The sequence below is a fragment of the Spermophilus citellus genome, assembly GCF_964194105.1.
Source record: "Spermophilus citellus genome assembly, chromosome: 8".
NCBI classification, from domain to species: Eukaryota; Metazoa; Chordata; class Mammalia; order Rodentia; family Sciuridae; genus Spermophilus; species Spermophilus citellus.
This window is the reverse complement of record NC_138189.1, coordinates 136,120,204-136,192,292: the sequence shown is the minus strand read 5'-3', so window position 1 is coordinate 136,192,292 and position 72,089 is coordinate 136,120,204. Positions and strand designations below refer to the sequence as shown.

General features: G+C 34.3%; 1 protein-coding gene across 1 annotated transcript; it reads left to right on the top strand.

Moving 5' to 3' along the window:
• The first annotated feature begins 31,678 nt into the window (after window positions 1-31,678).
• USP38 (ubiquitin specific peptidase 38) lies at window positions 31,679-65,821 on the top strand. The gene is made up of 10 exons (XM_081303922.1): window positions 31,679-32,903; window positions 34,406-34,541; window positions 41,449-41,578; window positions 43,257-43,358; window positions 46,798-46,956; window positions 48,928-49,121; window positions 53,153-53,246; window positions 55,698-55,804; window positions 56,599-57,961; window positions 62,660-65,821. Exons 1-10 carry the CDS (start codon window positions 32,222-32,224, stop codon window positions 62,819-62,821), a joined length of 3,129 nt encoding a protein of 1,042 aa, XP_081160048.1. The 5' UTR covers window positions 31,679-32,221; the 3' UTR covers window positions 62,822-65,821.
• Window positions 65,822-72,089: the final 6,268 nt, after the last annotated feature.

Here is a 72,089-nt window from a genome sequence, read left to right as displayed (position 1 = left end):
ATGATGATGTGTCTGAATGCAATATGTCCAAGGGTCAGATTCTCTTTTTGATAAGCTAGTCATTTAAATGTGAAATTATGGAGAATGCCTATAGTACATTTGCACTCATAAATTTATTTTGGGAAATATCCTTAAGAGTGTGAAGAATCTATGATGAAGCATTTGACTGAGAGTTAAGGCTTTATTTGGTGTTTAAATATTCCAAGTAAACCAAACATTAATTATGCCCTCTGAAAATCCTTAACTTAAAAATTCTTACAAGGTGTTTTTTTAATATAAACACAATAAAACTTACCTCAAAAACCATTAATTATTAGGAAACATTAAAACTCTTAACAACTCTTCAAAAAAGTTAGTACAACTATTTTTTAGGAGCTATCTCCTGATTCCCTACAGGCCATATTTTTTAAGAGACTGCAATGACAGAAACAAACAAGGAGAAAAAAAAACTAATTACAAGTGAAAACAATGGCTTCCCTTCATCAGTAGGGCCTTTGTGGTTCCAAGCAACCTTTTCATGTCTCTATTTGAACCTCATTTTGGTTTTCCATCACTGCTAACTCAGAATTCTAAACCATTTACTCCATGCCACATTTCTCAAGTTCCCTTAAGAGACTTTGTCATATACACTATTTGTTACAAGTGATTTAAGCAAAAGAGACATTTTGGAAAGAAAAGGGATTTATTAAAGCTCCTGGAACTGAAGGAAAATCTAACAGGAAACATCTCAGAAAGGGCAAAAACCTGACCAGCTAAACTTAACCATCAAATATACCACTCCCACCACCTTCTGTCCCTTAATATTATTAGTAATGTCCTTCTTGAAATCCTCAATTCCCTTGGCTTCTGTGATAGTCTTTTAAAGTTCTTGTCCTGCATTGTCACCTCTTCCTTTATCTGCCTCTTAAACACTGATGTGCTGATAAGTCAATCTGGGTTTTCCTTTCTTTTCATTTAACAAACTGCCACTGAGATATACCAACTCCTATAATCCCAACTACCAGCTATACTTTTATGATTATCAATTCTTTCTTTTTTCTTTCCTTCTTTCTCTTTCCTTCTATCAATCAGAGTTAATCTGTACAAGGAATTGTGCTAAACATATGCCTGTAATCCCAGTGGCTTGGGCGACTGAGGCAGGGGGATCACAGATTCAAAGCCAGCCTCAGCAATTTAGCAAGGCCCTAGACAACTAAAGGAGACCATGCTCAAAACAAAATATAAAGAGGACTGTGGATGTGGCTCAGTGGTCAAGTGCCCTTGAGTTCAATCCCTGGTACCAAAAAAATAAAAGTCTGGTCCAAAAGTTTGGACCAAAAAGGCCGGTCCAAACTCCTGTTAGAGCTCCAAGTCCATACAATCTATTTGACCTCTGTAACCATGTGCCTCTCAAAGGCACCTCAAAGTCAAGATGCCCAGAATTAAATATATTACTGTCTCATCCCCCATATATGTATCTCTTCTGTATCTCTTGACCCAGAATTAAACATTACCATTCATAATCCTTCACACCATGCTTGAGCTTCAGTCATTATCAACCCTGCTTTTAATCAGGCACCAAATTCTACTTCTTAAATATTTCTGTCTGTTATGTGGTAGTTGAGTACACAGACTAGAATCATATCTCATCTACACTACTTCTTGGCTTCATAACATTATAAGTTATTTAACCTTTCTAGACCTCTATTTTCTCCTCTGAAAAACAGGAAGGAGGGTTTGGGAAAAAGTACAGTGGTAAGGCACATGCTTAGCATTCACCAGGCCCTAAATTTAATCCCCAGCACACAATCAAATAAATAAGGAGAAAAACCTACCTAATAGGGATATGATAAATATTCAATGGAACACCCCATGCATGGTACATATTACACTATACCTAGAACATAGCAAGTATTCAATAAATACAGATTATTTCATTAACATCATCCCACTGGTATTACATTAATTCAAGCCTCTGTCCTTTCTTGGCTACCATTCAAATTTGTCTTTAGCAGCATCTTAACTATCTCCTTGTATCCAAACCTATGTCTAATCCTATCCCTTATCAGCTCATTCATCATACCACTGCCCAGAAATCTGATGTAAAACACACAAACATATAATAGAAAGGCATAAAATTATGAAATGAATATTTTATTGACTCTTACTTACACATGGAGGGAAAAAATATCCTTGATTTGGATATTTTGATTTGGAAATTAGTATCAGGTCAATAGTAAAGACAATGTAATTAAATTTCAGACACAAAGCACATTTCCCAAATATTGGCAAACTTCCTCCCCCCAGCAAATATTATTCATATTCATTAAACTTGGCCTACCCAAAGCAAGTAGTGGTTAAGATGATTTATTACAAGCTTCCAGTTCCTGATACTTTATTGTTTGTCCATACCAGTTCATAACTACCTTCATTACCAAAGGAAGTCCATTAAGAATATAAGAATAACTGAGTGGGACTGATTTTTTTTTTGGAGGGGGGTGTTCACCACTGAGCTGCATTCCCAGCCTTTTAAATTTTATTTTCAGACAGGGTCTTACAAAGTTCCCAGGATGGCCCCAAACTTATGATCCTCCTGCCTCAGCCTCTAGAGTATCTGGAAGCATGCATTATTGTCTGGCTATGACTTTTTGATAAAAGTATTTAAAACTGAAATGGCATCAACCTAAAGAACTTTGGGGGCATAAAGGAATGCACAGAAAAGAAAATTTAGTTGATAATATATTAACAAAAGAATTTGTTAAATTATGAAAGTGCTAAGTAAGGTTAAATCATGTTAATAAAATAGTTACCTTTTAATATATTATAGAAAACTTCCTAAAAAAAAAGCAATAGAAACTGAATCCTGTTTCTATTCTAAAATCTTGCAACAGATATTAAAGGAGAATTTCTCTTAATCTGATAGGCTGAAAAAAAGCTAATTTCATTTATATCCATAAGTGTTGATCTATTAAATGTTAGCCCACTTTTAATAGCCCCCTTCCAGTAACATTTTGTCTTGTTTGCTTAAAATACAATTAGCCTTCCCTGCCTACCATTCAGACTGGAAAAATACTCACCAAGAAAGAAATGGCTCTGCTGTTTTAGCAAAGTAAAAGAATTAACCTGGAAATGTATAAATAAGAAAATCTAACCAACTTTTAAACCATGGTCTGAAAAAAACTGCATAAGACAGCATCTTCTCTAATATGTAATTGCTCACATGTTTAGTCAAATAGACAAAAATATGGTGTTCACCATTTAAAAAACAAAAAGGTAGTGTTATTTTATTAACAACTTGAAGGAAAGAAACATTCAGAACACCTTATTTTTTATAGTTGGATCAGCTTTGCATTGAAATGATTCTGCAATACACCATACCTTATGGAATAACAAATGTCTTTACTACTACTCTCTTGGAAAGTAATTTCATCTGCCATATAATCCCATTTTAAGCTATGTTATTAAAAAGTTATAGAAGATAATTGAGATCAGAAAATCAAGATTAGTTCTTGCACAGATGAAGTTCCAAAATCAATGAAGTGGTCTTATTCATATAGGAACGGAAGAAAATGTACAATTTTTACCACTATTACAAAAAATACACATACATTAAAAGAGTTCTCATATCATCACAAAACAAATCCTGGTCACAAATCTACATCATTGTGTGTATGCATTAGAATGAAACTTGTTCAGATGTAGTTCTTAATGGCTAAATATAAAGACAACTCTAAAAAGAGGTACTTTTCAAAATTGTTTCTCCCTAAAAAGCAAATATCTTATTCTCCAAACAACACTTGTTAGTAAATAATGCATTGGATTCTCCCTAAAATACCTGAATCCCAAATCTACAATTTCCTTAGCTCTGTCAGAAATTTTTTTTAAAAATCTAAAATACGTATATTTTTTAATTACTGTCAGGTTTTTAAGCACACTATGAAAAAAAACACCCTAGTATTTAACTCAAAATAAATTTTAACAATGAATCTGCTTAATAATATATTTAACTTTTAGCCTAACAATAGAATTTCTCTTAGGCGGCAACAACAGAAAAATAGCAAGTACAACGTGAGGAAAGAAATTTACATGAATCCATCCCTTTGCTTCTATAGAATTTGATGAAATTAACAATTCTCTGCAAGATCAATTAAGAACTGCTGATGAAGTTTTCTTGAAAGACTGCCTGGATTATTTTAAACCTTCCAATTTTGCTCTAGAGCTATTACTTTCTTTAGAAAAAAAATAGCAATAACCGACACTACATCTCACTGAGAAAAGAAACTTTACAAGAAGCAGTTTAACTTTAATTTGATGTATTGAGTCCCTTTCAAGTATATGTTGAACCTTGGGAGAGAAATTCAATGGAGTTTCTCAAGAACAGCCTCTCAGTCAGTCCCATCAAACCGAAGATGCCTGTGTTGCTAACACACTGCTGTAAGGTTTTGACAGATGGCTATGGTAATATATTACTCCATTTAGTTAAACAAGATCCATTCACCTCAGGCATCTCTTTCTTTTGCATCTTTCACCAACAGTCAATTCTTAACATAAACTTCACTTTCTTCACATTTTGTGCAATATATTCTTGAGACCAAACATTCCATTTTGAACACTATCCATCACTGTCCCCAACATTTACAATACTCTACAAGAGCTGTGTGATGTAGTAAAAATTGCATAGCCTTTAAAATAAGATCATGATTGGAATCACAAGATCATTTACTAGATATATAGCAGTGGGGAAATTACTTACAATGATTGTTTCATTATCTGAAAAATAGAAAGAATATCTAACTTGTAAGTTGTAAAAATTAAATGTGGTACATATGTATCTCTCCCAACTAAATAATAAATACAAAGACTGACAATGAAACAGAAAGTTCTTATTTTCTCTTTTTGATCTCTATCTTTGTGCAGAAATGTAATGCTTTGTACTGCTATTCTAATAATTCTAATAAGCCTCCAATACCTATTTAACATCATTGTCTACTACTCTCCATAGTTCTCCATAGTTGTCCCTAACATATTTCCCACTTCTTACTTTCATTCTCACCCAAGTGGTCTTATAAGAATGAGTGTCAACACTGGAATTTCTGTACAGATGCTTCTTGACTTATAATGGGATTATATCTCTATATACCCATCTCATGTTGAAAATATTTTAAGTCAAAACCCTAACCTTACCAAACACAATAGCCTTCTTTAAATGTGCTCAGAATCCTTACATTAGTCTACTTTATGGCAAAATCATCTAACACAAGTCTGTTTATAATAAAATATTGAATAACATAATTTTGAATACCACACTAAAAGTATAAAACAAATTGGCATAAAAATGGTTGTATGGGTATACTTTCGCATGATTGTAAAGTAAAAAAGTTGTAACTCAAACTATCATTAAGTCAGAGACTGTCTATACACAGTATACACCCCTTTATCTAAAGTTTTGCTTTCCTTGGTTTCAGTTACCTGCAGGCAATCATGTTCTGAAAATGATAAATGGAAAATTCATGAAATAAACAATTCATAAGTTTTAAATTGTGTGCTGTTCTGAGTAACATGATGAAATCTTATACCATCCTGCTTCATCCTGCTCAGTCTAGGATATAAATTGTTCCTTTGTCCAGTGTAGCCATGTTGTATACATTACCCACCCATAAGTCACTTAGCTGTCTCAATTATTAGATAGACTGTCATGATATTGCAGTACATGTGTTTAAGTAGTGCTTATTTTACTTAATAATGGCCCCACAGTGGAAAAGTACTGTTGTTGGTATTACTAAGGTTAAAAGAGCACCATCTTATATAGATGCAGCATCCATATAGGATACTTAATATAAGCAAACTGCCTTATGCTCCAGTCCACTAGATATTTAGCGTTTAATCCTCACCCAGTGGTGCTCCAAATCTATTTTTATTCCATTTTGTTCTGTAGCAAAAGTGTTATTTTTTCTTTCATTGGCAATTTGGTTATGCTGTAAAGAAGCCAAATTACTTCCTTTAAGCACCATCTCACATCATCATAAAAAGAAGGATTAATATAATACAATGTTTTAAGAATAAACAAACATTCACATAACTTTTATTATAGTATATAGTTATAATTGTTCCATGTTTCCCATCAGTTAATTACTGTTAATCTCTTACTATACCTAATTTATAAACTAAAATTTATCATAGAATTATATATGAAAAAACACAGTATATATAGAGTTCAGTACTATCTACAGTTTCAGGCTTCCACTAGGGCTTTGGAGCTATCCCCCATGGATGAGGAAGGACTACTGCAGAAGAAACTTGAAGCAACAATCTGGTAAGAAGATCTAAGAAAGCTGCCTTAAACTTGAACTTACAATATGTTACAACTTACAAAACTTGAGCTTATAAATAGAAGAAACTTTGATTGATGCTGTGCTCTCAAAGCAAATACTGTTTTCATGTATATTATACATTTTGAAAGCAGCTTTTCAGGAGGCTGATGGAGGTGTAAAAGTCCTTAAAATCTCCCTTTCTTCCATCTCCTCCAGCAATCTTTTATACCATCACTGATAAATATCTTCCACAATACTCTTCAAAATTGTATTCTTAAATCCATATCTATATTTATATTCTTCTTTCTCATGATTTATACCCTCCTCCATAATGTCTACCCTAACAGAAACTGAAAGTTATAAACTTCTCATGTAAACCATCTATTTTTCACTTAAATTTCACTCTTCTTGAATCAAGAAGGCTGCAATATACTGGGTTAATGCTAGAGTTGGCCTGCCTGTGTTCAGGCAACTGTATCACCTTGGTAAATTTCTTATCCCTTATCTCTTATACCTCAGCTTCTTCATCTGTAAAATGAAGATAACAATAATCTAACCTATAGGCTTGCTGCAAGATTAAATTAGTTAATAGCTAGCACAAGAGATATATAAAGGTTAGCTATTATTATTGTCACTGCTGCTGTTGTTGGTATTACTAGGGTTTAAAGAGCACCATCTTATATAGATGCAGCATCCATATAGAATACTTAGTATAAGCAAACTGCCTTATGCTCCAGGCCACTAGATGTTTAGCATTTAATCCTCACCCAGTGGTGCTCCAAATCTATTTTTATTCCGTTTTGTTCTGTAGCAAAAGTGTTATTTTTTCTTTCATTCTACAAATATTTATTAAGTTCTTACTATGTGCCAGATGCTATGCTAGACACTGAAAATACATGGTGAATACAAATAGATATTACCCTTCCCCTTTGGTGCTTGCATATACTGGGAGAAAGTACCATAAATCCAATTATTATAAAACAAATGGAAAACATTGACTACAAAAAATGCTAAAAGGTGAGGTACATGATGCTATAAGGAGGCCAATTTACCAAAAATCAGTTTGCAGAAAGCCAGTTTGCCAAAAGTCAATTTTCCAAATGACTGATTCACTGAATTCCCTAACAGACAATTCACTGGAAGTCAGTTTGCCAAAAGCCAATTTCTAGAAAATAAATTTGATGAAAAGCAGTCTGCCAAATCATCATTTTGCCAAATGACCAATACACTGAATTATTGAGATTTTTTAAATTCTTCATTTCACAGAAGTTTTGATGCATTCTTTCAATATAACTCTTTAACCCCAAATTTGACTGACTGTCTGCGGCTGAATGTCAATTTCATGTTTTCACGTTTCAAATGCCAAGCCCTTCTCTAATGCCCAATGATACAGTATTCCAATGTAAGCAAATGGTAGGCTTTTCCTTAAATGCAATTTGCAATCTTCAGACTTCAGCTTCTGCCTATCTGACACTGCCAAAAGGACAGCTGCAGAGAACCATCCGAGATCAGGCTGATGAACTAATCTTCTGCAAATTGTTGCCAAACTGTTGTCAGTAAATTGGTCTTTTGTGGAACTGGCTCTCAATTAACTGCTTCTCAGTGAAATTACCTAGAGCCCATGTGCTATTCGCCTGTAACTGAAGAAACTGACCTATCAGGCAGGTGAAAGGAGGGAGAAAAAAATACCTGAACTGAGGCCAGAATAATAAATGAAAAACCACCAGGAAAATGAAAGAACTTCAAAGAAATAATATATGCATAGGCCATTTGGAAGGATGAAGCACTGAAATTACAAGAGTTGCAAAAAAGGCTACTGTGGCTGGAGTCTAGGAAACTAGAAGAAGCACAGTGAGAACTGAGGTTAGAAAGAGGAGCTGGAGACCAGGCTGGGCCTCATCAACATGATGAAGATTTCTGTTCTTATTAAGAATCCTTAATATATTTTAACTAGAAGATGACATGATCAGATTTGCACTTTGGAAAGTCCATTCTGCAAGTGGTATAGATTTTAAGTGATATAGATTTTAGAGTATGCTGCCATAGGATATTTTCTGACCTAATTTTTTTTTTTTTTTTTTTTTTTTTTAGTACTGGAGATTGAAGCAGGTGTGCTTTACCACTGAGCTACATTCCCAACCCTCCCTATTTTTCATTTTGAAACAGGGTCTTACTAGATGACTGAGGCTGGCCTCGAACTTGTAGTCCTCCTGCCTTAGCCTCTCAAGCAGCTTGGATCACAAGTATGTACTACCCCAAATGTTTTTAGCTGGGAATTAATTACTGTAGTAGTTCAATACTTGGACTAAGTAATAAGAGAAAGGTGGAGCAAATTAAATCACTTACAAAATTATTTAGGAGGTAGAAAAAATAGGATTTGATATGGAAGCATTAGATATGGGGGTGGGAAAAGTGTCAGGGATAATTCCTATGTTTTTGGTTTGCATTAAGTTCATGGTAGTGCTATTATTCCTGAGAAAGGGAATACTACTTTTATAACATCTTCTCTCAATGTGCTGCTTTATGTGTGTGTGTGTGTATGTGTGTGTTTTATTTATTTTTTAGAATATCATTCAAATTTTAAACTACTTAGATATTAAACGACTTTGAGGATATTTATGCAGTTTAGTGCCTCTTGTATATTGGTATTCAAAAAAAACATAATTTTTTAAATCTGTGCTCCATTGTTCACCAGCTACTTGACTTTATACAACTAACTTAACCTCTCTGTGCCTTAATTTATTCAGCCTTAAGATAAGAATAGTAGTAGTGTCTGTCTGGGAAGAAACTATTTGGCAGCATGGTTGAACTCTATTCTTTACTTGAAGGAGGCCCCTGGGAAAGAAAAAAGGTGACCTAGTTAAATATGAACATTCTAATGACAAATATCCTGGAAAACACATTAATTATATTTGCTATAGAGAGTTCTAGTACATAGAAAGCTTTCAAAAGGATGTACCTGGTCTTTATTGTTTATGGTATGCAACCTTAGCATCTAGGAATTTATGACTCATGGCCCTGGAGAGTATCATGTAAACTAGTAATCAAGCATTATAAAGGAAAAGTATCATTACTGAAAAGCCTCCCTTGTGTGTAAGATAGCCCATGTATTACTTATTTAAAGATTTAATATGTTCATATGTGTCAGAGTGAATCCTGATGCAGCAAGAAAGGACATGAGGAACAGCGTTTGTAGGCCTAGAACTCTCCCTACTAAGCTTGAACCCTGAGATTCCCTTTCATGAATATTAGTAAAGTTTGGTGCAGGGTAAGATCTCTGATTTTCATGTGTCTGACTTGATGGTACAATCTTTGGTGTTAAGATCTCTGAGAGTATTGCTTGAGAATTAAGTAAGTTAATGCTTGAGGAAATGCTTAAAACAGTGCCAACCTCAGAGTAAGTATTCACTAAGTTCTGCTTTTATTAAGATGTTGTTATAATCCTAGGGAACAATAACAGCTATCCTTTATGGAGTAAATATTATGTGACAAGCATTTGTGTTAAATTCCTTCCATGTCTTACCTCATTTAATCATCCCCATAACCCTATGCTCTATGTTTATATGTAAGAAGCCTGAGGCCTAGAGAATAAGTTCCCAGAGTCACACAGATAGTAAATTGAGGCACTGAATTTGAAACCCAGCTGATCTAATTCCCCAGTTAAGATGTTCCTAATGCCAAGTGGAAATGCTATGTTATACTAGCCTGCCTTCTGGAAGTCTATCTGAATGGCCAGCCAGGTGCTGTTTTAGTAAGATGAAAGTATAATTAACTAACTAGCAATAAAATGGTCTTAAAATTTTAAAATGCTGATGCAATTGCTAAATAAGTGTGACTTTTAACCAGGGAGTTACCAATGTCAGGAGAAATTTTTAAAATACAGATAACTATCTCCGTGTTATTTTCACTCCATTTCTCAGAGTGTAATAGGCCTTTGATATTCCACTGAGCATAATCCCCTGTGCTGCGCTAAAAACAAGCATGAGATGGTCAATTCTGAAATAAAATAAAACTAGAGCTTCAGGAAAACTAGCAAGAGTTTTGATAAGATTCTTTTTCTCTCTATGATCACAAATTATGCAAGCTATTTCACCTTCTTATTGCTTTCTTACAAAGTAAAATAGAAGCAAAGAAAGAAAAGAGGTACACATAACTCTAGTGACTTTGCCAATAGCACTAATTAGATTAACATTTATTACTGAAATATTATTTTGGATGGTAAAAGTGTTCAGATTTAGTCATATTTAAAATCTGTAGGTAGGTTGGATATTGAATCATATTTCCATGGATTTTTATAGCCTACATAATACAGAGAATAAAATAATTAAAACAATATCCTTAGAGTTGATGCAGGTAAATGGAAGATTATCTGATAAAGTTACCCAGAAAATATTATGATGGCCATGTTTCTGCTCATATAGCAGTTGTGCTTTCTGTTTAGATACCAATCTGGAGTAACTTTTCCTGACAAAGGGAGTAAACTATAGCTTATGCCATTGCAGAAAACAAGTCAAATAAAAGAAAACAAAGTGCCCAGCACTCACATTAGAAAAAGATATTTATGGGTTTTATATGCAGAGATAAAGAAATTTTTGTAAATAGTAACAAGGATTTATATACAAGAGTGCCACTATTCCTTTGCAGATTTCTAAGGAATAAGAACCCTCCAAAAGAAGATGAGGAGGATTTGAAGAAACAAAAATATAGCTTGTATTTAAACAGGTAAATGCTTGTTAAGAAGGAAGTAGAGCCAGGCATGGTGTCACACACTTGTAATCCCAGCAGCTCAGGAAGCTGAGGCAGGAAGATTGCAAAATTCAAAGCCAGCCTCAACAACTTAGCAAGGCCCTAAGCAATTTAGTAAGGCCCTGTCTCAAAAATAAATAAATAATAAAATAAAATAAAAAGGGCTAGAGATCAGTGGTTAAATGTCCCTTGAGGGGTGACTCAAAACAGAATAGGGAGGAAGAGCATGAGAAAAAGATTACCACTAAACAGGGATGAGAGGTGGGAGGGAATGGGAGGGAGAAGGGGAATTGCACAGAAGATGGAAGAAGACTCTCATTGTTATACAAAATTACATATATGATGGTGTGAGGGGGAATAAAAAAAGAGAGAGAAATGTGTCACAGTAGATTGGGTAGAGAGAGGTGATGGGAGGAGAAGGGAGGGGAGGGGGGATAGGAAGGGCAGAAGAATACAACAGACACTAGTATTGCTGCATGTATAAATGTGGCTGTATAACCAATGTGAACCTGTAATCTGTACACGTGGAAAAATAAGAATTCATACTCCATTTGAATCAAATGTATGATATGTCAAGATCATTATATTGTCTTGAGCAACCAATAAAAAAAATGCCCCTTGATTCAATCTCTGATACCCCCCACCCCCCCACACCCATACACACACACTAAGGAATGAAGTGGAAATTGACATCAGTATCCCATTTATAAATAATTTAAAATTCATTATATGTACCTATATATTAAAAATCCAAATGTGAAGAGTTTCTCTCCTTAAGTATTGCTAAAAAGAGATTCCAGAACTGAAAGGAGAGTCAATCTGCCATTGGCTCCTAGCATCTTGCAGTTTTTACAGCACATGACAAGAATGCAAAGACCTGACCATTTCCTGCCCAGGCCATTTCTGGAAGCTGGATGTACTAGCAACCTTGAGAATCAAAAAAGCCATCTTACTGACTGCTTGCTATAAAAGCAGTGGACTCTCAAATTCAAGATTGCTCTCCTGTAACAACCCATTGCATGTGCAGGCTCCCAACTGGACCCTCTGTGCCACCCCTTGGGAATAGGAGGAAAGCAGATCCAATGCAAACATATTGATGCTTATGCTTGTTGCTGTGCCATAGTAATAAAGTCCTTCCTCTGATGCAGAAGACACATATCTCCTATCACTGTGGATAAAACAGTTGATGAGACAAAAAAGGCTAATTTATTAACCTTGAAAGTAAGGTAGAACTAAATCCCAGAACTGACAAACTCTGCCTGAATTTGTAATGAAAATTCCAGAATAGACAGCGTGAAGTAAATAGCATATCTTACATAATATGTTTCTAAAATTTAACAGTTTTACAGATTTTTTCCACAAAAGTGTCTCCAATAATATAAATTGCATTAAAAATCTCACAGCGGTTCAATAAGAAATGACTCCTGAGCCATAAAAAGTAAGTGAACATTCTTTTTCATGCAATTTAGACAGTGTAATCTGTCACTTTATAAAGCGTTGCTGAAGTCCTATGAGAGCCCAAAGGGTAAATAGATATAATAACAAAATTGAGGGACGGAGTGAAAGCCAAGAGAGTAGAGAGAGATTGATGAATCAAGGAGATGGCTGATGAAGCAAAATGTCACAGCAGGTGGGAAGGAATACAAGGCACACATAGGAGGGCATGTAGTGAATGCCTGTAATCCCAGGAGCTTGGGAAGCTGAAACAGGAACTCTGCAAATTCCTTCAGCTTATTTAGCTATAAGCAATGTAGTGAGACCCCCATCATAAAATTAAGAAATAAATAAAGTAAAAAGGACTGGGAGTATAGCTCAGTGGTTAAGCACCCCTGGGTTAAATCCCCAGTACTGGGTGCAGGGGCTAGAAGAAAGAAAGAAAAGAAAGGCACAGACATCAGAATTAAGGAAAGAGAAAAACATAATACAGAAACTGTGTTTTCTGTTGGAGCAAAGGGAAATTAAGGAAGTTGATGTGATAGTTCTCAATCTTTTCAATGCAGTAAGAATGAAGAATATTACAAGGAGAAGTAGGGATAGGGTGCTTGAGTGCTGGGATAATATGCAATATTTAGAGATGAATATAAAATTGAACAGCAATGAGGCCATAACTAAGGATGGGGAGCATAAATTAGTAGTATAACCAATTAGTCTGGTTTTAAGTCTAAGTATTAATAATATTTGACAGTCTGAAAACTGGAGTAGGAGAATTGAATTGTGAGGAACCAGACTGAATCCAAGTATGAAAATTTAACTGGATTAGGTAATGCCTAATTAAGTGGCCTCTGTCTACTGATCTGTTGAAACTTTTCTCTCTGTAAAAAGGGCTTTTATTAAACTCACAGTGATCTATAGAGAGTTAAAGCTACTGTGGTACATATCATTGGTAAGAATAAAATAAACCTTGAAGTAGAACAAATGAATTATTTAAATAATTAGAATTTGCATCTGCTGGAAGCTAAAGTGAATAGATGGATTAATTTATCATTGTGATGTTATCACTTTCAGATAATTTTACCAGTACAATAATCTGGGCCTAAAAAGGAAATACATTAAGACAGAAATGGGGGGGGGGGGGCAGGGGTATTAAATAAATATGTTATTATTGATTTGATGCTGTAAATGCCACTGGAAAAGACAGGCTTTCTTTAGCTTCAGGACAATATACTTGTGAATTATACTCAATAGTTCCCGTTACAAAATTTAAAAGAAAATGCCCCATCAGCTCAAAAAACAATAATTTTTAGCTTTCCTACCAATTCCACCCATCTCTTTTGTGGGTCCCTTTATAATACAGAAACTCTGTAATTAACATGAAAAATTATTTAGTCAAGAATAATAAAACCTGGGCTGGTGTTGTAGCTCAGTGGTAGAGTACTTGCCTGGATAGTGTGAGGTGCTAGGTTTAATCCTCAGCACCACATATAAATAATTAATTAAATAAAGGTATTGTGCCCATCTACAACTAAAAAATATTTTTAAAAACAAATAATAATTTTACTTAATAACCCTTAAGTATCTTCAATGTTTTTATTAGAACTTTTTTTCTCAACAAGCTTATTGCTACTCTGGTTTTCCACCTTTTCTAAACCAATCCAAGATACACACGTGGATAGTTGGGAGAGTATATACCCTACATTTCCCTGACTCCTAATTACAGATGAAATCCAAACCACAATCTTTACCCTTTCAGATAGTAAAAAGAAAGAAGGAAGAAAGGAAAGGAGGGTAGAAAGGCAGGAGGGAGGGACCTGGTCTGCAGTGTAAAAGGATGTGGTTTAAAATCCTAGGCTGCTGTTTTTTCTAAACCAAACCACCATCTGATAAGAAAGAAATACAGTCGGTCCTCTGTGAACTTGGGTTCTGCATCTGTAGGTTCAACCAACTGTGGATGGAAAACAGTTTTTTTTTAATTGCATCATGTAGGGACTTTTTTCTTGTTATTATTCCTAAACAATACAGTATAACTATTTACCTAGCATTTGCATTGTATTAGGAATCAGAAGTAATCTAGAGGTAATTTAAGTATACAGGAAGATGTGCAAATATCATGCCATTTTATGTAAGAGACTTGAGCTTCAGCAGATTTCAGAACAAATCCCTTACTGATACAGAGGGATAACTGTATTCTTGTATGTCCATATGTGTCAGAAACAGGTACACTAGATTTTTTAATCTATGGAATGTCTCTTGAAAAACTCATACTGTCCTCATTTTGCACAGATGAGTAAACTGTGGTCCAAATAACTTATACAAGGCCACAAATAAAAGTAGTCAATCCAGTTTAGTCTGTTTTAAAAATCATAGATATTTCTCCACTAATCTACAACTCAAAGTGAAAAAGTATACAACATATTAAAACACAGAAAGATAACTGGACTTTGTTCCCAATTCTCTGGTTCTTTGCCATCACCACAGCCTACATTCTAGAGGAACAGTTTAAATAAACACTCCAAAATGCTCTGTACATGAAAGTGTCTCATAGCTGAAGCTGACTCAAGCAAAATCCTAAGATACAAATATTTTCCCCTGCATTAGAATTTGTAATAGACTACCACATCCTGTCTCCCCATCTCCTCCCTCTCTTCCCTTCTTCCTTCCTCTCTTCTTCTCTCCCTTCAGCTGGACTGCCCCCTCTCAGGGTGATGAGGGCAACAAGACTGTGTCTGCCAGCAGGGTCTATTCAGACAGTCAAGCCACATACCCCAACAATAGGGCTGAATCCTGAACCCAGTGTATTGGAAGCTCAGAGATCAGCAAGGCTACCATCTCACTCTTCTGCAATTTCTTGCATTCTAAGGGAAGGTAGTCACAAGAGTTGCTGATGCACCAGGTCCACCAGACATTGCAGAAATAATAAAAATTGCGCCTCAGAAATCTGAAGAAAACTTGAATCTGGAAAAGTGGAGTTTATCCAATGTGGGGATCTGGAATAATCATTGTGGCTGCTGTTTATCATCAGACAAAAGAACAGTCATTATAATGAAGTGACAAATGACAAATTGCATATTAAATAATTTAAATAAATATTGTATTAAAAAATAATTTTAGAAAATTTAGATTAATACTTGTTTTCCCTTGGTCAACTTCTCCACAAGTTTCTCTAATTATTACGTTCTTTATACTTATTAAAGTAAACTTTTAAAAATGTTGGGCCATTAATTTACTCTTTATTATCAAGTATTACCAGTGATGAAGTATAAAAAGTTTATAATGATTAGTAAACTATCATAGGTTTCCCATAATTTCACTTTTCTTTCTGTTTTTTCTTTTTAAGATATGGAAAAAATTTTCAGGCAGAATCACTTTAGGTAACTAATTTCCTGAAATTAGATGAGGATCAGTGAAATAATGACTCTATGGTTTGTCCTTAATTCTATGATGTTTTTCATTCACAAGACTACATAATTGGGTTAATAAGTGTATCTTACGCTAAATGATAAAAATGTAGCCAAGATAAAACACAGTGACTGTGGTATTAAGACTATAATGCAAAAATCTTAAAGAAAAAATAAATGTCAGGGGCTAGGGATGTGGCTCAAGCGGTAGCGCGCTCGCCTGGCATGCGTGCGGCCCGGGTTCGATCCTCAGCACCACATACCAACAAAGATGTTGTGTCCTCCGAGAACTAAAAAATAAATATTAAAAATTCTCTCTCTCTCTCTCTCTCTCTCTCTCTCTCTCTCTCTCTCTCTCTCTCCCCTCTCTCTCCTCTCTCACTCTCTCTTTAAAAAAAAAACAAACAAATAAATAAATAAATAAATAAATAAATGTCAGCCAAGCACTGTGGTGCATGCCTATGATTCCAGCAGCTTGGAAGGCTGAGGCAGGAGGATCACAAGTTCAAAGCCAGCCTCAGCAGCTTAATGAGGCCCTGGGTAAGTTAATGAGACCCTGCCTCAAAATAAAAATTAAAAATGGGCTGGGGATGTGGCTCATTGATTAAGCATTCCTGGGTTCAATCGCTGGTTAAAAAAAAAAAAAAAGGAAAAAAGAAAAAAATGGAAAATAAGAGATCAAAATGAAAACAACATATAAACAAATGTTTTATTAGAACTGTAATTTATTATAGTTAGAAGAATGTGAAAGTCTTATTCTTTGGTTTGGTTTGGTTTGGTTTTGATTGTGATCATGGGTGCTATATTAAGTCAGTTCTGCATCACTGTGACAAAATACCTGAGATAAACAACTTATAGAGAAGAAAATTTTATTTTGATTCATGGATTCTGAAGTTTCAAGCTGTTGTTGGTTGGCCCTGTTGCCCTGGCTTATGGTGCTACAATATGTCACAGTGGAAGCATATAACAGAGGAAGTCTATTTACCTCATGGCAACCCATAAGCAAAAAGAAGGAGTCTAAGCACCAGGGTGTCAACATCCCCTTCAAAGGCAGGCCCCCAGTGACCTAACTTCCCTCCACTGCACCTCACCTCCTAAGGGTTCTACCACCTCCCAATAGCACCACCCAGAAATAAACCTTAAACAAATGAGCCTATAGAAGACATTCAGCACCAAACTGTAGTATATGCAAATCCTGACAACTATTCACTTTCTCAAACTTAGTATCTGAAAGTCTCATAAAGTCAACCTAAATATTTACTATATTAAGGCAACCTGTGAAACTTTAATAGGATTTTTCTATGCCAACTGTGCCAAGGGTATGTACATTGTGAAAGCCTCATTCTTCCATGCTTTAAATTTATAATAACACTAAAAAGTTACTGTCAAATCACTTCTTAAAGATATAGTTATACACCAAAACAGTGTATTCCCAAAGTATTTTTAATAGCATGGTAATTTAATAATTGCTAAGTCCTGAGTACTAGAAGATACTCTGCTGGATGCTGGGTAAGGAGCAGGAGAGAAGATAAACATGATTCCTGTCCTCAAAGAACTTACATCTAAGCAGAATAAAGACATTCAAGAAGTACTGAAATAAGTAATATTTGTGCTAAGTACCAGAGAGAAATACAGGATCTATGAGGGTATTTTACAGAATAATTGGCCTATTTGATGAAGTTAAGCAAGGCTTCCCTAGATGGTGGAACATTAGAGCTGAAACCTGAAATAATGAGCCAGTGAGGCTCGAGGAAAGGGTCCAGGATAGAGAAGATATATTATGATTTAAAAAGAGTGGAGAAAGGATGCACATAGCTAGCTCAACATTAGTTTATGTAAATAGTTAAAGAAATTTATTGCAACCAGAAGTCATTACTTTATATCTATAAGACATCCTAAAAACTAATAGGATAATTTCTCAAAGAGGTTTTAAGAAAGAAAATGCAACTTAAGCCAAGCATTAGCTATATACCTTGCAAGTTTTAATCTATTCTTACAAGAAAATAATTTCCAGATTCTAGATATATTCTCAGTATAAATCTGCTGGGCTAAAATATTGCATATCAATTGCCACACAGAAACTTTTTGAAAGTACATATAACAGAGTGAATATAATTAACAAAAGTGCATTGCACATCTCAAAAATAGTTAAAGATAGGATTTTGAGTGTAAATATAAAGAAACTATATAGTGATGGATATACTAATTACCCTAGGTCATAATTCAATGTATACATAAAACAAAATAGCACTTTGGACCACAGAGATATGTACAAACTCATGCATCAATTTTAAAAATTAATGAAAATGAACTTAAACATTAAATAATAAAGCTATCAGTCCTGCCCTGCCTTCCATCTAAATCTTTAAAACCTATACAAAAACATTGCACTTTTATCCAATCTAGCCTTCCTCCTATTTTAGCAAATATGAGATTTCAGACTATATAAACACCCCACTCACCTGAAAAGTAAAACTGCAACTATGCCATAGAGACCTCTTAGAGTAGTTCTAATTTTTTGAGAAGCCTCTACACTTATCCATAATGCAGAACTCATTTGCATTCCCACAAAAAGAGTGCAATTGTTCCTTTTCTCCACATCTTCACCAACACTTGTCTTTTTTATGGTAGCCATTCTAACTGGAGTGAGATGATATCTCATTATAGTATTGATTTTTATATCCTTGATGATTAGTACGTTAAGCATTTTTCATATTCTTGTTGCCTATTTCTATGCCTTCCTTTAAAAAAATGTCTAGTTATATATATTGCCCAATTTTAGTAATTTTTTGTCTTGTTTGCTGTTGTTTGGTTTCCTTATATACTTTGAATATCAACCGCTCATTGGACATACAGTTTGCAAATATTTTCTCCCATTCTGTAAGATGTCTCTTCACTCTAATGCTTTCTTTGCTGTGTTAAAGCTTTTTAGCTTGATATAATCCCATTTGTTTATTTCTGCTTGTTTATTGTGTTTCAGGGCTGCTAACAAAAAAAAATCCTTGCCATAGCAAACACCATTCTTGCTTTCCACCTCATTCCCACTTATACCATCCTGCCCCTACAAGCAAGCCCCTCTGCCAGCCAGTCAATGCCTCAGTTGTTTCCAACCAGAAAATTGTAAACCCTTCAACATTCAGCAGTAGATATGATAGTTCTGAATTCAAATGAGTAAAGAGGAGACATATGTCCAGTCCAGGTAAGTGATTTGAACAAAAGAAGTGGCTAAAAATTAATATCCCTACCCAATGTTTTTCCTGTGTCACATGTTGATAATTTCAGGCAGCATAAAGGGAACAATAACAGGTTTTTCTGTGCCTATAAGCAATCGGGTGCTTTTTTTCAGGTTTGGAGTCCCCCAGCACCATTTCTTTGTTTTGAATTCATGTTCAGCAAGTTATGATTATTTTGATCTTTGGGAATTTTTTGCATCAGATTTCAAGTTTAAAATATTGTTTGAATGTTACTAGCTAAAATGTCAAGTCAAAAAGATGCTACTGCCACTCAAATTCCTGTCAGGCAAGAGGGCAAAACCTTTTTGCCTATCTTTGAGAAAGAGATCATCATCGTGATAATAAAAATATTTGATAGTAGAAACAATTGCTGTATTACTCCTATTGAAGGTAATGAATAATGAGCCTCAGTAACCTTCAAGGCCTTCCGATTACTTCCTAACCTCAGGTACCACCTGTGCCCATGCAAGGCAGACATTTTGCCTTAGGCATTTCACTTGTGGCTAACCTAAGCACAGGCTTGTCCTTAAATCTTCACAGAGCTTGTATATTTGTTTCATTAAAGGTTTAATTCCAAACCTAAAGTTTTTAATCAAAAACTTTTACCAAGTGAATCTCATTATGCCCTTCAAGCTTGTTGATTTTAGTTGCCACAAAAAGTCAAAATCAAGTCTCATCCTCGGGACTCTATTTCTGTAAGGTTTTAAACATCCCCTTTTCTGACCCCCTTTCTTATCCCTGCCCAACTCCTGAAATCTTTCCACTATGCCCTCATATGAAGATGACTACCCAGGTAGTCATCAGCAGAACAAAGCTTCTCTGAACAGGGATTTCTGTCTTGCTTTTAAACTTTATCAACCCTGTAGCCCTCTTCTCTGCAGCTCTCTTCAAAAGTGTGTGTTATTTCACCCAAACTCCACTATTACTATTCCTAGAAATTAAGAAGACATTCTTGTTCTTTGTTGCTCCTTCCAGACTATTCCTCTTCCCTCTCTGAAGAAACACCCATTTAAATTATGACATCAAAATACATGCTATCTTTTCCTTTTGCAGTGCTCAATCTCCATGTCTCTCTCTACTCCACTCCTTGCAGAATTTAGCTCTTGACTCACTAAGACTATCTCAGACCCTATTCCTGTCATAATCCTTAGGTGACTTCAAAGCCAACATAGATTAACTTTCTAATATGGTGTCTGTCACTCCATGGCTTGAGTTCATCTCTTCCAATGTTTTTGCCTCCCTTCCTACTCCAGCTACTTACCCTCATGGTTAAAACTCATCCACTGTCATTCCCAACAAATACAGTACCCATCTCAACTTGAAATATCCTATCTTTCCAACTCACTTCCTCCAGTTGGAATCTGAAGGATCCCAATACCCCTTGACCTCACTAGAACCTACAATTAATTTATTGATCCTAACATCTTTTTCATTGTCCCTCACTCAGATCCTCAGTTCTATCTTTATCCAGTTTAAATTCCATGGTTAATCTAATCACTCCCTTGCATACATCTTACCTGTCCTTGTCTTGCTTGATTCCTTGTACTTGACTAAACCACAACCTTGGTTCTATCCCTTTCTCCACCTATACTACACTTACCTGCACATATTAATATAGCTAGATTAAAAAAACATAAATAAATTGACTATTCTCATTAACATTCATGGTCTCTAAAACAGCCCCTTAATGCTAGGAATTATACTGTATTTCCATTCTCCCAAACAACTGTAACATAGCTCCACCTCTCTCCTAAAACCTGTATCCCATCCTCTCATTTTTTTTTATTTATTTTTTATTGGTTGTTCAATGACAAAACCATCCTCTCATTTTTAACTGATACTATTCCTTTATATTTTACTGAGAAAACAGAATCAGAGAACTTTGCAAACTCTCAGAACCACATTCACCCACCTACATGCATTGTACTCTCTCCTGTTACTGTGAGTGAACTTCATGCTCATAGCAAAAGCAAACCCTCCACTTGTGCACTAAATCCTTTCTCACTTACTCAAGGGTATTGTCTCAGCAATTTTATTCTTTTCTAGATATTTTATCTAATAGCCAAAAAACATAATTTTTCTCTTTTGTTAACACTTCAGCTTGATACTACACTTCACTTTATGGCTACCAACACATTTTTCCTCTGCCTTTGGCAAATCTCCTTGAAGTAGTTATTTATCCTTGCTGACTGCAATTTCTTTCCCATTTTCTCTTAAGCCTACAATTAAGCTTCAATACTCACTTCTCCATCCAATTGCTCATTTTTATGTTATTAAACACAGTATTCAATCCTCAAGCCTCATTTTATTAGACTATTTAGCAATATGGGACACAGATAATTCTCTTCCTCAAATGTCTTCCAGAATTCGTGTTCCTCCTACCTCACTGGTTATTTCTTTAGAATATTTTTTTGTTTTTGTCCTCCTGTCTGAGATGATCTGAATGTGTGCTCTTCAAAAATTTATATTTTGGAAACTAACCCCAAAGGTGATGATATTAAGATGGGGACCTTTGGAAGGAATTAGGTAAAAGAAACTCAAAGGAGCCCCATCTTCTTTTACCATGTGAGCACACAACAAAGCGCCACCTTTGAAACACAGAGCCCTTACCAGATATTGAATATGCTGGTACCTTGATCTTGGAATTCCAGCATCTTAAACTGTGATAAATGTCTGTTTTTTTTTTTACAAAATTATGCAGTCTAATGCATTTTGTTATAGCTGACTGAATGGACTACAACTCTCACCTCCCAAATATCTTAATGTTGGAGTTCAACTAAGAGCTATAACTCTATTTCTTTTCACACTAATTCCTTTACTGATATCAACCACCTTATGCTTTAAATACCATTATGTGCTGATAACTTTTGAATTTTATCTCCAGCCTTAATCTTTCCCTGTACTTGAGACTCATTCAACTATTAGTTGTCACATTCAACTATTTAACATCTTCACTTGATTATCTAGCAGATATTTCAAGTTTAAAACTTTAACAGTGAAGATCACCTCTCTTAAACATGCATTTTTGGCAATCTTCTTCATCTCAGTTCATGGAAACTCTATCTTCCAAAATGCTCAGGTGAAAAGTCTAGGAGTCATTCTTCTCTCTCACTCTACATCTAATCTAAAAAATCTTATGAGTGCTACCTTCAAAACATACTTGTAACCTTAATATTTCTCACTACCTCTACTATTAATAGTCCAGATCCAAGCCACAGTCAATTATTCTTCTAGATTATTACAAGTTATTTAACTGATCTCTCTACTACTACTACTGAAATCCTTCTTGCCCACGTTAAGTCTTTTTTAGAATAAGATCCAGAACATTGTTGTTTTTTATTTTTACTTTGGTACTGGGAAATGAATTTTATCTCTAGCCTTAACCTTTAATGGGGAACTTTACTACTGAGCTGTATTCCCAGCCATTTTTATTTTTGAGACAAGATCTCACTAAGTTGCTGAGACTGGCCTTTAACTTGTAATCCTCCTATCTTAGCCTCCCCAATTGTTGGGACTACAGGGATGTACCCACCATGCCGCACCACCATTATTATCATTCTTCTTTTTCCTTCTCTTCCTCCTCCTCCTCCTCTTCTTCTTCCTTTTTTTGACTTTTATACCTATTATCTATCTTCAACAATTATCAATATGCAGCAATCTTTTTTCAATAAAATCCACAATCCTAATCCCACATTATTCTGAAGTAAATCTATGACATCATTTTATCTTTGAATATTTCAGTGTACATCTACAAAAGATAAGGACTCTAAAACATAATCACATATACCTCAAACACTTTTCATATTTTTCATATCATCAAATATCCCATCAGGGTTCACTTTTTCCGTTTTATTTTTTAAATGTCATTAAACTGAAATCCAAACAAGATCTATATATTGTGATTGGGTAATATATTACTTAAGTCTCTTTTCTTCTATACTAAAAAATCTCTCCTCCTATTTCCCTCTCTTTCAAAATATCTGTTGAAAATTTATCTCTTGCTTATCCTGGAGTTTATCAGAGTTCGGATTCTGTGATAGCATGTTTGGCATCATGTTTTTTGACTTCTCATATTCTTCATTTATTAATTGACCAATTGATCTAGAAGCTCCATCAGAGACAGATTTTCTTGTATTTATTTTCTACATTATTTAATGGGTTGAATTGTGCACTTCTGTCAGGAGATACATAAAGTGGTGATCTCTTTTTGTGATTTTTAACACCATGGATGAATCACTAATTCATTAGTTACAAATGGTGATAATTTACCTTCCCTTCTTCTTTAGCAGAAATACTTCTGTATCTTTCAAACTTCATGTACTCTAAGGTGAATATTTTATAGATAAAGCAGGAAAAATGTTTGGTTCTTTCCTTTCCATAGTTTTCCAAAAAGAATATTTAAAAGAGAATCAATAAGCTTTTTAAAAATATGTTAATATGGATTAATGAATGCAAACATAATATTAATACCATAGATACTCAACTTTTGCCATCTTTAAACACAAGGAGGTTATTCAAGTTGACTCCTGAATTCTTTAGACATGACCCTGATAGTCTTTATTGCCTTTTTTTCATCTCAAGTTTGACAAGATGTTATAGGATCCTCTAGAACATATCCTGCTCCATCCCTAGAAGAAGCTAATTCTTCAAATTATCCTTGTTCTTTTTAGTGAGAACTAGTAAAGACTGCATTCTGAGTACAACTACATTTGCCTTATTTCTATTGATTCTGGGCCCACTTCTAAATCAGAAGTTGGCAGATAGATGATAAATTTTTAAAAATAAAATCCATCATAAATTCATACTGATACTTCCAATTCAAATTCAGAACAGGATTTTTATGTAACCTTACCACTCATAAATCTGTTTGTTTTCTTTTAAAGATCATGAAAATCTCCATTATTAAAGATACAATTACTCATTTATTATAGGCTTTTCCTACAATAGACACAAAATATTCCACCCCAAATAATATGATTACAATGTGGTTACCAAAAGTTTACAATATTTTGTGGTTTCTTTTGCTCTTAGGGTATATTCAACTAGGGATGTGCAAATTACTTTGTTAAACATCACTTGTAATATTTTCCTTTGTGCAGTTATAAACAAAGTGTTATGTAGAAAAATTCATTCATTTAATTTTTCATTTTAGTAATTATTTTTATTTCATTTTGTTTTATAATTATGTAAAATATATACATGAGTCCAAAGCCAAAAATATAAGAAATTTCAAAAGAAATCAAGCTTTACTAAGCTCTTCTTCCCCTTTGTGTACTCTATTATGAATAGTTCTTTCAGTACTTAAAAATTTAAATATATACATATGTGTATTATATATTCCCAGTCCATGCATTCTGAGATAAAAGAAAGCTTACTTTAAATACTAACACTTTTTTCCTACCATGCTTTTTAAAATTAACAATCTATTCTGAAGAAGATTCCTTTTTGTTCTTTTTCTTTTTTGTGAGAGAGTATCCATTGTACCAATTTATTTTATTCAGTCAGTTCCCTAGGGTTAGACACTTGAATTAGTCCAAAGTCCTTGTGCATTTATAGATGTAAATTTTTTTTGACCCATGCATTTTTTGGGATAGAGTCCTCCAAGTAAGATTACCAAATCCAAGGGTAAATGAATGCCATATTATTATATTGCCAAAATGGTATAAACTCCATATGGGTTATACCATTTTTCATTTCATTCCCTTAAACAATGTATGCGAATGCCTGTTTCTCCACAATCTCATCCAAAGGATGTTGTCAAATGTTATTTGCATCTGAGATAGGAGAGACACATTTAAGTATAATTTTCATTTGTATTTGTCTTACTATGAGTGATGGTAAGCATATTTTCATATGACTAAGGGCCATCTACATTTCTGCATAAATTGTTCTAGCCTATTTTTATTTTTTTTCCTAGCTTATTTTTAAATGGAGTTGTTGGCTTTTTATAAGTCTATTTTCAGAAGCTCTTGTTGTATTTGGACACCCCTTTTTCTGTGATTAACCAGCAAATGTTTTTTCTCAATTTGTCATCTATCTTGTGACTTTTTCTTTTTCCCCCAATTATTTTATACATTCTCAAAATTTTCCATTTTTCCCTTAACGTATCTGTACTTTGAGTCCTATTTCGAAAGATTTCCTCACTTCTAGATTAAGAGAAATTCACCCATATTTTTATTGTATGATTTTATTTTTCCCATTTAAGTTTCTGATCCATCTGGAATGTATTCAAGAATGGATCTAATTTTATTTTGTTTTCTCACATGGCTATCAATTACTCACTTATTAACAGCCCATCATTTGGTCAATGATTTGAGATGCCTTAGATCATGTACTATATACCTATGTAATTGAGTCTATTTCTAGATTTTCTATTCTGCTCCATTCTGTTCTGTGTGTCTTTTCATGTCCCAATACAAAAATTCTTCCAAATTATAATTTTAAGTCATATGACTTATAATTTTTTCCAAAATAAGTTTTAGAGTATCTGTTTTAATGTCTGGTAGAGCTAGCCCTCCTCCCTCTCCACTGTTCTTTTTTTTTTTTTTTTTTTTTTTAGAATTTCCTTGGTATCCATGTTTTGTTTTTCCAATTGAATTGTATATTCAAGATGTGTCTAACTCCAAGGGGAAAAAAAAGAAACTGATGGCATTTGTATTGTTATTGTACTAAATTTAAAAGAAAAAAATGTGGGGAAGAATTGATTTTTATGATATTGCAAATTGACATTTTTAAGCCATCAAGCCAAATCATGCCATCCCTCTGTTCAAACCCTCCAAGGGAAGAATTGACTTTTATGATATTGCAAATTGACATTTTTAAGCCATCAAGCCAAATCATGCCAACCCTCTATTCAAACCCTCCAATAACTATCACTTGAGGTATAAATTGAAGTGTTTTCAACAGTCTGCACTATTTGACTTCAGTTCTTAAGAGCCCACCCCCCCTCCCCCGCTGGTTGCTAACTCCATGGTAGAGAAAAGCTGTTCACCTCATGGCAGCCAGGAAAGGCAGGAGGTTGAGGGGAGGGTTAGGCACAAGATGACAACCCGATGACCTACTCCTTCCACCTCCTACAGTTACCACCACTTTCTAATAATGTCAGCAAACCATGAATCCATCCATGGATTAGCCCACTGATGACATTAGAGAGCGCTCATGATCCAATCACTACACAAACCCCCCTGCAATGGGAGCCAAACCTTCAACACATGAGCCCTTTGGGGACATTCCAGATACAAACCATAATGGAAAATAAGTCCAAATTTCACCTCAATTGTAGGTGGTCCATTGAGAAAAACTGAGGGTTTTTTTTTTTTTTGTTTTTGTTTTTGGATAAGAGCAAGAATATAGCCCACAGCGGGGAAATTTTGGTTTCTACTACAGAGTGAACTGTGTGCCCACCACTGCCACCCCAAAATTCATATGCTGAATCCCTAACCCTTAATGTGACTATATAAAGTCTTAAGATGGTAATTAAGATTAATGAGTTAATAAGGGTGGGGCGGATTCCAATAGGACTGGTATTCTTATAATACATAGAGAGCCTTCTCTCTCCTTGCACACACATTAAAAAGGTCAGGTGAGGACACAGGAAAGCGTCTACCTGCAAGCCAGAAAAAGGCCTCTACCAACTTCATGTTGAACTTCCAGCTTCTAAAACTGGGGAAAAAAGATAAATTTCTGTTGTTTAAATCACCCAGTCTGTGGTATTTTGTTATGACAACACAAAGTTTGTTTCTATCTAGATTATTTTTTACTAAGAATCTGTTGCAGCACTTCCTCATTATAATACATACAAACAGTTGAAATCTTTACTATACAGAACTCCAATTTTTATATACGTAGTCCCTACTTTCTGTTTTTGAGCTTAATATCTAGGAATAAAAACTCACATTTCTGAACACCATGACTTATTCATACCTTATTTTTCACTTATCTGTAATTAGATAAGAGCAAGAATTCATATAAAATCAGGACATTGTGTATGAATTGTTGAGAGCCACAGCCAAGTCGGGATGGCGCCTGGCATTTTGCCAGAAGGAGTGATTGAGAAGTAACACCAGCGAGCCATTAAGATGATGATAATTAAGTTAAGCTGTGTATAATTATTAAGATAATGACTGATTGCTGTAATTGGATGATGCTAAATTGAAACAAGCTGTGTATTCAGTTGTGTATATAAACCTCTGCTGTCCGGCAATAAGGCGGCTCCTGCTACCTTGGTGCCCGCTACTTTTGAGTTCCCATTGAGTTCTCGCGGAGTTCCCGTGGAATTCCCATTGAGTTCTCTCAGAGTTCCCGTTGGTTCTCGCGCAGTTTCTGTGGAGTTCTGGAGAGTTCCCATTGGGTTCGGACAATAAAGTAGTTCCTGTTTGAACCTACAAGTGGCTCATGACCTCGAGGTTATTTTGTGCCCAGCAATGAATAGTCATGATTCCATTTACCTTTTGAATCATGCTGAAAGCTCCAATATCATAGTTTCTAAATGTTATGGATTTGAGGTTTGTTTTGATGGAGAAAATAAAATAGGATACTATGGAATTACCTAATTGCATACAGATAAATTATTAGAGTTGGATATTTGGAGGGTTGTTTTTAACTTTTTACTTTGGCCTAGATCCACCCAAAGTTGCAAATATAATATAGAGATACTCTGTATCCTTAAGATCCATACAAGTTGTTATATCTATAGTTTCATGTTATAGGTACACCAGTTTGTTTAACATTTACTTATGGACAACTATTTTGGTTTCCAGTTTTTTATTACAAATAAAGCTGCTGTGAACATTTGAGATGTGTACCTACAAGTAGAATTGCTGGATCATATGGTAACTTTATTTAAAGTAAACTTTTGATGAACCATTCAACTATTTTTTACAGGAGTGTCACCATTTTACATTTTTTTCACATCCTTGCCAACACTTGCTTTTTTTCATTGTTTTGTGTTTTTTCAGTAAAGATCATTCCAACATATGGAATACCACTGTGGTTTTGATTTGTGTCTCCCTAATAAGTGAGACATTAAGCATTTTTTCACTTTGAGTACTCTATATCTTCTATGGAGTGTCTACTCAAGTGTTTAGCCCATTTTTAAATTGGGTGTTTTGTTTTGGGTATAGGAGTTCTTTATATATTTTGTATGATCCCTTAACAGATACATGCTTTCTAAATATTTTTTCCTATTCTATGGGTTGTTCTTCCACACTCTTGGTAGTGTGCTTTGATGCACAAGTCTTTTACTCTGTTGACTTTTGAGAGTACTTTATTCTTGATACAAATCCTTTGTCAAATATATGGTATATAAGTATTTCTTCCTAGTCAGTCAGTTGTCTTTTCATACTATCAACAAAGTCTTTCTTTTCTTCTTTCTTTCTTTCTTTCTTCTTTTTTTCTAGTAGTTGCATTAAGCCCATATTTCAATGTGGTTAGAATTAATATCAGTACCATGTTGAGTTTTTCAATCCATGAACATGATCCTTTATTTAGATCTTTTGTGATTTCTTACATTAGTATTTTATTGCTTTCAATAAGAATCCTGTACATATTTTGTTAGATTTACACCTAAGTAGTCTTGATGTTGTGTAATTACCAGTGGTATTATATTTTTAATTTTGGTTTCCATGTGTTCATTGCTAGTATATAAAAGTAAAATTAATTTTTTTGTCTATTATCATGTAGTAGACCCAGGAGCAAATTTATGTTGGGAGTTACAGTCAATGATTGCCATTTGGATTTTACTCTAAATGGGATGAGAAGCACCAGTAGATAGTGAAATTAGCTTGGTGTTCATTATAAATCTTTTTTTTTTAATCCCACCATATTAAATGATTGGTGTTATATTTCTTTCCAGTTTTTTTTTTCTTTACAACTTAAAAGATATATGTGAACATAAACTGAAAGTTTAAAAATCAGGAGTATTTGCAATTATTTCATATAATGGTTTGCTGATCACAGCTCTCTTTATACAATGCTTTCACTTTTGATTCTATAAGGTGACATAAATTTCTACGAGACAGTTAACATCATAATAAAGCTGTTGCAACTGGCTGATTCTAACCACTGCTTTTGGAAATGCCTCTTCTCTTTACTCATCATAAACACATAAACACAAACATACTCTTTGTGGTATGATGAAAATAGTAGAGATTCTGGAGTCAAATGTATGTATTTAATCTCTCATGGCTTCAATTATATTTCTACACAATACAGACACTAACACCTATTTCCAAAAGTCTGTTTTGAGAACTCAGGATAAAGTATATAGAGGATCTTTAATAAATGATAATTCTCTCATCACTTAGCTGCCATTCTCAGATCTATTTATAAACACCATTTAATTAGCAATTTGGGCCTTAGGCTAAATCCCTATACAAAATCTTAAAACCCATAGTAATAGCACTTCCTAATCTGATGATGAGTGGCATGAGTCTCTGAAACAAAACCCTTCCACAGACTTCTTACAATATTTAAAAATGTTGAACAGGATCAAAATAGTGTTGTATGACTTTTGGCTATGCTATAGAGTTGTCCATTTCAAACTGAAATTCTATAACCATAGAATGAAATAAATATATGTGGCAAAATATGTATAAAGAAATGCAAAAGTAAACATGCTTTGAATTCTATGATAATAAAACCTACCATTTTATTTCATGCATATATCACTCAATAGTATTTTAAAAATAGAGTCTCAGTCACATTTGGAAATCTGATAGTATGAAACTACGTTTTATATATTACATAGCCTGAGGATTGCATTTTTCTCAGACATCTTATTTTACAAGTTCTCAAGATATAATATTAGCAAAAAGGGAAATGTTATGGGTGATTAAAAGTACTATATCAAGTATTTAACTAAATATTTTTTTCCTGTCTGCTCTGGACTAATCATTTCACTGCTATTGTTCAACAATCTTCAGTCATCCTCAGTTAGTTCCTTAGCACAAAAACTAATCCTAAATCTTCTCCACTTTACCTCAAACCCACAATCCTACCATTCCTTTTTTTGTGTGTGGGGGGGAGTACCAGGGATTTAAATCAGGGGCACTCAACCACTGACCACATCCCCAGCCCTTTTTGTATCTTATTTAGAGACAAGGTCTCACAGAATTGGTTGGCGCCTTGCCATTGCTGAGGCTGGCTTTGAACTCAATGATCCTCCTGCCCCAGCCTCCAGACCCAGGCATGCCTCAGACTACAGGCATAGGCCACCACGCCAGGGCTCCACCATTCCTTATTACTTTACTTTCTATGTTATATCTGTATTCCAAGGAAGCTCTATTCCCAGTACAGCTACTTTTCTCTGTAGTTTTACCTTGAACCTATTCAAAAAAGGAAAGTTCCAAAGCCATTCCTGTCCTCTATCATGACTGTCTTTTACATCAATCAATTGCCCCATTCTCTCCTTTTCCTACAAATCAACTGTTTCAAGTTCTTTTTACTTAGCTTCTATCTTCTCTAAACTGCTATTCATTTTAAGATTATCCTGTAAAGGGTGTGTTAAATATACTGGCATAATCATGTTTGCAACTTAGTTTTAAAAAAAAAAAAAATACCCTTTAGCAACTTGAAACAATTTGCAATTTTGTTCGTTTTGCTGTTGGACATTTTAAATGAACTATTTAAAGTTTTGTCTGTATTACAGGCTGTTAATGTCTGATTTTACAACTATATTACCAAGCCTAAAAGGAGCTATACTTAGGCAATTTTTTTTCATTGTTAAAGACTCTGGTTAAAGTTTTTAAATTCTTGTTGTGAATCATTGAAATTTTAACTTCAAAGAGTTCAAGCATCATAAATCCACCTGTTCTTCCTTATTGCAAACCATCTTCAGTGGCAGCACATACATACATTAAATTTTGTTGTTTTCAGATAATTTTCAAAGTACCCTTTTATATGACACAAGCATACACATAACTCTCTTTCTCACCTGCCATTTTCCTTACTCTCCTTCCCATTTCGAAGGCAGCTTTTGAATTTTCGATATGATACAAAAGCTCACTAACTGAATGCTTACTAGGGGCCTGATAAAAACAAACTGCTGATATTTATTGTCGCTCAACCTTGGTGCCAGGTGTAGTCCTTACTTTAGTAAGTAACCACACGGTAGGAGAAAAGCCAGTCTGGGTCAGACACCCTAGGCGCATTTCTCCATGAACGAACCGGGGCATTAAAAGATCTCTCCTCGTCCTAACTTTTTTTCCGTACTTTCTCCCCAAATGCTCTTCTCGCGCTTCCAAAACCCTCACTCACGAGATTTTACCTAAACAGCACTTCCTTAGGTTTTCACGAGTAACCTGACCCTGACACAATCGACAGAGGTCAGCCCACAGGATTCCTAGAGGTGGGTCGCAGGCACAATGCGAGTCCCAGACAGTTCCTCCCGGAAGTCTGCCTGTGACTAGACACACGCTCTCCAGTGACGTTCCGCGACTCGACAGGAGGCGGCGCGCGTGCGCGTTGGCAAAGGGGCGGGGCGGATGAGCGCGGGGAGGGCGTGCACGGGTGGAGGGCGGGGCGGAGGGGTGGGCCTTTCCGGGCGCTCTTTCGTGCTTCATTTCCTGTTTGCCGGCACTTCTAAATCCGGGTCAAGGGTGTCCACCTCCGCCTCCCCTCCCCGGCTGATCCCGGCACCCTCCTTGACAGCCCAGAGTGACAGCGCCTCCTGACTCATCCTTGGGCCGGTTTCTTCTCTACACCAGTCGGAGCCTGGACGCCTACACCTTCTCCAGAACGGGAAGGCGCGCCTCCCCCGCCTACGGCTGGCAGCCCCGGTTCTGAGCCCCCACCATAGCCGGGGGCCTTGCTGGTTCCTCCGCGCTGATGCCGCAAGGGACCGCCAGCCCGCGGTGGCTGCGGAGTAGGGACTTCCATCGCCCTAGGCCCGCCGTGGGTGGTGTCGGTTCTTATAGCGCCCCAGGTTCGCCAGCTCCCGCCCCGATTTGGATGGGCTCCCCTACACGATAAATGTGGCTGCTGAGGCGGCGGTGGCGGTGGCCGGTCCCGCTGCTGCTACGCTCCAAGTTCACCTCCGCCCCGGTGCTCTCCTGCCCTACCTCGGGGCTGCCGCCGCCCGCTCCTTATCCCCTGGCCCTGGCCCTGCGGCGTGGCCACAATGGACAAGATCCTGGAGGGCCTGGTGAGTTCTTCGCACCCGCTTCCCCTAAAGCGGGTGATTGTGCGGAAGGTGGTGGAATCCGCGGAGCACTGGCTAGATCAGGAGCAGTGCGAGGCCATGTTTGACCTGACTACCCGGCTCATCCTGGAGGGCCAGGACCCCTTCCAGCGACAAGTGGGTCACCAGGTACTGGAGGCCTACGCACGCTACCACCGGCCTGAGTTCGAGTCTTTCTTCAACAAGACTTTCGTGTTGGGCCTCCTTCAGCAGGGCTACCACTCGCTGGACAGGAAAGACGTAGCCATCCTGGACTACATTCACAACGGCCTGAAGCTGATCATGAGCTGCCCATCGGTGCTGGATCTCTTCAGCCTGCTGCAGGTAGAGGTGTTACGGATGGTATGTGAGAGGCCGGAGCCCCAACTTTGTGCCCGACTGAGCGACCTTCTGACCGACTTCGTGCAGTGCATCCCCAAAGGGAAATTGTCCATCACCTTCTGCCAACAGCTGGTTCGAACGATAGGCCACTTTCAGTGCGTGTCCACCCAGGAGAAAGAGCTCCGGGAGTATGTCTCCCAGGTAACAAAAGTGAGTAATTTGCTGCAGAACATCTGGAAAGCTGAGCCCTCCACACTGTTACCTTCCCTGCAAGAAATTTTTGCAAGCATCTCTTCCACAGGTAAGGATTATTTTTAAGGAGACTATCTCTTGGAAATTCAGTCTCTCTCACATACATTTTATGCTTGCTTCCAGCCCAGAAAACATTGTTAAAGGAGAGCAAATCCTAGAACCCTCATCCAAAATTTCATTCCAGTCCTCTACCTTATTCAGGATGTCACGTTATACCTTAAAAACACCTCCTGTTCCTATTTTAAAAGTTGGGAACATCTAAGTCTAAGGCCTTTGGCATTAAACAAGTTAATTACCCAGCTTTCAGGATGACAGCTGCTATGTAAAGCGTCTACTCATTAGTGACTAATGGTAGCATAGTAATAATATTTACCACATAATTATTGTATGTGATTTTGTCATCTTGTTGAGTTTTTTTCCCTGTTTTTGAATTCCCGCATTTATAAATTCATGGATTGTGCAGTTTTATTACTAGGTTATCACAGTTTACTATGTAGATTTTAAATATTGGCATTTTCTGTCTTAAGTAGTGTATATGAGAAAGGGATACAGGTAGAATGAGGAAAGCAGGAGTGTGAGGACTTAAATACATAATTTTGTGCTATGACTGAATCCTTAAAAATTGAAGAAGGTCACATAATAATACTTGGCTAGAAAATGCTTTCTTTCCTAGAAATTTTACCTGTATGTCTGGGTTCCTGAAAGCCTTGGAGCTTTCCAGTTTATAGTTGTGAAATAATACGTCCAAAACCAGCATCACTTCTCTACTTAATACAACCATTCTCCTTAATTATTCCACTTGGGTATTCGAACTAGAACTTGTGTCCTCCTTTCATTTTGAGAAACAGAAATAAGGGTGGAATTTTAGCCTGTTCTTACAATCTGATAAAAAATTTAATGTATGCCAACTATTTATTTACAGTATTTGTTTGGGTTGATTAATTTTTTCTTACTGTAATTTTACTTGTATTGTCTGTGTTACCATAGCTGTTAAAGGTGCTCATCTTAGAGTCACTTAATTTTTATGTAATTTAGCAAAGTCGCCCCTCAATTCATCTAAATTTCAACTTAAAAGAAAGATTTTTTTAAAAATCTTCCTTATAGCTTTGTAATGACTATTATAGTAGTTTTAAATTACCTTCAGTAGTCTTAAAGTGAGAATTGAAATTGATACCTAGTATTTCTTTTCTAATGCTTTGCAAATGAATATCTTAACACAACAATAATTAATATTAAAAATTGGAGGTCAAGTAATTAATGGATTAAAGATGGCAGTACTAAATAACAGTTTTTAAAATTCAATATTCTGTGTGTAGAATGAGTAAATACTGCTATTTGCTCTTAGTCTCTCATTTAATATTCATGTAATTTAATATTCCTCTTTCATCAGAATCTACTATGGTGTATAGTATAACAGCTGCTTCCTGATTAACACCTTTGCTGCAAATAAATATGTATTTTTTGTTCTTTTTGAAAAAGTGTTGTTTTCTTTATAATACTTCACTTGAACCTTCTTGCTATATTTCTTTTTCTTTTGAATTAAAAAAATAGATGCATCATTTGAACCTTCTGTAGCACTGGCAAGCCTCGTGCAGCATATTCCTCTTCAGATGATTACAGTTCTCATCAGGAGCCTTACCACGGATCCCAATGTAAAAGATGCAAGTATGACCCAAGCTCTTTGCAGGTACTCCTTCATTCTACTCATTGTAGATTTGAGAGGAGAAGATATCTTGTGAGTAATGAGAAACTTAGAGAAATAGTTAAAACTAATCAGGGACTCAAATATATAAATGTATTCCAAACTAATTGGAGTGGTTTATCTTATTATAGCCTTGGCAGGGATCCTAGTAATTCATAAATTTGTTTCAATTTAGCTTTTTTATTCCAAAATCCTACACTTGTGTCCATTTATTATACAGATAGAAGTTTATTGTATTATCAATATCCATGTATTTTTTCTAATTTCATTGCTCATTTTTATTTCCTACAACCTATTTATTCCCTCCAGGCTTTTTAAATTTTCCCTTCCTGTTTTATCTTAAGCATACTTTATCTTTCAGCTGGGCTCAGTGGGTAATATACTCTTTTCTTTTGTCTAATATTTAGTTTTCTCCTTTAGTTTTAGATAGATAACATATTTTTCTGATTTCAACATGCATCCTGATTTCAAAGATGTTAAAATGTGGAAATGCCTGGTTATGGGTATTCTACTTAAATGAGCAAAATTTTTTTCACTTAGTGCTGTATAACTAATTATACATCTTAAAATTGACTTTGTTTTAGATTTAGATTTTGTTTTAGAATATATCATAAATAAGTAAAATAATTTAGTATGTGCAATTGTTTTGGGGAAAAAAGTGGGTAAGAAGAGGAATGTGGTGTGAAGAAGGGGTTTACAATTTTAAATAAGATGGATAAGGAAACCTTAGTTGAGGTGACCATGACAATAAAGACATGAAGGAAATGGAAGGAGCAAACCTATGGATATTTCAGGGAAAGAATATCAGTGTAGGTGGTACTGGACTTAGGATGATTTGTTTTATGATTTTTCAACTTTATGAATGTACATTCAGTAGAAACCATACTTTGAATTTTCAGTCTGCTCTTTTCCTCGGTTAGCAATACTTGGTACAGTATTTTCTCAAAATATTGGGCAGCAGTAGTGACCCACAGGTCCCAGTCAGCTACATAATCAGAGGGTGAATAATCTTTATGGTATACTGTGTTGCTAAGTTGGAGTGTTTGGCAGGTTGAGTGTCTTGAATGCATTCTTTATTTATATTTTGTTTACAGTGAATTTATCAAGATATAACCCCAACCTAAGTCAAGGAGCATCTGTACTGTCTTACAACCTCCTGATTTTTCTCTTCTAAAGTGCCCATCTATGCGCTTATTCCAACTATTGAGTTTCTCTTTTCAGTTATTATATGTTTTCTCATTGAGCTTTTCCTGTTTTTGTTCTTTATTTCTTCTTTGTGTATGTATTAAACATATTTAAGTAGAAAATAAGAATTTGCAACAAAATGGTTTTTATGCCATTGTTATAAAATTTACATATATAAATATATGAACTGAAGGATTCATGTTGAATTCCCAATAGGCTGCATATGTACTCATGCCACTCTCTATTACACAGACTCTAGAAAGTCAGATTTTTTTTCATCTTTTTCACTGCTGTGTTTAAAAAGGTCTTTCCTTCAAGTTTTTCTTCTTTCTTTGTGCTCTTAAACTTAAGAGAATCATCTTATTTGTAATTTATACTTCTAACTTCTTATTGCTCACTCCTTTCTTAATTTCCAGGGACTTGTGAGAATATTTATATATTTGAGAAAAGTCTATATAACCATGTTGTATGGCTTCTGTCACTATTACTTTTAATTTATAGTGAAAGCTTTGCCTTTTTTTGGTAGTCTGTATTTTTTATTTTCATCTTTTTAATGTCTTTGTATTATGACAGCATGCTTCCTATGTCTGTTCTTTTTCTCCTTCCCTTTCTTCTTATCACTTTATTAATCTGTTGTGTATGTGGTTGATTTCAATCTTTTATAAAATAAAGTTCTTAGTACTCAGGACTGAGGCAGATTACTTGAGCCCAGGAGATGGAAATGAAGAATAGCCTAGGCAACATAGTGAGATTCTGTCTTAAAAAATGAATAAGTAAATAAAACTTAAAATTAAAAAAAAGAAATATTCTTATTTCATGGATCTCTCCCTAATGAAACTCCTGTTTGTGTCAGTGTGACTGCAACATCTCTTTTGAATGAATATATCAAATTATATTGTCCTCTTAGTAAAATATTGGAACAAATAGACTGTAAGCTAGATCAACCCTCAAAATGTGTCAAAGTGAGTATGTAATTCTTTGAGAATTAGATTTCACAGCTGCAAGTAAAATTAGAATTTAGTTTTTCCATACCCTTCGTTGCATACGTAATAATAGCTAATATTGTTTACATGCCAAAAGTCATTCATATTCACCACAGCCTTTTGAGGTAGATCATATTTTTGACCCTATTTTATAGTTGAGGAAATTGAGAGATTAAATAATTTACTCAGGTTCACTTAGAAAGGAAGTGGTACATTTGGCTCCAGAGTTATCATCATACCATGTAGACACCAATGAAGAGAGAAACCCAGAATAATCAGATTTATTATTCACGGTTGCTCTTTAAGAGACAGAACTTATCTTCATGGTCTGATAGTGATTTTTATTTATTTATTTTTCTTAGTTTGATTCCCATTGACACTTTTAATTCTCCTAGATATCTGCTCACAAATCTAGAAGCAATTTTCAATTCCATCCTTCCATTCCCTTTGAGTAACATCACCGATTTAGCGCATTTCTTAGAATGATACTTTGTCTATCCCCACCATTTGTGGAAACAGATCCGCACTATTGAAGTGGGCTTCTAGTTGTCCTTTTAATTTTTCTTATCTGAACACTCAGCCCTACTGATTTTTTCCTGACCAAGAAACTATAGTGACTGATACTACTTACTATAAACTATGTGCAGATTCTACTTGTCAGCACCCAGCAAACACTCTTGTTCTTAATTTTCTAGACTTTTTTTTTAAACAGTCATTGTATCCAACTTAATAATTTATTTTGTTTTTGAAATGTACTTGGGAATTAATTTATACCTATTTGTTTCCACAAGAAGATGTGATCCAGTTTTTATACTGCATTTTCAATTTAACCTATACAATCCTTTTTAACCCATAATCTACCCACCGTGATTATTTTTTACATAGAAAGTGCAATTGAAAGGATGTTTATTTTTACCTTACTCCTACATTATACTTGCTCATGCACTATATTTTTCCAAAAGTACCACTTACCATGCTTTACAGTCATTTTTTTGTAATTCAAAAAAGCAAATGCAAGTATCATTGCAGCACCAGATAATATTGAAGTACGAAATAGGCCAGATGTCAGTGAAATGATAGTGAATACAGTACACAAGCATCTTCTGAAGAAAGCTGATCCTCAATTCTAATTGTTTGTTGTCACAGGGATATTCAATCTTGTTTGATCTCATTTTTCAAAAGAAGCCTGAAATCCAGTTTTTTATGTGAAACTTCCCAATTTTTAAAACATTGGGACAAATAAGACTGAAGGCTAAATGTAGACCTCAAACTGCCATGTAAAAGTGAAAATTGATTTTACTCTCCATAAATTATGATTAAATCTATTTTGTTGCCTTTCATGTCTCCTGCTTTATTGTTAATTTTAAAGTTGCATATATGTATTTTTTAGCTATAGAAGAAATGGTTTTATTTATTCAGGAAATGAGCTCCTACTCTGTGCCAGGCACTCTGCTGAGTAAGGGGATCCAAAGATATGTAAGATTAAAATAAGAACAAGATCTGCTCTGGAGTTTATAGTCTAATAGAGGCGATAAGATGTTGGAGTACATACACAACAACTGCAGTTAAAATGTTCTTTAGTTGTAAGCAATTAAATAAAAATTTAAGAAAAATGTCCTTAGAATTCAAACTTATAGTAACCAATATGTGATAGAAATGATCACTATAGTTAACCATAAAAATAACTCATCCTATGATTTCTGTGCCTGAGGGGATTTTGGCATATACCAGTTTAATTAAAATGAAGAAGAAAATGCAGAGGGGAAAAGCAATTGCACTGGCAAGTTTAATACAGATACCAATACCACTGTTCGATAATTTTGTGATCATTGATAATTTTTAACTTTCTCTTTTCCAATCTGAGGATACAAAACATCTTACTACTATATTCTTAGCAGCTAACATAGTACTCCCTATATAATACACACTCAAATATTTGCTTCATGAACAACTTCTGTTTAGTCTGCTATAACAAAATAATTTAAACTGAGTAATTTATGAACAACAGAAATTTATTTTTCACAGTTCTGAAGGATGAGAAGTTTGAGAATAAGACACTAGCAAATTCAGTGACTGGTGAGAGCCTGTTTCTCATAGATGGCACCTTCTGTGCGTGGGTGGAAGTATCTTTTATAAAGGCACTAATCCCACCCGTGATGGCTCCACCATTATGATCTAGCACCTCTTAAAGGTCTCATCTCTTAATACCAATGTATTGGGAATTCAATTTCAACATGTGAATTTTAGAGGGACGCAAACCTTCACACCATAGCAGCTTCTAAAATGTGTAACTACTGATGTGAAGTTTGTTTTAAGATTGTTCTGGAGATTGGATTGGTACACATGGGATAAAGAGTAAGATCTATGAGATGGGAAGAAAATAAGGAGGCTAGAGGAAAAAAATATAAGTAATTGGGAATAATAAAGAGCTATTGCCAAGTGGGATTTTCTTTTTTTTTTTTTTTTTAATATTTTTTTAGTTGATATGGACAAGTATCTTTATTTTTATTTATTTATTTTCATGTGGTGCTGAGGATTGAACCCAGGGCCTCACGCGTGCAAGGCAAGCGCTCTACCAATGAGCAACAACCCCAGCCCCCCAAGTGGGTTTTCTGTTCTCTGCCCACTCACCCTGTATTGTACTCTCCTTAGACTGAATTAAAGAGGATTCTGGTCTTGAGCTCTGTCCGGTTCTTCTGTGACAATGCCACTCCCCTTAGAGCCACAGTGCCAAATAGAAATGCTCACACATGCCCCTCTAGGCCACATTAGGTTTTTTTGTGTATATTTCCATGTGTATACTCACATTGTTTTCTTTTAAACAAAAATGAAAGATTTTTTAAACTTATTTTAACAACATTTCATATCTTTCCATATTAGATAACCATGGATAGATTCATCTACCTCATTTCTTCAAATTCTGCTTAGTGTTCTGCAGTGTCACTGCTGCAGTGTATTTGGTCTTTTCCTTATTGGTGGTCATTTAGGTTTTTCTGCAGTTTTTCTGTATCAAAAACAGTGCTACATTGAGAGTGAGTGAGTTTGTGTGTGTGTGTGTGTGTGTGTATTTTCTTTTGGTTTTGGAATTGAGCCCAGAGGTACTTAACCACTGAATTACATCCCCAATCCTTTTTATTTTTTATTTTGAGGCAGGTTCTCACCAAGTTACTACTTACCAAGGCCCAAGTTACTTCAGCCTCACTAAGTTGCTAAGCCTGGCCTCAGACTTTCAATCCTATTACCTTATCCTCCCTAGTCTCTAGGATTACAGGCATGCACCACTGTGCCCAGCATATATTCTTAATTCACAAAAGCAAGTATGTCTCTTCTTTTATGTAGAATAGTCACTAAATTTTTGAGAATCAACCTTGAAATAGTTGGAGGATGTAGAATAGCTATCAGGGGCTACTTCAATGACTTGTAGCTGTCATTGTTGGAAGAAGCCAGGAAAACAAGAAGTAAATTGAGTACAGGGAATGGAAGGAACATACAGATAACTTGTAGTCAGTGTGTATTGGGACTTTAGGGGCATTTTAATCTTAAAAGGAAAAAAACTTAATAAAGACAACACTCCAGTATTATTATAGATAGTTATATAATAGCTTTGGTGAAGATGCCCAAATCGATTTAGATGTCAGTCCTTTTAACATGGTAGTTGCTTTTTTTGGGCAGATTTATGACCTCAGAATTGGTAGTTTGACAGTTTGGAGGATGAAGATGTTTATTGTTGCATATGTTAAAAGAGAGGAATTCACAATGAATATTTCCAGTGTTATATATTGACCCATTTTCTCTTCACAACATCCCTGAAAATGAGCATGCTTACCTGCAATCTAGAGATAAGGAATTTGAGGCACAGAGATTATAAGTACTTATAATATATATCATATAATATATAGTTTTCTGGCTAATAAATTATAAATTGAGATCTTTAAACCACTTGCTCTGACTTCAAAAGGTGAGTTTTTTCCCCTACTATTTTCTTATTAGATAATCCTTAAAATCAGTCTGTTAGGTTGAATTGTATGAACATTTGGTCTAATTGCTTTCCAAAAGAGTTGTACCTGCCTTCATTGTGGTAAATATCTTACTTAGGGAGTCTCTTTCAAACCTTGTTTTACTTTATCTTTTTTCCCTTGAACTGGGTTGATATTCAAGAAGAAAGGCATTCATTAATGAAATTAGACCATTAGCATATTTACACAATTTGTACCCTTTTATATATTTGAAGTTTTCTTTTGTTGTCTTTACATAGTAGAGTTTTGAAAGAGATGATGATACCTGTTCCATAATTGACAATATATCTTCTTTTAATGGTGTATTACATTAGACTGCACTCATCAGGAAGGAGAAATCTTGGTTGATACCCGTATGTTTTCATTTGGATATCTATATTTCAGCTGTTCTTAGAGTAAGTTTGATAATAAATTCTTGATACCATTATATAGTATAAATTTTTTTATTCTTGCATTTGTTAAAATTAGAAATTTTTTAATGGAAATGCATTAAATATAAGAAATTATCACTGTACAAAATTGAAAACTTCTTGAGGGTAAGCATCCATTGTATTTTATTTCTACATCTTGGTCAGTGCTTTTTACTAGCAAGTTGTAAATAATGAGTTATGAAGTGAGTGGTTATTTACTGTAACAAGAGTAGTCTACTCTTGAGTAATGTTGAAAATATTTCCAATACTGATAGTTTTATTTTTCTTCAATTTTCAGAATGATTGACTGGCTCTCCTGGCCGTTGGCTCAGCATGTGGATACTTGGGTAATTGCACTGCTGAAAGGACTAGCAGCTGTTCAGAAGTTTACTATTTTGATAGATGTTACTTTGCTGAAAATAGAACTGGTAAGTGGGAGTATATGAATCTATTAGAATGCATGAAATCTTATAATCAATATTTTTATAATCAATATTGTCTCTTTAAAAGCATTTGAATGATTAATTTTAAATGTTCCAGTTTTTGGTTTTGTTTTGAATAGGCCTTAGTAATTTAAAAAATGCCATGTAAGTGTAATTAAAATAGTTTTGCTATTTTCAGATACTGACTATGAAAACATTTCTCCCATTATTTCTTGAATCCATCTAATTAAACTTTCACCATTACCTTACCAAAATTACCTTTGATAACAGTGCTTCCCAATGTTGCTACACCAGGGATCATTTCTCAGGGCTCTCCTCTTCAACCTGTCAGCAGCATTTGACACAACTGAACACTCCCTCTTAAAACACTTTTCTTACTCAATTTCCAGGACATCATATTTCCTTGGGTTTTGTCCTGCTTCACTGGCATATCAGTCTCCTGTTCTTGCTCTTTCCAGTTTTTAGATTGCCTTGGAGTTCAGTCTTTGGTCCTCTTTCTTTTCAGTGCATATTCACAGCATAGGTGTCCCAAGGCTTTATGACTGACAAATGTATATTTCTAGTTCATTGTTCTCCCTTGAATTCCATATTCATATATTCAACTGTCTATACTCAGATATGAAACTCTAATTTTTTTTCTCCCACAGGTGATCTTTCCCATCTTAATAAAGGGCTACTCCATCCTTTCACTCACTTAGGCCAAAAACTTGAAGCTATCCTTATCTCTAACATTCTCTCTCAACCCATATCCTATATATCCTGCTGACTCCACCTTTAAAATATATCCAGAATCCTACCACTTTTAATCAGTTATGTCACTACTACCTCAATCCAAAGTTGTCACCATCTCTTGTTGAATTGATTACCATAGCCTCCCTGCTTTTTGTTCCCTGTAGGTGTCTCAAGATGCCATGTGATCTGGCCCACTGCTACTTCTCTAATTCCGTCTCCCACTTGCCTTAGTCTCTTGCTTCACTTACACTGTCCTCCTTACTATATTCATATCACACCAGCCTGGAGGACTTGGGACCTTTGCACTGTTATTTGTCCTGTTTAAATTGCTGTTTTCTCAAGTATCTACCAAGCTTATCTCTCTCCTTTCTGCTTTATAGTCAGATATTACCTTTTACATGAGGCATTTTTTTTGCACATCCTTTGTAAAAATAGCAAACCCCTCTGCCACCCAGTATTTCCTATTCATGCCCTGCTTTGTATTTTGATAGCACTTATCATTATATGTTCCTTTTTATTATCTCTTCACATCCTTTATACTGAAAGTCCTTTTAGAAATTATTTTTCAGATCTACTGTTTTCCATTGCCTAGAACAGTGCTGAGCAATAGTAAGTGCTTAATAAATATATTTATTGAGTGAATTAAATGAAGAGTGGCCCAAGAAACATCATCATATAAACATAGTTTAACAGATTTCCATTTATCAGGGTATTTTAAGAATTGGGTAGGCCATTACATTCCCCTTGATCTCAGTCATGTTGTTATCTCAAAACTTTGTCCTTCCCCCAAAGTTTAATAACATGTTATGATAGAACTTTTCAGGAATGGGGGCATTCATATAAATAATTTTTGCTCTAGGGAAATAACTACTAATTGAGTTACTAATTTTCCTCCAAATTCTTAAGATGGGTGTCTTATCTTATTTTGAAGGTTTTTAATCGACTTTGGTTTCCTCTTGTGAGACCTGGTGCTCTTGCAGTTCTTTCTCACATGCTGCTTAGTTTTCAGCATTCTCCAGAGGCGTTCCATTTGGTAAGTTATGCCAGAAGCTTCCTATAATTAAAAAAACATTTCAAAATTTAGTTTCCTATTGAGTCACATTTGTATGTAGTGAAAAGGCTGTAGGTTAGTTCTGAATCTATTTTCACATAGCTTTACCTTTTCTTAGAAAATTGAAGCTGTGTAATTTCTCTCCAAGGAATGTATTTTCAGAATTTTTTTTTTTTTTTTTAAAGAGAGAGTGATAGAGGGAGAGAGAGAGAGAGAGAGGATTTTTTTTAATATTTATTTTTTAGTTCTCGGCGGACACAACATCGTTGTTTGTATGTGGCGCTGAGGATCGAACCCGGGCTGCACTCATGCCAGGTGAGCGCGCTACCGCCTGAGCCACATCCCCAGCCCCCAGAATGTTTTGTGTCTCACCAAAACTACTCGACTTGTTACTGCTCTATGTGAGATATGTCACTGATGGATGTCTGCTGTACATATGAACAGTGCAAAAGGATTAAAATAGTTGAAAATCACTAATGGCTTTAAAATTTCAGAACCATGAAAACGTCAGTTTGATTTGTTGCCTTAAAATTAAGTCTTTTTATTCACTCTCAGCCCATATCCTGTTGACTCCATCTTAAAACATATCTAGAATGCTACCACTTTAAACAGTTACATCACTGGTTTTGATTTGATTATCAATTATCACAGGTAATGACCCAGATGTTACTTTAGGGACCTGTCCATTGACATTTTTATGGCATCAGAGGAAAGCAGTAGCTTTGTGTGAATGCCTGCTTCCTCCAAGATCTGATCCGCAGTTTTACAGGACTATTAGCTCATTATCAGTATACCTACAATGTTGAAATCTTAAGGATACTGATCACCATAACAAAATTTAGAGGAGAGTGATGAAGATGTATAGAATCCTAGTTGTTAATTTTTAGGTGACTTTTTTTTTTTTTCTTCCAAGCATGATTGTGTGTAGGCCCTTCAAAAAAAGGCTTGTTTTCAAATTTCTAGGAAGGAGACTCTCTAATATAACTTAATCATTTATTTTATTGTTTATTACTTTATTATACCAAAGACATTTCTTAATCTCTGGGATTAGTCGCTTACTCTATACTCTAAACCTATTTTATTGCTCAGAATGTTTTAAAATAAGTTATCTCCTTACCTTTCCTACTTTAGTAGTACCTAAACTACTTTAACTACTTTTTTTCCCCTGAGAAAAATAGTTAAAATAACAAATATTTGACTTTGAAATGTTTGATTATTAATTAAATGGGTATTAAATCATTTATTTAAGTTAGATCTGAAACTGAAAATTTTGATCTGGCTTAGTAAAGCCTAAAAACAAAGACCAAATTCTTGTCTAAGTACTGTGTAGAGTTTGACCCTCCACTTAACTAAGAATAACTTGGACATTTAGAAGTGATTTAAATGGTAATTAAATCACATATAATTCCAAACAATTCAGTGAAGGACTGAGATTTAAGGGTGGCTAACTATGAGCAACAATTTGGAATCATCAACATCATTATTCATCATGTTTTATGTTTAGAATAATTTAGGGCAAACCAGGATTGATGTTATAATATGTATTGTAATGAGACAGATTGCTTTTTATGTTTTTTTTAATTTTTTTAGTTGTAGATGGACACAATAGCTCTATGTTATTTATTTATTTATTTATTATGTGCTGAGGATTGAACCCAATGCCTCACACATGCTAGTCAAGTGCTCTACCACTGAGCCACAACCCCAGCCCCTCATATTTTTTATAAGTGGAAAAAATTTAAATAGACACTGTGGCAGATAGTCATAATGGGTAAGGAAAAAAAACAACTATTTAAGTTTTATGCATTTCCTCAAATAGTAACTTATGTTTAGTGTTACAATAATGTCTAGAAACATTTAGTTTCCTCATTCAAATATAGCTTGCTTGGAAGTATATCTCTAAGAAAAGGTCTTATTTCTGTGTCAATGATAATATTGATCATTTGGGGCATAGTAATAGAAAACCATATAACCTGATTGCAAAGATCAAATGTACACTAGAAGTGCTTTTGGACAATTTGGAATTATGAATCATTTTTAAATTATTTCCTCTTTTTATTTCTTTCCCTTCATGTCTGAGAAAACAAAATAATTTTAAATTTTTAATTATTTTATCAAAAGAATGTCTAAGAGATGTGGCTTTATGGGGTAGGGTTGCATTCAGATTTGCTTAAATATGCAGAGATGATAGCAATAGTATGAACCCATTAGGAGCTGCTAGTTTTATGGTGATATCCATACCTTTGATGGAGGTAAGATTAAAAGTAGTGTAAACCTAAAATGTGATTTAAGACCTCAGGCTCAAGGATAAAGCTAGACAGAAAACAGAAGTAGCACTGTTAATTTAAGAATATGATGATTCTTTTTAGGTAAAAGGAAAAGAAGTTGATTGGGGCATTACTATAACTGTCATTATTATTGCCTCATGGCATAGCCCTAATATAACTATAGCTTCACTTTTTTCATGAGATAGCGACCAAAAATATTCCACAAATAGAACATAATAAGATGTCTTTTAGCATGAGAAGTGTAAACATGTAGTTTCATATTACAATTATTTGGGAAAAGTACAGCATTATTCAAATAGAATGAACCATTGCTGAAAAATAGAATTTGTTTCATTTGGGTAATAACTTCTTAAATATGTTATTATGTCTATATTTTTTGGGTTTTTTTCAACTAATTTTACAATGAAAACATTTTTTTGTGATGATCATCAATATTAACAATTGTCTACATGTTTACAAGCAATGTACATTTTCAATTTCCTTTTTATTTTTAGCCCCAGTTTCTTAAATATAACAGAAGATTCTGATTCCTTTTATTTTTAGGACCATCTTTATTTGGGTTGAGGAAAGGGTTTGTTAATAAGGATATCCAATCCAACATTAGACATTGTCCCTCTTCTTATCTAAATGAAAAGTATATTATTTGAGCTATAATTTTAGTTACATTTGTAAGTTATTTCAAAGACTTAAGGTAGACTTGACTTGTAATTCTTTCAAGCTGAAAATTTTTAAGTTCTCACTAGGTGGAGCTCTTTAGCTAATTCTAGGTTTGCTTGTTTATTTGTTTTTAATTTGTTCCCATCAAATGATCTGGTCAATATAATAGCCCTAAAATTTTTCAACTGAAGGCATTTCTTTAGAATTGTTGCAATGACTAAGATTCTATTTGTACCTATGTCAGACATATAATAGTGTAAGAATGAGGAGAGGAATAGTAAATGGAATTACACTTGTACATGACTGAAAACAAGATTTACCTTGATATTCTTGATATTCTTGATATTTTAAAAAGGCTATGACAACACATGGGAAAGAACTTGCTGATCATATACCATTGTACTCTATTTGTAGGCTAGAGAATGTGTTGCCAGTTTGTATACATTTTAAAAAATGTTTATCTTTTTTTTCTTCAGATTGTTCCTCATGTAGTTAATTTGGTTCACTCTTTCAAAAATGATGGCCTGCCTTCCAGCACAACCTTCTTAGTGCAGTTAACAGAATTAATACACTGTATGATGTATCATTATTCTGGATTTCCAGATCTCTATGAACCTATTCTGGAGGCGATAAAGGTATGAGAATTGTTATACCAGTATTTATGGAGTTGCAGATTAATAACCATATTTCTTCAATTCTCTGGTACCATGAAATAAGGCATATCTTAGAATTTATAACCACTTTTGGGGAAACTTGTTTTAAAAATATACTATATTGGGGTTGGGGATGTGGTTCAAGCGGTAGCGCGCTTGCCTGGCATGCGTGCGACCCGGGTTCAATCCTCAGCACCACATACAAACAAAGATGTTGTGTCCGCCAATAACTAAAAAAAATATATATATTAAAAATTCTCTCTCTCTCTCTCTCTCTCTCTCTCTCTCTCTCTCTCTCTCTCTCTTCCTCCCTCTCTCTTCCTCCCTCCCTCCCTCTTTAAAAAAAAAAATATACTGGGCTGGGGATGTGGCTCAAGCGGTAGCGCGCTTGCCTGGCATGCGTGCGGCCCGGGTTCGATCCTCAACACCACATACAAACAAAGATGTTGTGTCCGCCGAAAAATAAAAAATAAATATTAAAATTTCTCTCTTTCTCTCTCCTCTATCTCTCTCTCTCTCTCTCCTTAAAAAAAAATATATACTATATTAAATGAATCCATATATCAGATTTGCATCCCATGTGTTCAAATATGTAAAGTACATATTAGAATCATGGAAATGCAGATAATAAAGTATTTGACTGATTTTGTCCCTATTTTTAATTCTGCTTTTACTATATACTATTCATGAATGTCTATATTTCATAGAATCTTTACTTGAATTATTTGTGGTCACTCTGGTTTTCAACTTTGTATAGATAGTGCATCGTTTCTGTTTGTGAAAAATGGATCACAGCAAGCACACTTTTCTCAGTAAATTTACTGCAAAGTCAAGGTAGAGAAAAATAAGAGAGTTAACTCAGACATTATACTACTTCGTATCTGAAATGGATTCAAATCATGATTTTTACTGTCTAGTTAGCTTTATGAAAGTAATTTTGGGGTCCAGAAGATAAGACTGTTAAACAATTAATGTGTGTGATGTATAACACTGGTATGACACTTGACCTTTCTAAAGTAAATTATATGAAGGAGCATTTGTCATGGATTTAATAGTAATGATACTCTCTATTGCTGTGTCTATTGATGACTGTTCTTCAGTGCTTTCATATTGAAAATTCTGATAACTCATATAGTCTCAGAAGAAGGAAAGGAATTACTCTTAGCCCAAGGAAACACTTTCTCTTAGCTATCATCAAAACAAAAAAAGCAGAAATACTTTAAAAATGTTTGTTTTCCAAAGTCTAAGTACCAGAAATAGCAGTCAATAAAATATAATTGTAAATTATTTGACCAACTTTCCTTATTCGCCAATGCTCTACTCAAGCTTGAAATCATTTACACTTAAAATCTTTTCTCCTTATCACATACTTTACTAAGCAAGTAAGAAAAATCTGTATGTTGTAATAATTTTCTAGATGGTAAAATGTGATTAGTTTTTCAGAGTCAGAGGTCATTATGCCAATGTGTACTTTTTTTTTAATCCCCTAATTACTTTGGACTTTTGTTTCTAAGGATTAATACTAAGTAAATATTAGTAATGAATTAAAAGAAAATATGATTTTTATCCCCAAATTTGAAAAGCAGATTATTTGTTGTTTAACTTATTCAGTTATGGACCACTTCAAGTCCTCATTCCTACTGCCTTTAAATAGCACAGAATACTCTCTGATCTCAAAGTTTTATGTTGTAAATATTTTGCTAGCATAAATAGTTCAAATGTGACAATTCGTAAGTATTGTTCAACTTGAGCAACTGTGTTCAGGAGGCATTTATTTTTGCCATGCACTGCAACTTGAATTTTTAGTGACTAGCTAATTACTGCTGTCAGTATTTTAAAACTAAGAAGTAAAATAATGTCAGTGGAAAAATCTTCTTTGTGGTGTTAATTAATTTAATAACAAAAATAGTTTTTACTTTACTTTAAAATATTTTTCCTATTTATGATGTGTAGGATTTTCCTAAGCCTGGTGAGGAGAAAATTAAGCTGATTCTCAGTCAAAGTGCCTGGACGTCTCAATCCAATTCTTTGGCATCTTGCTTGTCTAGACTTTCTGGAAAATCTGAAACTGGAAAAACTGGCCTTATTAACCTAGGGAATACATGTTATATGAACAGTGTTATACAAGCATTGTTTATGGCTACAGAGTAAGTTTAAATTTGAACATTTTCACTTCAACTATACAATTTGATGAATGCTAACAAAATGTAAGGTGGGAATTTTCTATACATTATTTCTTATAAATGGCAAAATGTTAATATTTCCATATACTAGGCTTATTCAGAAGTGAAATTGCTTTTAGTGCTCAAGAACTATTGAAATAATACTTATATAAAGTCTGCTTAATTATATATAGTGTGAATTCCATTTATTTATAATGCTACTATCTTTTTTAATTTCTATGACTTGACATTTAATAACAGAGGGATAGATTTAGTCTGTTAAGTGTCCTAGAGATCTCATTTGCTATTATTATTTCTTATCTTTGTTTCTTTTTTCCCCCTTTTTATTTATTTATTTATTTATTTATTTTGCATTACAATTCTTAATACACCATTATACAATAATTTTTCATATCTCTGATTATATATAGGGTATGCTGACACCAGATTCACATCTTCATACATGTATTTTGCATAATGATGAGGGTCTCCTTTCACCATCCATGCTATTCCCCTTCTCCCTCCCTTTCCCTCTTATCTTTGTTTCTATCTATAAGCCCACTATATTTTTTTAACCCATATATCTTTTTTTTTTTTTTAAACCAGGGGCATTTCACTACTAAGCCACATCCCATCCCAAGTCCTTTTTATTTTTCATTTTGAGACAGGGTCTCACTAAGTTGCTGAGGCTGGTTTTGAACTTGTGATCCTCCTGCCTCAGCCTCCTGAGCCACTGGGATTAGCACCACTATGCTAGGTTTAACCCATATATGTTTTGAGGGTATCAAATTTAGTTTTATATGCTTATAGGTATTTCGCTGTTTATCAGAACAACTTCTTTGTTGTTTAGAAAACAAGCTCTGCTTCCCACTCCAATATGGTAGTTACTGAACAAATGTATAAACAGACATATTCCTTTGCCTACTTATGAATTTACTTTTAAATCCATTTTCTTTTGCAACTAAGTGAATAGGAAATAAAAATTGCTAGTTAGAGGAATGCTGTCCATGATGGTACAAAATAATATTTTGCCTTTCCTAAAGGCAAAATATGGTTAATATTTTCTCTTTAGAACCAAAAAGATTTCATGGAGCTTTCCCAAAGATGTTTATAAATTGAGTTCCAAGCTTTTATAAGTTGTGATGGCTGCCTAGAAGAGACAAAAACTATTAGATATTGAGTTCATTTTCAGTTATTGCTTAGCCCCAGATTATAGCGTGAGCACTAAGGTGTTTTACATATGGATTAGTGTTTTGTTTATTGTTTTTTTGTTGTTGTTTTATTTTCTTCTCTGTGTGTGTGTGTGTGTGTGTGTGTGTGTGTGTGTATGTTTAAGAAAAGATGTACTCAGGCTCAACTAACCCTAAGCATAAGATTGAAGAATCTATATCTGACCACCAGAGGTCATCCACTGAGCCATCTCATTTTACAGATGACAGAAAGCAGAGACCAAAGCAATTATAACTGGCAAGAAAAATTGAGAGAGTACATTTTGCTGTGCAGTGGCCAATAATCTCAGAATAGGAAGACAGCGTATTTTATTTCTTAGATACTAAATGAATTCTTTTTCGTGGCTTTAAAAAAATTACTAAATGTACAAATATATAAAATAAACATCACACACACCCATTCCCAAAGGCACAGTTTTGTGTGCATTATTCATTCCAGATTTTTTTGGTATAGTCATTAGCCTATATCTAATACAAAAACAGTGTCATTGTTTTTTAAAAAATTTTGCAGAGAATCCTATTTATAAATTCTTTTTTAGTCCACTTGTTTTTGTCATTTAATAATTTGTGTTAGAAATGTTCCCATTATGGGGCAGTACGTACCTATGTCACTCTGAATTAAATCATTATCATGATTTATTTAACCATATTCCTGTTGACCAAATTATTAATTTACTTTTAAATCCGTTTTTGGTCATTATGAGCATTTCTCATATGCAGATAGGCAGGATTTTCTTTGAATAGGATATGCCAGATTGCTCCACAAAAGGTTGTAGCATTTTGAACTTACATACTAACATCTGGTTGTACCTATGACTGTCTGTACCTCTGGAAGTACTTTATATAATCAGTCTTACTTTTTTCCCAATCTGAGTAATTTCTTTGTTTTTGTGTTTTATAAAAAATAGGGTTGGGCTGTGGCTCAGTGGTAGAGCGACTGTGAGGCACTGAATTCGATCCTCAGCACCACATAAATAAACAAAATAAAGATATTTAAAATATAAATATACACACACAAAATATATATATATATATATATGGTCTTACTATTTTCCCAAGGTTGACCTGGAACTCAGCCTCCTATGTAGTAGCTGGGACTAAAAGGAACACGCCACTGCACTTTCCTCTTCTTTTTGTTTTAATTTGCATATTAGTGACCATTGTGGTTTTTTCTTCTCTATTTTTCTTTGTTCATTTGCTTTTCTTTCTTAATAACCTGTTCTTTTGCATCTTTCTGCTGGGTTTTCTTCTTTTTCGTGTTGATTCACTTATACTCTGCATGATAATCCTTATTACATGCTTTCTTCTAATTACATGAATCAATTTTTTGTAGTCTTATTTGTTTGTTTGTTTATTTTTTGTACCGGAAATTGAACTCAGGAGCACTCCACCACTGAGCCACATCCCCAGCCCTAATTTGTGTTTAAATTAGAGACAGGGTCTCACTGAGTTGCTAACACTTTGCTTTTGCTGAAGCTAGCTTTGAACTCGGGATCCTCCTGCCTCAGCCTCCCGAGCCACTGGGATTACAAGTGTGTGCCACTACACCCAGCTATTTATATAGATTTTTTTTAATGTAGTCAAATCTGCCAGTTTTTGTTTATAGCACCTGTGGTTTAGAAAGCCCTTACCCTCTAAAATTTCCCCTTTTGTTTTTAAGTACTTTATTAGTTGTGTATTTGCTTTAATTTCTTTATCCAACATGGCATTTGTGATGTTACAAAATCTTGCCTACTTCTATTTTTTCCACATGGGTAACCAATTGTTCCTATACTATTTTTTAATACTCTTTTCCCAAGCTATGCTATACCACACTCTTTAAAATCACTCCAACTTTTTTGTGTTTTGATGACAGCATATTTTTATTTCATGCATATTTAAAAGAACTTAAAAGTTTCTTATCTAAGATATAAATGAATAGCCTAGTTATATATACTAATCCAGGAAATAGGAATAATACGGGAAAGCACATAGGTCATTGCCAGGCCAGGTAGTTAAGTGTTCGTTTATTATCATTCCCTTCTTCCCTCTTCACTGTGTTAAATACAGTTAGGTAACTTTATTAGGCAAAAAAACAAAAACAAAAAAACAAAAAAACTGTCACATAAATAACGTTTTACTCTAAGCATAAGTTGTTTTGTTTGTTTTGTTTTTTGGGTTTTGGTTTGGCGGGGGGGAGGCAGGGGGTTAGTATCGGTGAGTCAATCCAGGAGTGCTTAACCATTGAGCCACATCCCTAGCCCTATTTTTTTTGTTGTTGTTGTTTTATTTAGAGACAGGGTCTCACTGAATTGCTTAGTACCTTACCAAGTTGCTGAGGCTGGCTTTGAACTTTGCATCCTCCTGCCTCAGCCTCCTAAGCCACTGAGATTACAGGCATGTACCACTGCATCCAGCTAAGCATAAGTTTTAATTTAAGAAAATGAATTTATGCTAATAGCTAATAGCTTATTTTTAGCTTTTTTAAAAATTTTATTGTGTAAATTTTTTATTTATATATGACAGCAGAATGCATTACAATTCTTAATACATATATAGAGTACAACTTTTCATATCTCTGGTTGTATACATAGTATATTCACACCAATTCGTGTCTTCTTACATGTACTTTGGATAGTAGTGATCATCACATTCCACCATCATTAATTACCCCATGCCCCATCCCTTCCCCTCCAACCCCTCTGCCCTATTCTTTTTAGCTTTTTAAAGATATTTTTGTAAAAAAAAAAAAATGCTTGTGTATATATTTATATAGATATATTGCATTATATTTTATTTCTCCTTCAGTTTCAGGAGACAAGTATTATCTTTAAATCTAAACGGGTGCAATTCATTAATGAAAAAATTACAGCATCTTTTTGCCTTTTTGGCTCATACACAGGTGAGTGTATGTTTGTATAGTAGTATATGCTAACTGTGATGATAATATTCTTTGAACTTCACATATGCCAAACCTTTTTAACTGAAGTAGTACTGCCTAAAATATCTAAATATCAGAATATGCCAAGTTTTTATCCCCATTCTCTCCACTTCCCATTCTTATTGATAAATATTATAGAGACCTACTGTTCTAAGAACTGTTATATGTAAAATCCAATTTCCTATCAAATAAAGAATCTATCATGAAGAAATCATTTTAAATACATTTTTAATAGTTTACAGATACTAAATTAATGGATCTGCATAGAAATGAGCAACTAAAGTAATTGTGTGGTGCCAGACTTTTTTACCCCTCCCTTTTCTTATATATATCCTTCATTATGACTAAAGATTTTTGTAGAACTGTTTATGTGTTGAGTTCTAAAGCTTAAAGTTTTATCATGATCTTTTATGTATATAGATTAATTCAAGGAAATGAATTTATGCTAATAGAAAAAGGTCATATAGAGTAAATATTCAACAGAATATTTTTGGAGAGATACAATACATAGTCTATGATAAGCAAAGGGAATCCTATGTTCAGTGAACTTATATCTTAGGATTTGAACATACACAGACAAATGATATGTATTACTTTAATGTATTATTTTCTGGTTTTCCTCTGATTGCTATTGACTCACAGAAATCTTAAAAAGTAGTTGGTAATTAGAGCCAGAAGAAAAAAAAAGATTCACAATTGATGGGATTGTTTCCATCTACAAACTGAAAAATGTCTCAAGTCTAACTTCTTACATGAAAATGATTGAAACAGGATTGACAGAATAATGATGGCCTATGAGTAGTGATGTTCTCAGAGAGATCATTTTATTAGTCTTCATCTGAGAGAAATATGCCAACAAATTAAATTTAACATATCAGGACCAAGAGAAATGAAAACTCTTCTTTCCTCTTTGTTTTCCTAGTGATTTTTTTTCTGTACTTGATTTATCGTTAGTCTACATTTACTATATTATAGATATATATGTATATGTGTACATATGTATATTTATATAGATATATGTATACTATATTAACTTACTAAATCAGAGCTACTAAGAAAAAACTCTAGGAGGTTCCCCATTCCCAAGAAAAGAAGAAAGAAACTAACGAGAGATCCTAAAGTTTTATCACAGTTGAAACCTTCTTGATTGGGTAGCAGACTGGCAAGGATTATTTTAGGTAGGTAGATTTCCCTAAATAATTAAAGTTTTTTTCTTATAAATAATAAAGCTAATATTTACTGAGCATTTAAATTTTCTAGTCCTGTGGTAAGTCATTTATCTCTTAATCCTCAAAATTAATCTATCAGTATATCCCCAGTTTGCTGGAAAAAAAAAGTTTAAGTTATCTGCTCAGGGTCATGCAAACAAGTAGCAGGATTAGGATATGAATTAAATAGCTCTGAAACTTATGCTGAATCAGTATGCCAAACTCCCTTCTTGCAAAATGCTATAAACACCCCTAATTTGAATAAAATTTTCTTTAACTGAGGAGGATTCCATTATTATATACCAAATATATTCAAAATATCAAGAGAATTTCAGATTTTTCAAGTTATAATCATATTTTTCATACACCTATTCAGCTTTTTTGTGTGTGTATGTGGAAAAATTCAGTATTTGAACCTAGATTAATTTAATCCAGAGTCTAAGATCAACTACTAGATTGAACTGCCTATCTGCACTTTTAAAAAGAAAACAAAAGCCAGGGACTTTCCTGTAATCCCAGAGGCTCTGAAGGCTGAGACGGGACAACTCAAGTTCAAAGCCAGCCTCAGCAACTTAGTGAGGCACTTAGCAACTCAGCGAGACCCTGTTTCTAAAAAAGGTGCTAGGGATGTGGCTTAGTGGTAAGTTTCCCTGGGTTGGATCTCTGGTATTAAAAGAAAAAACAAAACAAAACTAGCAAGGTCCCTAACCAGTGTGTTCATATTCTGTACATTTAAGACATGTACACAAGCAAGGAAATTTTCAACTAAAGCAGGTAGTTGCCTGGCTCTGTAGACCATTCACCATATTATTTTGTCCACAATATATATTCATTAAGCTTTCATTTAAAAAAAAATAGACTCAAACACAGTTATCATAGAGAGGTAATTTATATCAAAGAGTTAGAGAAACCTGGGTTCTAATGTAATCCCTCTACTCACTTAGTTGTATGACCTTGGACAAGCCCCATAGTTTCTGAAGTCTCTGTTCTTTACAGAGTGAGAAGGTGTGACTAAAGATTGCCTATATTTATTTGTAACTAGTTTTATATGTTTTCAGGTTGCTTCATGTTTCTGGCTTTTTTAGAAAAGGCCGAGTGCAATGTAATTTTAAATAATCTTTATTAAACATTAGATATTAAGATTTCAGTTACTTTTGGTTCATGCTATAATACTTCCTTGTATTTTCTGTACTGCTATCTAAAGAGGGAAGCATATGCACCTCGGATATTCTTTGAGGCTTCCAGACCTCCATGGTTTACTCCCAGATCACAACAAGACTGTTCTGAATACCTCAGGTTTCTGCTTGACAGGTAAAAAGTATTTTTAAAATATAACTTGAATGTGTCTTCTCATAACAGTTTCTTTCTATTTAATATTGTTTTTACTTTTGAAAACATTTCAGGTGCTTATCTAGCATTTATTGTATACTTTTTAAGTTTACTTTTGTTTTTAATTTGGTTTTGTTTCCCCTCCCGTTGGATTTTTGTACTTCAGATCAGCTGTTATCAAAATATGAGCTATTATCAAAATAATATAAATGGGTTGCTTAGTTATTTTTAAGAATATAAAGGGGTGCTAGGACCACAAAGTTTAAGAGCCATTCCTTTAGACCATTTATAATTATAAGCATAGGGTACATTTTACTGTATCCTTACCACTGAATGAACAAAACTTACAATCTTCTTGTGTCTCCTTGTCTTTGCTCCTTTCTGTCGTATGAATGGCAAAGTTAGTTGGTCTTAACCTGTGCAACCTCCCTTTCTTTCACCTAAGGATATATTAATGGTTTCTTTGTGCCAAACTTCTCTGAGATGTCAAGCAGACAAAAATATATGAGACAATAAGGGACATATATACTTAATTGTAATATAATACATGCTATAAAATAGCCTTATGAAGAAAGTATAATGAGAATATAGAGTAGTAATTACCCCTTAACTTTTCTTCTAGATTCTGTAACTATTCAGTATTATTCTTGATTAGAAGAAGAGAAACTTGGTTTTTATATTGATTAAAAATTATATTTTAAGCCACCAATATTGTTAAATAGAAATGATATTTTAACGTAAGTAAAGTAGTGATATACTGATATATTCTCCCTCAGGCTCCATGAAGAAGAGAAGATCTTGAAAGTTCAATCCTCATACAAGTCTTCTGAAAGTCTGGGGTACAGTGAAACTTCTTTACAGGAAGTAGCCAGTAAGGCAGCTGTACTGACAGAGACCCCTTGCACAAGTGACAGTGAGAAGACTTTAATAGAAAAAATGTTTGGAGGAAAATTACAGACTCACATATGTTGCTTGAACTGCAGGAGTACCTCACAAAAAGTGGAAGCCTTCACGGATCTTTCACTGGCCTTTTGTCCTTCCCCTGCTGTGGAAGACTTGTCTTTCCAAGATCCAGCATCATTATCCAATACACAAGATGGCAGCTTAATGCAAGCCAGTGTATCTGGTCCTTCAGAAGAACCAGTAGTTTATAATCCAGCAACAGCTGCCTTTGTCTGTGATTCAATTATGAATGAAAGAACAATAGGCGGTCCTCCTGATGGGTTTCACTATACTGAAAACAGTTCTGTCCCTAATGAATCTCCCAAGATTCTTATCAATAAAGATGTACCTCAGAAACCAGGAGGTGAGACCACACCTTCAGTAACTGACTTACTAAATTATTTTTTGGCTCCAGAGATTCTTACTGGTGACAACCAATATTATTGTGAAAACTGTGCCTCTCTGCAGAATGCTGAGAAAACTATGCAAATCACGGAGGAACCCGAATACCTTATTCTTACTCTCCTGAGATTTTCCTATGATCAGAAGTATCATGTGAGAAGAAAAATTTTAGACAATGTGTCACTGCCACTGGTTTTGGAGTTGCCAGTTAAAAGAACTACTTCTTTCTCTTCATTGTCAGAAAGTTGGTCTGTAGATGTTGATTTCACTGATATTGGTGAGAACCTAGCTAAAAAATTAAAGCCTTCTGGAACTGAAGAAGCTTTCTGTCCAAAGTTGATCCCCTACCTATTAAGTTCTGTTGTAGTTCACTCTGGTATATCCTCTGAAAGTGGGCATTATTATTCTTATGCCAGAAACATCACAGGTGCAGAGTCTTCATACCAGATGTGCCACCAGCCTGAAAATCTCACATTAGCACCCTCCCAGAGTCATATACTAAGCAGAGATAGTCCCAGTGCAATTATTGAACAGGATTTGGAAAGTAGGGAAATGTCAAAAGAATGGTTTTTATTTAATGACAGCAGAGTGACATTCACTTCATTTCAGTCAGTCCAGAAAATTACAAGTAGGTTTCCAAAAGATACTGCATATGTGCTTCTGTATAAAAAACAGAACACCACTCATGGTTTAAGTGGTAACAATCCAACCAGTGGACTCTGGGTAAATGGAGACCCACCTCTTCAGAAGGAACTTATGGATGCTATAACAAAGGACAATAAACTATATTTACAGGTAAGTTGAAAATATCTTTATTTGTGGAAAATATTACACAATTGATAGGTGGTTAATTGAGTGGCCAGACTTTGAAATCCAACTTGACTTACACATTTTCAAGGAATTCTGAAACTTGATTCTGGATTTATATAAAATGAGCTCAACCTATATAATTCAATTATTATACTTTCTAATATTGGGAAGTAGTTGTGAAAAGTGGCAATTAGATTCAACCTATTTTGTTTTTATTTATGAAAGCTCTATTTTTAGTTAGAAAAGATGATTATAAAATCATGCCATACAAAAACCCTTTTCCCTTCATTCCCCCCTCGGGAAATGACTGGTAAATTTGGTGTTCATTCCTGCAAGTTCTTTGTGTAAATATTTTAAGGTCTGTGTGTTGACATTCAGATGGACAAAATAAAGGATATTAAAAAGGAGAAAATATATAAAGAAAGGGTGTTTATATTTTTGAGCATCTGGGCAATAAAATCAATGAGATAATAGCACAGTTAGTAAATAAATGCCATGGCATAAATGCTTCAAATGAGATAAATTTGCTTATTTTAATATATTTTTTTCAAGGAGTATTTTATTTACTTTAAAGTTAGTAATGGTCATGTTGCAAGTGTTTTTCTTTGAAACCTTCCAACTTTCGGTTAAAAAAAAAAAAAGAACCAGTAGCAAATTATAGGTGAAATTGTAGAAAAGGAAATTATAGGTGTAGTAACTGGGTAGTTCAAATTATTTTATGAGTTTAAATTAGTAAATTTCTAAAACTTTTGTGTTTGAAAGACACAAAACTAAAAGATACCAGCAGAATAAAAGAAGAAATGGGCATTATAGTACTGATTTTTAGAGGGAAATTTTCTCAAGAGCTTTCAAATTTCCTGCATTATAAAATACCCAAATAATGACACATTTTTAAAGGATGACAGCAATGTTCTGAAGTGACACGTAAACAATTAACTTTACAGAAAAAAAAAAAATAAGAATTCAGAATGTTTGTTAGAATTGATTCACTACCAAAGACTAACACCAGTTAAGTGGTTTATTATCTAGATAATAGAAATAGAATGTATTCACTCATATTCTTCTTGTTATATGATAATTAATAATTAGTTATTAATTATCATGATTCTTAAAGATTAGAGAAGTAGAACAGAGAATTAAGTTGAAATAGAAAATTTCTACCAAGTGTAGACAATTAAGGCCCAGGGCGGAAATAGAAAATTTCTACCAAGTGTAGACAATTAAGGCCCAGGGCGGTGATCCTAACTTTTGGAAATATGCAGAAGGTTATTTACGTACCAGTAATTGGGCAGAATATTATATTTATCAAATATTTGAAAAGACAAGGAACTACTCTAATTTCTGTAATTAGAGTGTCAAATACTATTACAGCCATAATGACTATCGAATTGCCACCTAGATTTTCCAGTTTAACCATCTTGCTGTCTTCTCCATTACATCCTGATTTAGTGTTTGAGCATGAGCAGCCATTCTTTTTTTTTTTTTTTTTTTTTTTTTTTTTTTAGAGAGAGAGAAAGAATTTTTTAATATTTATTTTTAGTTTTCAGCGGACACAACATCTTTGTATGTGGTGCTGAGGATCCAACCCAGGCCGCAAGTATGCCAGGCAAGCGCGCTACCGCTTGAGCCACATCCCCAACCCCAAGATTAAAACAGGCCATTCTTTTTATTGTTTTTTTTAATATTGTTTTTTACTTATTGATGGACCTTTATTTATTTTTTTATGTATGGTACTGAGGATTGAACCCAGTGCCTCGCACATGCTAGGCAAAGGTTCTACCACTGAGCTACAACACCAGCCCCCCATTATTTTTTAAGACTCTTATATTAAATAAAGAAAAGGCGTTATGTAGTTTGTGAATAGTTTTTCAGTGTTGTACAATTGTCCTAAATCCCATCTTAAGTCTCAGATTGGTTAGTTGTTTAAAGCAGAAAACATATTGCCAAATTTTACAGTAAGGTATTTATTTAAGAATATTTAGACTGGCTATTAAACTTTACTATCAAAATGCCTTTTTAAAGCAAATTATAATGATAAACAGTAAACTTTTAAATAAGAACTTAAATATAATTTAGATTGTAATTATTTACTTTCAAATACAGTGGTGTAATTGATGAAGACTTTAATTGTAAAGTTTCTCATACCATCTAACCAAATCATTCTGGTATTTTAAGTTTGTGGTAAGAGACTATCTTGTTTATTCTGTTATGCTGATGAACATATCTAGTAATTGCCAGTAATGGGAATGTCTGGTTGAGATCTTACGTACAGCAGTTTTTTAGCTGTCCGTTTTTCAGTTTTGAACACATAGAGTATGTATGTGTATTTTGAGTTTTGCACTTAGTTTTGAGGTATAATTTAAATTTGTGCTTATTTCATAGCATGTACTTCATATTACAAAGCATTTTGTGCTTTATAATAGATAACTATGTCTAGAATATAGGATGTAAGAAATAGCAATGTACCGATTTATAAAAAGTTGTTGAAACTCAAATAGTAAAAGGATCTTCCTCTTCATACATTTCTTTCCCTTCAATTCAACTTCCACTAGTAGTAGCTACTCTGTTGTTTTATTGTCCCAATTACAAAAACTAAGCCTTTGGTTAGGATGCAGTAAGATAAAGACTACGTAAATACCACCAGCATTGCAGAGTGGAAATCACCAGCCATCAGGCCCACATTGACCACAGGCAGAGTTTTCTAGCTTTTGCTTGTTTTCTTTGTTTCTTTGAAGGAGGTGGTAGTTTAATTTCTTAAATTTTTTTATCATACATAAAGAAAAGTATATATAATATATATGGTTTAAAGAAAAATAAAAGGGGGGAATTTAATGTCAACAGTTTTACTTGATGGATAGATCTAAATATACTATAATCTGTCCCAAAGCAACAGTAATGCCTTTCTGTAGCTTCATTTATGGTCTGCTACTGAAATTAGAGTTAATTTGAATACTTGCTATAAATTTGTGATATAAATTATATATGCTATGAGAATTGATCTTAACATTGTACACAATGTCTCTTCTTTATTAAAAGAAATAAAATGAAAGGTATGTTTTCTGCTTTGATTCATAAACTCATCTTCTGAAAACAGAAAACTATACAAAAAAGAAACATTCTGGGGATGCTTTTATGTCTTGAAATATGAATTTTGTAGGTGTTAGAAGCAGTGGGGTTATTAGCTTAAAACAAAGTCTAGGTTAAAAACTATTGTATCTTTTGGAAGCAGAACTTCTGGAACACTACCTTGCATATTCAAGCTCCTTAGGGAATACATCTATATATGAAACTACAGTTCCTTAGATACAGAGTTATGGTTTCATTGCTGATTTGGACAGCTTAATATAAAGATAGAGCACTGAGGATTTTTTTTTTAGTGTCTTTTTCTGAGGTATGCTTTTCTGTCAAAAAATATATATTTTTTAATAATATAGATTGAATATCTACTATATCATCTGAAAAATGACTATGTGGGAGCTAACAATTATGAATACAGTAAATGACACAGATGAAACAATGTTTTCAAAAATATTCTACAAATTAAGTTTTAGAAGCCCTTTCAGGTTAATTAGGCCATTAAGGATTTCTTATTCAAAGTTCCTTTTAGCTATAAAAATATGTGATTCATAAAGAGGGATTCATAAAAATTTTAGCTAGAAATTATAAAATAAGATTGCCTTTCCAGATGGCAGAGTCTCGGGGCTTTAAGTTGAAACATGGGATATCATACAGTTGTGGCTAATGTCAGCTGGTTTTCAGAATTCTTCAGGGTGGTTCTGCTGACAAGCAAAGGGCTATGCTTGTTAGTAGTGGCTTTTAGACCTTATTGGATCAACTCCATTTGAAGGCAGTAGACCTTCTTCCAGAAAATGGGCACATGTCAGTATATTCTGTGTACTATTTAAAGGAGTTTGTATTTCCATAATTTTAAAATCCAGTTTCACACCTTGCCAAATGAATATGACATTATTTACTCACATTATTCCTTTTGAATCCATGCACCAACTAGCATTCTAATATGAAATTATTGATATTATTGAACACCTAATATGTGCCATAAATGAATAAGACTGATTCCTGATAAAAGTTCTAATACTCTGGTAGGGAAAAGTAATAAGTACTACTAGTATAAAGAGATAGACTTCATTTTACTTATCAGTTGTTTTTGAAATCTGTCTTAGTGTTAAGAAGTAGCCTAAGGGAAGGGTGAGAAAAAAATGCAAGGTGTTTCTTTTTAACTTTTACTGTAATCTCTCACTTCCAAAATAGCTCCAGGTGATAAAGTATAGAAAACCCACTGTTAGAATCTTTGAATTCTGTTTTATATAGAAGAAGAAATTCTTCCTATAAAAGAGTGTTGCAGGGGCTGTAATATTTTCTGTAAAGAAGATGTATGTCTTAGGGGCTACAGTTTATTATAAAGTGAGATCTTAAAACGTTCTATGTTTTGAGATATGTCATTCTGTGGAGTTACATGAGGATTTTGCTCTCTGCCTTATTTGTTCCAAAGGTGATTATGTACTTCAGTAGGATTTGGGAAGGATTAATGTCAATATTTTTAAAGTAATTGAGATTTGAAAGATGCTTATTAAAGATTAAGGCAGCTTTAGAATATTTGTTTGTGCAATATACCTATCCATGTACTTAGCATTTTATCTTTATAAGAACTATTTTTAATTTTAGGAACAAGAGTTGAATGCTCGAGCCCGGGCCCTACAAGCTGCATCTGCTTCCTGTTCATTTCGGCCCAATGGATTTGATGACAATGACCCACCAGGAAGCTGTGGACCAACTGGTGGAGGGGGTGGGGGAGGATTTAATACAGTTGGCAGACTCGTATTTTGATCCTGAGAGTGTCCAAAATGCACTTGGTCACAAAACATCTAATACGATGACTGTTAAAATGTCAGACTGTAACAAATATCATACCTATCTTTTATTTTTCTTTTCATTAGACCCTTGTACTTTACGAACACACATACAGTGCTTGTTTTTATTTTATTGACAATACATTTATTAACAAAGTGCATCATGGGAAAAAAAATCTACCTCTTAAGATTCCATTTGCATTATGGTTAGTCATGCTCGACCAAAAATGTTCAGAGGAAACAATGTACCTGGTCCTTAATTAAGCTGCACTAAATTTGGTAGAAGCATCTAACTGGTCTATCTTGGGTTCTACTGAACAAAAAAATACATAATTCACTTAGCATTCTGTATACAAAAATCAATGCTAGAAGTAAGAAATGTTGTTTTAAAGAAATTCCTTTATTCTTGGGTAGTTGCCCAGTTATTAAATTCAAGTCTTTGAAAATACTAGAGATGATCCAGTCTCTAATGAAGGCAATAACAAAATTTATCAAAGTATAGTACTTTTCAGGTTTCTGTTTAGTGCTATCTTCAGTATCACTGTATCTGCATTTCAACTACAGATGTTTTAAAAAAGGATTATTTATACATATTGCTGAATTGATTTTAAGAAAGGTGCATGATCCTGTAGAAGCAATGTTTTTACCTAAAAATTGCTAACTTTGTAGTATTTCTAATTGTTCAAGAATTTTAAACTTATATTTCAGGGAGTATCATCTGTGTATTTTGAAGGAGGTGAGTTCTGTATGTGCCTTGCAGTACTGTAATTCAAAAATAGGAATCTTTGGCTGCAGAAAAGTTTTTTAAAAAATGAAATCTTAGGAAGTAATTTTTGTGCTAACATTACAATTGTAATTTTTTGAAAGGTATTAGATTTTTCCAGAAGCAAAATCTGATGGTTCTAAATCAGTAAGTATAATAGTCAATTTTTAACTCTTAGAAAAATTCAAAGGAAGTGAACTTAGTTAAGTAAAAAATCTTTTTTGATTTGTTACTTAATCCTCAAAACATTAAACATTGTTAACGTATCTTTGGAGTTGTATATTTGGAATTTTTTGGGTTTTTTTGAGTTATGTTTTCCACAATTGTTTCTATTTCTTAGTTTCAGATACAATGTGAAAATGCCAGCCCCTACCATCACACATTATGTTTGGCCAGGAAACTGGAAGCATGTCAGTTCTCCTGGGTTTTGATTATATAGTATTCAAAAGTTATCCCAAATATCCTCCTTCCTGAAGGTTTTAACTTATCCATGGTTGTGCATTGTTCTAAAGATTGGTCGCATATTTATTTTGAAAACATTTTAAGGAAATAAGGTTCTTTGGTGATTCGGGGTTTATCTTTTTTCCCAAGCTCTTGTGGCAGCAGTTAAAAACAACACCTCCTCTTCATTCCACTACTTCCCCACTCCTAACCTGTGTCTAATCACCCAGAAGATTAAGAAAATTGATTAAAACTGGCAACGTTTTACAGAATTAATCAACATTTATCTTCTCTGTAAATGAACGAACCAGAAAGATTTTTATCGTACTTTCCTGTGGCTTCCTTTGACCTAATAGTGATTTTTTTAGTTACCCTGAGTGTCTGAGTTACCCTGTGTGTTCAGTTATCCACTGGCTGCAAAATAATTTATAATCAGATTATAGCAGTTTTAGCATTTATTGAAATTAATGAAGTCATTTAATGCTTGAATTAATATTGGGTTAAAATGCTTCTAGAAAATTCTTTATAGTCAATAAGACACAGTTTTATCCTTAAGTATCAAGAATTTCCAGGATTTTTTTTTTCTTTTTTGTAGTGCTAGATACTGAATCCAGGGGCTCTCTACTATGAGCTATATCCCCAAACCTTTTATTTTTTCTTTTGAGATAGAGTCTCACTAAGTTATGAGGCTATCCTCAAATTGGTGAGCCTCCTGCCTCAGCCTCCTAGGTAGATGGAATTACAGGTGTGTACCACTGTGCCTAGCTCAATGATTTTTATGTATTAGGATAATATGTATTGAATTTTCAAAATGATAAAGATTAAATTCTAGCAATATAGTAATACTGAGTTGATTTCAAAGAGTAAAAATACAGTAATACTCTGGACACAAAGGTACACACCTATAATCCCATTGACTTCAGAGGCTGAGGCAGGAGGATCACAATTTCAAAGCCAGCTTTAGCAATAGCGAGGCACGAAGCAACTCAGTGAGGCTTTGTCTCTAATAAAATACAAAATAGGGCTGGGGATATGGCTCAGTGGTCAAGTGCCCCTGAGTTCAATCCCCAGTACCCAAAAAAGTAAGAAAGAACATATTAGGCTTCACTACAAACAAAAATAAAAGGCTGGAAATTTGAGTTTCTTATCCTCAAAGATGTTTGTTGACACATTGAGAAAAGTATTATTTTTTTCCAGAGAGATATTCTAAGAAGGAAAGACTTCTGATGTTGTCTCATAGGCCCTCATAACCTGTTCGCTAGCAGGTGCTCCTGCAGCTCTGAATTAGGACATTTACAGATCATGTTGGAGGATTCTAGCTCATCCCCCATTCAAGCATTATCCCTCTGTGTCAGCTGAATAATCAGGGAAGCTAAAGGACTAGAGAGCCATGACTTTTGTCTCCGTACTTTAAGATACCAGTAGAATCTTTTGGATGTAGAAATATAAATCCCTCATGATGTCTAGAGTATCCTTGTGACAGGTTCAAACAGCCTCTTAACTCACATCTGGGGAGAAGAAAAATATTGCAAAACTAAATCTCTTCATTTTATGATACTGCCATCTACAAAAGTTGTCATCTTTTTATGTGCTACCTCTTCAGTGCCGTGCTGTTATAAGTGAGATTGGATGTTTATTCTGTACCTAGCATAGTTTAAGGAAAAAAATTTGCATAGTCTGTCCAGTGAGTGAAAATCATCATTTTGATGTTTTAGACTTTGTTTCCAAATTTGTACATTATATAATATACTCTCTATAAAGAATGCTTTTTCAATGAATATTTCAGAGGAAACACTACTGTGTATTTATATATTATCTTATAAGAATGCTATACCTTATATATCCTTTCACAATCTGTGTTTTTTTCGTATAGAGTTTAGGTTTCTAAAACTAAATATTCCTGAGATGGAGGGTAATTTATTTACATTTTATAAACTTATTAGGAAATGTGAACTCTTTATTATTAATATCTCAGTGATATCATTTGGAGGAATAAGGCTAAATCTTGGATAATATAATCCAGTAACTAAAAAGCTTAAATGCAAAATCAGTGGAGTAAAGTATCTCAAGAAAGTTTTTGAAATATTTCTAATCTACAAGGTGTTCCAAATATTCTGAAGTATTTACCAAACTGTCATATGTCTTCAGTGTTGGCCTTATTATTTTTTTTTAGCTAAGTTAATTTTTGTACAGAGTCCTTTTTTTGAAAATGAACCTCACAATGAATGAGGGATTTAAAAAAAAAAAAGTACTTGGGGGAAAAAAAACTGCAGCTTTTCCATATGAAAAGGATTCTATAGAAATAATTTTCCAAGAAAGGAGAATCAAAAATTTTATAAGATCAACAATCTGAGTTTCAGAAATTCAAAAAGATTTGTTATATAAAACCTTTGGCCCCGATGTTACATAACTCGTGTGGATTTAACATTAAAAATAGAATCTAAGAAGTCAGCCAAGTGTATTGCCAGCTCTCTCAGTGTCTTTTATGGCCTGCAGTTGTTTTTCTCTTAACAGATATATTTTGATGTTTTGCTTTCTGTGCTAGACAGACACACACACACACACACACACACACCTACCTTAATTTCAGAAGAATGAAAAGATTAACCTTCCCAGATTAAATAGCAATTTTAAACCTTGCATTCATGTGAAAATTACTTGGAGAACTTGGAAAAAATAATACTATGTTCAGGCCTCATCCCAGACCAGTTAAATTATGTGGGGACCAGGCATCCTCATTTTTAAAGTTCCTCTTGCAATTTAAATTTGAAATCTGGCTTAAAAATTTCTGCTCGAAAAGAAATTCTTTTCCTAGGATTTTTATCTTAGGGGACTAATAGTATATGTTAATATTCTACCATGTGCTATACACTGGCAGGTATTTATGTCTTTTTAATTTATACTAGCCCTGTAAGCTCATTCCACACCTTTCCTCACCCCTTTATGGATAAAGAAAATAAAGACTCAGATTAGGGAATTTGCTCAACATCATTCAACTAGTGAAAAATCAGAACTAAGATCTTAATCCAAGTCTTTAGGGTTTCTAAGTCAGTGCTTTAGTTTGGAGGAACAGTTACAAGGAGAAAAATGTGAGCAAAGGCTTTAAGCAAATTATATAATAAAGGCTTAAGAAATAAAATTCTTCCAATCTGTCTCACCACATCTTGCACCTCTAACATGATTCCTTTAAAAAAAAATTATAATCTGCTTTGTTAAAACCTTGATATGGTAATCCAAAGGGTTGGGAAGCATGTTTTAGCAGCTCATTTCTGCACCTATTATCTGCTTACTTAACTAGCCTAATCTCTTCCATCCTTTCTGTTCCCCCTCAGTCATTTTGGACCTGTGCATCATTTGACTCAGACAACATCATGTAATTGCCATGTTTAGGCCTTTGCATATTCCCCTCTCAGTAGAGCATACCGTTCTCCTTATCCTACTTTCTTTTTTTTTTTTTTATTGGTTGTTCACAACATTACAAAGCTCTTGACATATCATATTTCATACATTAGATTGAAGTGGGTTATGAACCCCCAATTTTACCCCAAATGCAGATTGCAGAATCACGTCGGTTACACATCCACAATTTTACATAATGCCCTATTAGTAATTGTTGTATTCTGCTACCTTTCCTATCCCCTACTATCCCCCCTCTCCTTATCCTACTTTCTCTAATTCCAGCTCACTGTTTAATATATTCAAGTCTTATTCTAACTCCCTAAAATTAGTCCCCCTTTCATCCTAGTTTGTATCTAATATTTGTCTTTGAAAAGTCCATACTTTTTTAAAAATATTTTTTTGTAGTTGCAGATAGATACAATGTCTTTATTTTGTTTATTTATCTTTATGCAGTGCTGAGGATCAAACCCAGAGCCTCACACATGCTAGGTAAGTGCTCTACCACTGAGCTACAACCCCAGTCCCAAAAAGTCCATACTTAATAAAGCTAAATTTGCCCGCAAAGACTAATCTTTTACACCCAACAAAGATTAAAAGCAGGCCTTGCAAGGATGGAATTCTGGTTAAATTGTGTAAGTAATGTGACTGCATAAAGAACAAAGTTTAACGGTTTTTAAAGGAATAAACCCATTATATACAAAAGTAAAATTCACAATACCCAGCACCTGAACAAAATTTATCCAGACCTTCAAAGGAGGAAGAAAAGGTAATTCATACCAAGGAGAAAAACCAATCAATAGAAATAGCTTCAGAAATTATGGAAAATGGGGAATGGAATTTGCAAACTAGGAGCTTAAAAGGAATGTCCAAAAAAAACATCAATACAATAGAGAGACAGAAATGGCAGATCCAAGAGTTCGGCCAACCTCCAGCAGAATAAACAAAACCACACCAAGGCACTCCACTTTTTAATCACTTTAAAATGGTCATAAAGAGAGAAACTCTTAAAAACAACTAGACAAAAAGCATAAGCATAGAACTGAGGTCAACAAATTATACAGCTCAGACCAATCTACCCTATCTCCTGTTTTTTCATATATTAAGTTTTATTGTAACAGCTTTACCTGTTGGCTTAAATATTGTCCGTGACTGTTTTCACACTAGTGGCAGAATTGAATAATTGAAATGGACAGAAAAAGTTCATGACCCTCGATGTAGAGAAACAAAAGACAGCAATCAGAAAGTATGCAAGCTGGAAGACAGTGGAATGACATCTAAAAACTTAAGAAAGAAAAGAAAAAAACCTAGTGAATGTTCATTAGATCCAGTAAAAACTTCATTCAAAGTGAAAATGAAATACATTTTGTTAGACAAAAGCTGAGAGAATTATTTTCTTGAATATTTGCACTATGAGGTTTGTTAAAGAAAAAAATTCTTCAGGCTGAGGGAAAGTGTTACCAGATGGAAACTTGATTCTACACAAAGGAAAAAAGAAGGCTAGAAAATAGACTTGACATAATGGACTCAATTTACAGTACGTCCAGGAAAGAGAGGATAACTGAAAAGCTAGAAGCGCACACTGTGTCCACCAGCAACGATTTCCATCTCCTGCCGCATCTACCATACAGGCTGACAGACATGAGACTCCAAGAAAAGAAGTATAAACATGGACTACAGACTGTGAGCCAGTCACCTACTTCTATTTTTAAAATCCAAAATAATTAACATAAAAATATTTAACTTATACATAAACTCAGTAGAATTAATCAGTTCAGTAACTTCCCTAACACAAAGTCAATATGCAAAATTAAAGGGTAACTCTGTATGCCAAGGGCAAGTATTAAAATACAAAATTTAAAAACAACACAAAAATCTGTTTTGTATAAATCTAGAAGTTCGATGTTTTGGGGAAAAGTCATGTACAAGACCTCCACACACAAAATATTTATTTAGAAAATTAAAGAAGACTTGGAAGTTTTCATATTATAAGTGCTAATTTTCCCTCAAACTGATCTACATAATCAATGCAATCTCAATCTTGGAATTCTTGTTTGTGATAATTCAGCTGATTCTAAAATGAAAAATTACAAAAAAATAAGACTCTTGGAAAGAAAGGTAGGATGACTTTTTTTAAACATGATAGTAAGAGTTACTACACAGCTAAGATAGTAAAGAGAAAGTGGGCTTCTTTTTTTTTTTTTTTTTAAAGAGAGAGAATTTTTAATATTTATTTTTTAGTTCTCGGCAGACACAACATCTTTGTTGGTATGTGGTGCTGAGGATCGAACCCGGGCCGCACGCATGCCAGGCGAGCGCGCTACCACTTGAGCCACATCCCCAGCCCGAGAAAGTGGGCTTCTTATTCTATTTTAAAAAAGTAATCCAGAGGGCTGGGGATGTGGCTCAAGCGGTGGCGCGCTCGCCTGGCATCCGTGCGGCCCGGGTTCGATCCTCAGCACCACATACCAACAAAGATGTTGTGTCCGCCGAGAACTAAAAAAAAAATAAATATTAAAAATTCTCTCTCTCTCTCTCTCTCCTCTCTCACTCTCTTTAAAAAAAAAAAAAAAGTAATCCAGAAGTAAACTTATACTTATATGCATTCGTGATTTATAACAAAAATTAGGTGACCACCCATCCTAGTTCATTAGAGACAGGCTGTTCATAAGACACAGAACTTTCAGAGCTAAGAATAAAAATCCCAGGCAAATTGCAGTAAGTTGGTCACCCTACACATCAAGCACTGTACAAACATTAGAGCACTGTAAAAATGATAATTTTTCTGTTAAATATTAATGAGGCAATTAAATAATCATGGAAAAGAAAAGAAAATTATCCCTTCACGCATTATACAAAATATATTCTTGTGGATTGTAAATCTATGCATTTCTAAACATTACCTATTAGAATATCTTCAAAGTCTAGGCAAATGGAAAGGTTTATTGTTAAATAAGACCCAAAAAGCCTTGGTCATTCTGAGTGCAGTAATACATGCCTGTAATCCCAGTAATGTGGATTGCAAATTTGAGGCCAGCCTCAGCAATTTAGGGAGACCCTGTCTCAAAAAGGTCTGGGGATGTAGTGTAGTGGTAAAGCACCCCTGGGTTCAATCCCTAGTGTCAGAAATTTAAAATAAAGCCTTTATCATGAAAGAAAACAATGATAAAAAGGATTACATTAAAATGGAAACTTCTGTTCATCAAAGACACCATTAAGGATGAAAAAAAGCCATGAATGGAACATAATTGTAGATATATGAATATATATAACAGCTATAAATCAAAATTTTAAAAAATATTTATTTTTTAGTTATAGGTGGACACAATATTTTTATGTGGTCCTGAGGATCGAACTCAGGGCCTCACACATACTAAGTGAGTACTGACCTATGAGCCACAACACTAGCCCCCCCCCCCATAAATCAAATTTTGAAAGATAATTTGTTGTAAAATGGGCAAAAGAGTTGAGAAGGCACTTCAAAAACAAATTTCTAATAAACATCAAAAAGTGCTGAACTTCATTAATAATCAAGACACAAAACCACAATGATATGCCATTAAATGCTCATAGAATAAAAAAAATTTAGACAAATGTTGATGAAAATGGAAAATGTAAACTCTAATAGATACCTACATATGGGAGTAAAAATTTATATGATTACTTTGGAAAACCAGCAGTATCTTCGAAAGTGAGATATCTATATATAACTTTTTATATATATATTCTATTATCCAGCCACTCCACAACTAGAGATAGATCCAACAAAACATGCACAAAATACATTTTTAAATATTTAAAACAGTATTCATAATGGCCTAAGGCTTGAAATAATCAAAATGTCCATGAAGACTAGTTAAATAAACTGTGAGTATTCATATATTAAATTTCTGAACAGCTGTGAAAACAAATGAACCATATATGAATTCTGAAAGAGGAACTTATAATAATACTGATGACTTCCCCATTATTAAAGCAACAGACCAATAAAATTACTTTTTAATACTGCTGCTGTTGACAACTTATTAGCCAGCCTGTCTACCATATAATAAAGGAAATAATTCATAACATCTGCTCAAGCACATTAGAACATCTTGACTTCTTTTTAAGTTTATTTTTACTTCTTCATCTTGGGTTATACTCTGTCCTCCACTTCCTACCACTGAGCCTCATTTCTTGAAGCAGACAATAACAAAGGTGAATATTTTTCAGGATGTCTGTCTTGTGGTTTGTATGGTCTCTATATCAAAATCACAACATTCCAGAACAGAACACCAGACCTGCTGCCATGTCATTTCTCCAAGATGGTCTATACTTGGCTAAGTCCAAGACAGATGTTGGACTATCCATGCTATATTTTTGACAGTTCATATTTCTAGAGAACTTCATCCTCGGGTGTGAAAGACAAGCTTGGCCTTAATTTGGTTCTGTCTCAAACCATGGTCCAGAGTTCATGAGAAAAATATTGAAACCTAGGCTCAGAATTTGGAAAACCAGTTTGTTGCTGAAATTGATGGTATACCTCTGTAGCTCTCTACTGAATAATTTCTTTCCCTGGATAATTTATATCCTTTTGGCTTTTAGTAATAGCAGAAGTAATGTGGCATAAACATTATTTGCCAATATTTTGACAAAAGTTTATAAC

Coding starts and splice junctions, on each gene's coding strand:
- USP38 (XM_081303922.1), top strand. CDS start 32,222: ATGGACAAGATCCTGGAGGGCCTGGTGAGTTCTTCGCACCCGCTTCCC. Junction 43,359..46,797: donor CTCCAGAGGCGTTCCATTTG/GTAAGTTATGCC, acceptor TTTTTTCTTCAG/ATTGTTCCTCATGTAGTTAA. Junction 55,805..56,598: donor CTCAGGTTTCTGCTTGACAG/GTAAAAAGTATT, acceptor ATTCTCCCTCAG/GCTCCATGAAGAAGAGAAGA.